This window comes from Quercus robur, chromosome 7 (genome assembly GCF_932294415.1).
Source record: "Quercus robur chromosome 7, dhQueRobu3.1, whole genome shotgun sequence".
Lineage (NCBI taxonomy): Eukaryota > Viridiplantae > Streptophyta > Magnoliopsida > Fagales > Fagaceae > Quercus > Quercus robur.
The window spans coordinates 25,324,041-25,384,988 of NC_065540.1; the positions used below are offsets into that span (position 1 = coordinate 25,324,041).

Consider the following 60,948-nt stretch of genomic DNA (forward strand, 5'->3'; position numbering starts at 1 on the left):
GCTGGGATTGTTTTCACAAATGTTGCCCACTTTGGATATATATTATCAGCAAGGTAATATCTCATAGTGTAGTCATGACCATTAATTGAGTAATATATTGTAGGAGCACGTCTTTCAACAAGTTCATTAAATACATGAAATCGCTCTAACACATTAATATCATTATTTGACACAGGTAACCCAAAAAATGCATGCCATATCCAAAGATCATATGATACTGCTACCTCCAAAATAATAGTAGGCTCACGAATATGACCACAATATTGACCTTTCCATGCAGATAGACAATTTTTCCACTTCCAATGCATACAATCAATTGAACCTAACATACCTGGAAAACCTCGACATTCGCCGTGAGCTAACAGTCTAGCAATGTCTTCATTGTTTGGCTTTCTCAAGTATTCTTCAGAGAAAACATCAATTACCGCAGTAACAAATTTTTTCAAACTTTCTATGCAGTAGTTTCTCCAATCCGCACATATTCATCTATCAAATCACCCGATACTCCATACGCAAGTATTCTAAGTGCAGCAGTTATCTTTTGTAATGAAGATAAACCAAGTTTGTTGGCACTATTTCTTTTTTGGACAAAGTAAGAGTCATGAACTTCAACTTGAAATTGAATACGAAGAAAAAGAGAACGCTTCATCCGAAATCTCCTACGAAATAAAGCGGGTGGATATATTGGTGTGGGAGCAAAATAATCAAGAAAAAGCCTCTCATGGCCTACCAAATGATTACGTTGGATAGAACGACGACGACGCTTAGGTTGTGATGCTTCCATAACAAGTTCTTCGATTATCTCATCTTCATCTGAGTCATCAAGAAGGAACTTGCGAAACAAATAGTGATTCATGGATGCAACCTTCAAGACAATTGGAAATCAATTATTACTATAGATGCAAGATTAAAATCAAGTGACATAAACCACAACAAAATGAATATAACTAATTCACGCACAAATCACAACACAAACACATACATCTAAAAAAAAAAACTTGGAAATACTATGAATGCTCATTGTTCATAGATTTATTCTAAGACCTGTCATCTCAAAACCAAGCATATGATACTAGGAATGTTCAATGAATAGAAATAATTGGATGAAAGTCACTCATAGTGGCTGTAACAGCAAGATATATAATAGCAAAATATATAATAGGCACTCATAGTGGCTGTAATACTCATAGTTGATCAAATAATAGTTTCATTGGATCAAAGAATTATATCAATGCCTATCACAAGATCAAATGGAACTTAACAAAAGATAAAAAAAGATTGCACTTCAAAGTCTTTGTTAGATTGCACTTCAAGTCACAACACAAATACATACATATAGTTTAAGATAATTCATCAAGTGACATAAGCCACTACAAAATACATAAGCCACTACAAAATACATAAAAGTCTAAACTACATCCAAAATACAATTAAACCCATTAATTATGTGATCTTCGTTTTGCCATGATTTCCTCTTGGAGTTGTTCTTAAAAAGCTTTTTGTGTTCCGGTTAAGCCACTTGTATCTATCATCATGATTCTCTCTTCCTCTAACCTTTCTTCCCGCTCACATTTTTTCTTCTCAATCATCATTCTTTCCTTCTCAATCTTAAGTTTTTCTTCCATACTTTCTTTTTCAATCGCAAGTTTTTCCCTCTCAAAAGACATTTTTCCTCTTCCAACCGAGTTACATCCTCAATCAATTTCGATTTTTTCTTCAAATATTCCTCTACATCTTTTCCGGTGGCTTTGTTCTTTCGGATGGCCTTTTCGGCCTTCCTACCAATAGGTCTCTCAAAATTGGAAGTGTCACCAAGTTCGGACCCACAATCCCCTTCACTAATAGATATTGCCTCTAAAGTTGGAGGCACGGATGATCTCGATCTAGCATTGTTAGGATCGGCAAACTTTGGTTGGTCTTTAACATGAGCCAACAATGGTCAAGAAGAAAGGGTTTCTTGTGCTTCTCTAAATACAAAGTCTTCGCATTGGTAATCTAAAAAAAATTAAAACAAATATAACATGATTAATATCTTCAAACTATTGGTGAATGGACATGTTAACACTATTGTAATATAATTTATACCTTATCTTCTTCGGTTATACCACTTTGATGAAGTGCGTTAATTTGAGCCATACACCCAGCAAACTTATTTGTCTTTTCACTAATCGTACCCCAACGACTTAGCAAGAAGATAACAGTACGTGTGGTACCGAATGTATTGTACTGCATGAAATATTCCCAAACTTTTTGACGAAAGGTATTTTGTGTTTGTTCATTACTGTTTATGGCATCAACACTATTATTGAGCCATGCTGCCACTAAGAGTTTATCTTCCTCTACAGTAAAGTTAGAGCCCCGCTTTCCTTTTGTAGAAGAGGCATTTTCAACTTGTGGTGGAGGTGGAGGTGGAGAATCAGAAACTAACACAGGAGTATTTTGAGACGTTCCCAAAAATTGTGAGTCAATTTCTATATCCCCGTTCATGATACCCGTGATAAATGTTAGGTCTCTACGTAACTCTGTGTCCCTACGTGACTCCATAAAATTAGAAAAAATATATATAAACTTCCCTGCACACAGAAAATTTCCAAACTAACATTTATATCAACACAACAAATTACAGAGACATTTATATTACATTTATAGACAAATTATAGAGATATGCATTAGTGCTTATATTTTCTCTCTTTGGTTCAAGGGTACAATAATGACTTCGCATTTTAACTTGTAGTCTCTTTTGTTCATCATGTGTTTGTAAGTCAAGCAGGATTGCTACTTTTGTGATTTTATGTTATTGGGATAAATTTAGTTTCAATTTCTCCCATCAAATTTTACTAGGATTGGAGCAACAAGCATGCAATAGTATGTAATGGTGGAAAATACTAGCTCAATGCTTCAAGTAATCTTTTACACTTTCTTTGTTCTAAAATGCTGGCATTTCAAATTAGGGGTCAGTTGTGCGCGTTAGGCTTTCAGAATCCTCAAAAAAAAAAAAAAAAAAAAAAGGCTTTCAGAATCCTCGTATTTGGTTGATATAGGGACATAAATTATTTGCTAACTATTTTATTCCTACATAGGATTGATGGGCTTACTTTACCATGGTGAAAAGATGTGTAAGCTGGACTTTCTGTGTACCGTAGGTCCTGTCTATTAGCATTTCTAATTCACCGAATTTAGAAAAGCCTATAACGTATGAAAGTTCAAATTGTCTGCTTTTCGCCAAAGAAATTATAAAACCCAAAATAAAATTAGCTATAATGATTTGAATTAATTACTTTCTCAAATGTCACCAAGAGCTTTGTGATTTATATTACAGAGACATTTATATTACATTTATAGACAAATTACAAATTACAGAGACAACACAACAAATTACAGTGACCCAATACATTCATGTGGTTTTGTGCAACACAACAATTTACAGAGACCACCCAAACGTAACTCTGTGGTTTTGTGCAACACAACAAATTACAGTGACCACCCAAACATGTAAACTTCCCTGCACAAATTACAGAGACCACAAAAACCACACAACAAATTCCTGTAAACAGAAAATTCTCAATACATTCCTCCATTCAGATGTTATACCCAGTAAAAACAGCAAAAAAATAACACCATTTGCCCAAATTAACATAGCAACAACACCATTTTTCACCACAAAATAACACTAAACCCAGAAAAATTAAGCCATGAAAAAATTCATTACAAAAGAAAAGAGAGAGCACTAACTTGAAGTGGATCGGCTGGGATAGGGACGGGGACGGCGACGGCGTGGAGAGCTTGATGAGTGAGAGAGATGAGAGCTTGCGACGGCGTGGGTTGGGCTGGGCTGGGACGGCGACGGTGATGAGTGCTTGATGAGTGAGGGAGATGAGTGCTTGATGAGTGAGGGAGATGAGTGATCTGATGAGTGCACGGTGGAGATATAGAATAAAAGAATGAAAAAAATAAGGTGAGTTTTATTATTTTAATCGGGTGTTGGATTAAATTTTTTTTTTTTCTTTTTAGATGAGTGCTACAGTGCACATCTATAGATAGGTGTGCACTGTAGCAAATCAGCTAAATTTTATGGATTTTGCTCCACTGTTGCAAGCCTTTTTTGCTATATTGGTGGAGCTAAAATAGCATTATAGCTTTTTAGCTCCACTGCTGCAAATGCTCTTAGAGGTTTTCAAGACCACTTGGTGATTTTTGACATATCATGGGTATTTTAATCAAACACATAGCTTTTTTGATACCTTCATGGTCTTAAATTTTCTCAATGAAAAAAAAGGTGACCCAAAGCAAACGTTATTTGTTAGGAAACATTTGATCCTCTAAATGATTCCAAAGAAGCTATATATTTAGACCATACAATGCTGTAACTGTGAACTATAAAGAAGAAAAAAAAAATTTAACCTAAAACAATTTAGGCCTCAGTGTGTTTTAACTTGAAATTGAAACATAAAACAAATTTAGGCATCAGAGCATGTTCTTAAAGAACTTGATATCCCAAATATGAAGGGAAAGAGAGTGTAAAATTGAGAAGCAAATAAATTATGCATTCTAATAAAAATAGCTAATGATATTTTTGTTAGGAAATAACAAAATGAAGCAACCAAGCAAAAGCAAAAATACACCAAACCAACAGCAAGCTATAATTACATTTCAAAATAATTTTAGATTTCAAAGTCTGCCAAAGTGCAATGTTATCAATATTTAACAATTACATTCAATATTTCTGCAACTATTTTTTCGCCAAAGGTTCCATCCTCATGTTGTAGCTCCATTTTTCCAACAACTAATACTTTATAACAACTAAATGTAATTTGCTCTTTCACAAGTTGTATATGCTTAACAACCAAGTCTGCAAATATCTTGTCGATGGATGGTGTCTACCTTGTCCTTGAACGTTTCAACTTTGCCTGATGAATGACTGCACTGTCCATATACATGTGTAGAAATTGTATTAGAAATCAATAAATGGTCAAGATTGAAACAATAAAAATATATGGCTAAGATTTGGGCGGATACCATACCCCATACCCACTATCTTAGATTCATCCATCAAGCTATCTTAGATTACATTCCATTCGCTTTCAATACTTTGTGGTAGCTTTTTTCATGAAAAGAAACTTATAGAATTCACTATTTGTCTAACTATTTGGTATTTTATGTTATAATCATATCACACTCAAGTGGAATAACATCTAGTGAATGCTAATACATGATAACATTTAGTGGTAAGGTATTAATATTAGTAGTGATGGCTCATGATGGTCTGGGTTCAAAATCAACACTTGTAGAATGTATTTTGAAAACTTTAGGCCTTTTTTTTTTCCAATTTAATTGATAAAACATCACTTTTAAACTTTACAAAGTCTAGGCCATCAGACCTTACAAATGAAACAAACAAACCATCAACCTCTAAGTCACAAAGGCCAACCTAAAAGCAAAATAAACCCCTGCACAATAACAGGGGAGTCTCGATACAAACTCAAAGCAGAAACTACTGACGAAAAAAACAATAGATCATTAACCCCACAAGCTAGCTAAGAATCAACATGCACCATAGAGGGATAAATTCCCCAATTATAGGCTTATAGCATATTCGAACATATAAAATAGAGAGAGTAGTGATGTGCAATCAACAATAATCATTTAAAATAGAAAGTAGTAAATGAAAGTAGCTAAACATTGTTCCACATGATCCAGTGCATAAGATGTACTTCTAATTTTTTTTTTTTTTTTTTGGATAATTCAGACATTATATTGAAGAGCAAACAAATTACAAACAAAACAACCAGCCCAACACAGCCACTTTAGTACACATAGAGTCCTTCAAAGACCACCTAACTAAGATTGCTAACTTAAAAATTTATAAGCCAAACAATACAACTCCATAATATTCCAAACTATAAACACAGATAGCATATTTGATAGGGCCTAATTCTATTTTGAATGTTCCAAGATTTAATCATCTTTAAGCATAACATCTATTCTTATATAACTAGTCAAGCAAAACAACATCCAAAAAACTAAAAAACAATTTGGGGAAACAAAACATATTTTACAGCTTGCATGAGTTAGGGTTTTGTCGTTTTGATACTTACCTTCAACTATGTTAAAGTGATTTTGATTTTTTTGAGAAGCCTTCACCACTCAGTAAATCTGTAGGATGCCAAAAGAAATTCACCCATCACACCACTGAGTAAAGCTATGGGATGCCAAAAGAGATTCACCCATCATACACAACACAAGAGAGAGAGCAAGAACTCGAGAGACTGAAGAACGAGAGCGAGAGAGAAAGAACCCAAGAGATGCAGAGACGTCTTTTTTTTTTTTTAGAACATGCTTGACCGGTAACAGGTTTTCATTAAAATTAAATAAACAACTAGGATTAAAACAAATGAAATCAACGGTTGAAAATTTTAAGTGGGTACCGTACCCCCCCTGGTACCATAGAATGACCCATATATAAAAAGGCAATAAATTATACAAAATATATGCTAATATACTTATGGAAATAAATCTATTGTGGGCTTTCATTTTTTTTTTTTTTTTTTTTTTTTGATAAGGCTAATCTATTGTGGGCTTTCATTATTTGATTTGAATGGGAGAGGGTTTTTTTTTTTTTTTTTTTTTTTTTTTTTTTGTGGGAAAGAGACTGTGATGAAGGTTTGGATCAGTTCTGGAAAGGCACTTCAATTTTAGGGATAATTATTAAGTACTTTCGAAATACTATAAATGTGTATTTTCTCCTCTCACATCACTGTGGATCCCACTAATTAAATTTATAATAGGACTAAAAATTTATATGAGAGGAAGAAGTAAACATTTATAGTACTTTCAGAGTATTCAATAATTTTTCCAATTTGTGAGTTCCAATTAGCTCAACTGGTAAAGTCTCAGTTGGTTGTATAAGAGATTTGGAGTTCAATCACCACTTACAGTAAAAACTGATTGGTGTCTTAGTCTGATAATAAAAAACTATCACAAAAAATAGACACCATAAATTAAAACTTTTTCTAAAAAAAAATAATTTTCCCAATTTTATACGCTTGGAAAGGAAGTAAAGTAAAGGGTTTGGACAATCATTTGATTCAACCCGCTCGCAACTCCCGCCTCGTGTCGTGTCGCCACAGTTTTTCATAGTTCTTACCATGTCGCCACGTACCTGAAAATTACCGAAACTGACAAACATGTATTGCATGGCGCGCGGAATTAGTGCCACGTGACACGTGTCAGATGAAATAGTATAATTATCTGTACAGGTGACACGTGTCTCTAATTCCTTGCTACGTGTCTCACGCAAAGCCCCTCTTCTAAATCTATTTAATTTGGGTCGCTATTAAACTTTGGTTTACCATTGGCACGCAGTGTTTACTATCAAAAAATATTGAATTAAAAAAAAAAAAAAAACAACTAAGAGAAGAGGAAAAAGTAAGAAATTGTGAAAATGCAATCAGGAAAGAACGCAGCATCGTCCGTGAAGGAAACGGCGGCCAACGTAGCGGCCTCCGCTAAGTCTGGCATGGAAAAGAGCAAGGCCACTGTGCAGGAAAAGGTTTAATTTCCATTTATTTTATTGGATTTTACTAATAGGGCACACATTAGTTTCTATTTTTGGGAAAAAATTTCTCGAGAATTGAAAAAGTAATGACAGCTTTTTTAATTCTCGAGAAAATGCTTCCAAAAATAAAAAGTTTAATGTGTGTCCTACCGGACCCTATTTTATTCTTGCTTTAATTTCGTTTTTCTGCTTCTTAATATTATATATGAGTATTGATGCTACAAAACAAAACAAAAAAATATCTTCCATATTTTTTTGAGGTATTTGTCTAGACTAAATGTGGAGTCGAATTCTATCATATCTTTCCAAGGCATATTGCATTCTATGTCTTATCAAAAATTTTGAAAGGTGTTTTTGATTTACGTTTGATATAGCTCGTCAAGGCCCGGGTATACACGTGGTAATATTTACATTAAGTGTTACCAATTTTGAAACGTGCTATTGATTTATCAACTTTGTTTTATATAGCTCATCAAGGCCCGGCTATACATGCGATAATATTTGTATTTTCTGTGTTATCAATTTAACACAATTTTATCATGGCACACCTTTGGTGCAATGTTCACTTCACAAATGTGCTTGTGGAGTGTGGGGGTTCAAGTTTTCGAGAGGAAGTTTCACACATGTATACACTTAGATTAGGTTAGAGTAGAATTCTATCTTCTATCAAAAAAATTTAACACAATTTTGGAAAGTGTTACTGATTTATCAACTTTAAGCATATTTGCTAGCTCTCTGTGGCTGTGTTATCAATTATGGAAAAGTGTTATCGATTTATCAACATTACGTTTTATATGCTAGGTCGCCATCCCAATTGATACTGCTTATTGTGTCGTTATTCCATTACAAATTAATATTGTTAGTGGCCTACTTGCCGCCAGGCATTAAAGTCCTGTGGTAATACATAAACATGGTCCACCATGAACTATATATTATACGTCTATATCTATCACAATTGGTGGCAAAGGAATCGTTCATTAATTTTGAGTATCACGGTGAGGGCCCCATGGGCTCAATTGGAAGGAATGAATGAAACAAAGATGGTCCCTCGATGGCTCTATTGTGTGTTACATTCATACAATCTATCACACATGCACACTGTAGTAACATACATAAACATTGTTCAGTATTAATTATTAACAATTTGGCTCTGGAAATTATGAAAATTCACTAATTAATAATTGGAGTTTGATACAGTGTGGAATTGTGATGCGTAGGTGGAAAGGATGACAGCCCGTGACCCATTGCAGAAAGAACTGGCGACAGAGAAGAAGGAAGAGAAGAAAACACAAGCTGAATTGGAGAAGCAGCAGGCAAGACAGCACAATGCTGCAGCCAAACAAATGGAGAGCACTCCAGCTGGAGGGCATACTGGGTATACTACTACCACTGGTGCTGGTGGGCCCACTAGTGCCACGTACGGTGGGACCACAACTGGGACCCACCGTGTGTCAGCAACGCCGGGACATGGGACTGGACAGGGACAGCATTTGGGTCAAGTGACAGTGACTCATGAGGGTGTGGTGGAGGAGTCTCACCCCCACCCCATTGGGACCAGGAGGACCACAACCCATAATACCAGTGTGGAAGAGAATAATCCCCCAGGATCATATGGGTCTGGTCCTGGTGGCAACTACAGTTAAAAATGCCAATGTCTGTTTTAATATGGTTGTGGCCATGGTGTGTGGTCTATAATCTATATATAAAGTAGTGTGTGTTGTACTTGAAGTTAGTTTGATTGTCTAGTATTTGTTTTCCCTTTCTTTGTTTTCTAGGCTTGTTTCTGTTTGGACGTGTGTATTTGCAATTGGCATTTCAATTTGAATAAGAATAAGAATACCATGAATATGTTACCATGGTGCTTGAAAGAGGTAATTAATCCCATTATTGCAAGTATAATCTTATATGCTTTAGCGATATCTGTCTTGAAGTTAAGTACAGAGATGACAAAATCTTTAGAATCCAATTTGAATAACAATAAGAATGCCATATTCAGCCACCCAAAAAAAAAAAGGGAATACCATGATTATGTTTTTCTTTATATGGAGTTTTTTTTTTTTTTTTTTTTTTTTTTTTTTTTTTTTTTTTTATAACTAATTTTAATTCCATAGTATAGCATAATCCTATAAGCCTTCTGCTATACTAGGCTCTTGCCTTACTAAGATTGATTGGTGAGCCTCCTCGGAGAATTTGAGGAAACAAAAGTTGTACTTTGTTGATACTAAAATTATTTAGCATATGCTAAGCATCGTGGAACTTGAAAGAGGTAATACCATTATTGCAAAAGTATAATCTTATATGCTTAAGCGATATCTCTGTCTGTCTTTAAAGTTGTACAGAAATGACAAAATCTTTAAAATCTTTAAGTACAAAGATGACAAAATCTTTATTCTAGCCAAGGATTTTTGTGGTTCCAAGGATCCAGCTACAGGAAAACCAATACCAAGAAATGTTATTTCTTATCACAATTGTGGCCTTGAGTGAGCCTCAGCCTATCCTCTCCCTCTCCCACAATCAGTGGCGACTCCAGGAATTTTTCTCAGGGTGTTCCTTGGGTACGTGGTTTTCTTATAAAATATTTGTCCATAATTCTAGCAAAAGAATAAACAATAAACTATAAGTTCATTTCTTTCTCAAAAAAAAAAAAAAAACTATAAGTTCATTTGAAATATTAATAAAATTATTAATTGTTGTTGTTTAGTTGTTTTATAAATTTGTTTATCTTTTATAAACTATAATTTGTTATATTGTTGTTTCATTAATTATAAAATTATTAATTGTTGTTTAGCATAACATAATTTAATTTGTTTGTCTTTTATAATGTATTGGTTAATTAAATTATTAATTATTATTTATTAGTTGCTTCCCCCAATTAATTATTGGTTAATTAAATGATTGTTTATTAGTTGCACTAGCACACACCTCATGTGTATTTATTTCTCCCAATTCAAATATCTCACCCCAGCCCTATGCCCCCATCCACCCCCCACCATGGTTTTAAAAACCGGTATGGTAAAAGAACTGAAAAAGGGACTAGATACCGGTTTTCTGGTCAGACCGAAGTCCGACCGGTGGTCAAACCAGTGACATCATAAATAATTTAATTAATAAATAAATAATTATAAAAAATAATAAAATTAAATAAATAAGAATATAGCTACTGATATTTACTAAAAAAAGATATAAAATTTTAGAAGTATTTTCATGTTAAATTTAACTCAAATTAAAAGAAAAATAAATAATCATTTTTTTGGAGGAAGAAAAAGAAGTTAACCTAAACAAACTACCAAAAAAAAAAAAAAAAGGTTATGGTTTTAAAGTTTTATAATCGTATATAATTTTTAGTATTTTTAACAAAACCATTATTTAATTTAAAAATATTTATCTATGTTAATATAATTTCACATCTAAATATTTCTTCTAAAAAAATTGTATTTATTATAAAAATATATTATGCTTGTCTTGAATATTGCAATAACCTTATCGGTGTACGAAGTAGGGCTGTACACGGTGCGGTGCGGCCGGTTTTTTGGGGCATTTTTGCACCGCACCTATAGGAGCGGTTTTCCCTCATCCCTAACCGCACCTCACCTGTGGAGGGGTGGGAACCGGTCTACACAAGGTGCGGTGCAAAATACCGGTTCGGTGCGGTTAGTTCGGTTAATTCCTCACTTTCTCAAGAACCAAACACAATGCAATTAACAACCCAAACCACATCATACTCATGAAAAAAAAACCCCAAATATTCCAAAAACAAAGTTCAAAAGAAAACAAATTCACAATCTTTCTCTCAAACATACCCATTTCAAATCACAGAAACCCAAATAAAAAAACTAAACCAAACCTATAAAAGATCAAACAAAACCATTGAAAATAAATTACATAAACAAACCTGGTAGAAAGCATTACATTTGCAAGGAAGAGCATCTGAAGTCAGAATCATCACTAGAAACTCTTGAAAATATTGTGACAAAGAGGAGAGAGGAGAGGGTGAAACTCCAAAAAACACGGCATCAAGCACTAGATTGTGGTGGCAGTAAGCGGTGGCAGCAAGTGGCGGCAGCAAGCGACAGAGGTTGAGGACTTTCGTTGCTGACTTACTGGGACTGGAAGAGGCAGGCGGATGAGTGAGAGATATAGAGAGGGTGAGCGAATAAACTTAGGGTTTTAAATTAAAGGCCAAAAAACTTTTTTTTTTTTTTTTAATCTGATGATGAAACTATGTCGTTTTGGAGCTTATATTAAAATTTAATATCAGGTCCTAAAACGACGTAGTTTTAGTGCCAGATTATATATATAAAAGAAAAAGAAAAAGAAAAAAACCTATCCTTATGTTAAGTCCAGCGCCGTTTTCTTCTTCTTCCTATTCCTTGCATTTGCTTTCATGGCTTCTCTGGGTTTTCTTCAATCTACTGAAACATAAAAATAAAAAACTGTAAACATTGATACATACATGTTAAATTATAGTGTGTATTTATATAGATACTGGTGCGGTGCGGTTTCTCGTCGGAGTGCAAAACAACCACCGCTTGCCGCACCGGACATCTTCGGTTTGTCCAGATCGTCACCGACCACCGCGCCGGACATCTACGGTGGCTTGTGAAGCGGTCGGATTGGTTCGACGTCGGCCGGTTTCGTCGGTGCCGGTCGGTACCTGAACAGGCCTAGTACGAAGTGCAAATAATTCAGATTCTTGGCCTTTGATTGACCCCTCAAACCCACATAAGCCATATCACAAATGTATTTCTCATCCAAAAAAAAAAGTAAAGTGGTCTGCCTCCCCACCTAAGCATCAACGTGGCCAAAGGATATCCATCCACATTTATACCAAACTTTTTAAAAGGATTGTCCTCTCCTCTCCTTATCTAAAAAGTCTAAACAAATGGCTCAAATCTCTCTCTCACTCTAAAGAAGAAGCAGCGGCAGAGCTGCAGTTTCCTCTCTTTCTCTGTTTCCTCCAAAGCCTAGTTCGGCTCCTCGTCTAAATTAAGAGATATTTCTTATTTCATAATCATTTTCTCACATATTCTCTGTTACATTTTTTTTTTTTTTTTTTTTTTCAGATTTTCTGTTACCATTTTTTTTTTTTAGATTTTAGTTCAAAGTTTGTCTGGCATAAAAAAAGTTTGAGGGTGTTCCTCATTTTTTTTTAAGGGTAGATAAATAAAAAAATTTAAATTATTACATATAATTTTTTTTTTCTTCAGAGGTCAGGGTGTTCCTGGAAACACCCTGAACCAAACATAGCGTCGCCACTGCCCACAATGCCATAACTTCTGAAGCTGTTTCCAAAATTTGGCCCAAAATTTCAATATATAACAGTGAATAATTCAGTAAGCACAGCGAAAGTACAATCACACAAAAAACAAAGATTTACGTGGAAACCTTTTCTCCTTAGAAAGGAAAAAATCACGGGACAAACTTCGAATAATTTCACTATATCAAATAGAGATTACAACACTTACTACTCTCTTTCTCACGGTATATTTCTCACAATTTTCTCTTACTTCTCTATTTTTCTCTTCTCTTTTGCTTGCTCACTCATGCAGTACTGCCAGACTGCACCTCGTCCTCGGTCTCACTTGCTGGGACTTCTCCTCTTTTTTCTACTTCTTCAAATGGCCGAATGGCCTTTCTAGTTATTTCTTCATCTTTTCCTTATTTTCTCTCTTTCACACTCTTCAAATCTCGTCACAATAAATGCAAGCCACTTACCTTGACTTTGCTTCAACCAAAATCTATTTCTTCAGCTCTCCCTTTAGGCCGAATGGCCTTAATGCATCAACCCCCTTTTCTTCTTTTACTCCTCAGCGTGTCCAACACGCCTAAGCCAACCAAGTCCAATAACTAATGCTGACTTTTGTACATGATGAAGAAAAGATAAGAAACATTAAAGACATGCTCATTAAATGAGCTCTTGAAAAAACATGTGGGCTGGATTCATGGTGCAGTGCACCCAACAAGAATTATCCAAAGTCGTGTATGCAACTGTAAAACCAATATTTAATAAACCATTTGTGTTGAATATGTTGATCATGTCCTGTCCGACCTCACAGAGAATGTTACATGCTACCCCTGTTCATGAAAAGAAAGCAAAAGGAAAAATATCCTGATTTGATCAACAGGGGAAAGCAAATTCAGTTGTTGGATTTTATTGGATGTGTATATTTTGGTTCCAAATGAATTGAGAGATGTTTCTAGTTCACTTAAAAAGATTTCGCATGTTCTCAAAAGTGTATTCTATATACAGAGCCAGTTCTGTTGAAAATTGTGAAACAATCCTGAGATTCGGGCAGTGTCATAAAATGAACCAGTTCATTGGGTTACCACCTTGAATAACATTGTTGCTAGCATACGAGTTCATTCGGTCACTACCATTGAATATATAGCACTGTTGCCCGGGACTCCACCCCCACATTCTTTGGGTACAACATTGTTTCCACAGACTCGTAGGTCAGATTTCATTTCTAGTGACCAATAAATCACTATAAGAGTGTGTTATCCAAAACCAAATGGAGGAAGGGTAATACAGCTTCACAAATCAGATTTCATTCACAATGACCAATATATCATGATAAGAAGACGTTCTCCAAATCCACAAGGAGGAAGGAAGGTTATTACTGTTTCGATTGGATACTTATTATGATACATATTTTAGGAGGGGATTTGAACCTTGATTTTCTTAATAAAATATAATTAAACTGATAAAATAAATTTTAAGTGGAATGGGGGCTAATAAACACATATTTTTAAATAAATTTTTTTTTTAGAGAGTTTCAACCTATGACATCCGCTTATAATAATAACTCTTTTATTATTAGATCAAGACACCAATCAGTTTTTTATATAAATAAGAATTGAACCCCAGATCTTTTATCTAACCATCATAAACTTTATCAGTTAAATTTTTATTAGTTAAATTAACTGCAACTTACTTTTTAAATAAAATTGAATACCTTCCTCATACATAAGAGTTTTACATTTTTTTTATTTTTATTTAATGGGCCATGACCTCCTCTAGCCCAACTGTTCCGTCACTAGATTCAATTAACAAAAATCTAAAATAAAATTTGGTACCGAATTGCATCATTGCTAGCCCAACTATGGCTCCGTCAATGGATTCTAGTACCAAAAACTTAAGACCAAATTTGGTACCTGATTGAGTCATTATTATGTGGCATCAACTTTTTAAACATGCATGATTAGGGATGGAAATGGTTTACTTCATGACCAAGAATATTTAATTGGTAAGGATCCAAAATGATTTTAGCATCTTTAAATGTAATTCCACTAAATAATGAATGATAGCATCTAACTAATGTTATGGATATTATAAATTTAAAGTAATTTTTTTTTTTTTAGAAAAAAAATTAAAGTAAATTAAACATATACCCTTAAAAATTGAATTACTATATGGTTTATTTTATGACACTTGACGGTTTGGTTTATAAGCTAGTCACCTCCTTTGTGGTTTAATTTATGAGGCATTTTTGCTAATTTTCATTGAATTTGACAATGTGGAAAGCTTCAACATTATAGATCGAGAAAAAATTGAAATTAAGACCATTCTACTCTCACATTTCTGATTCTCTCTCTAACTTTCTTTTTCAACCCTTATTTAGGTTTGTGTATATTTAGAAGGTAAGTTTGAATGTAGAAGTAAAACAATTTTTTTTTTTAATTCTTTTTCAATGGTTGTTATTGGCACTTGCTACAACATTAAATTTCGTTAAAGTTACGCAGAAATGCTATATAATTCAAACCACAAGAAAGAAAAGTGTAATAAAATAAAACACATAATAAATCTATATTTTAAAAGTTTACCATAGGTGTGGTGTCTGGATGTGTGTATTGCAAGTGGCAGTTCAATTTGAAGAAGAATATCATGACTATGTTTTTCTTTATATAAAGTTTTTTTTACTAATTTTAATTCCATAGTTAGGGGGGAATTTAAACTCACAAGTCACAACCCTATAAGCCTTTTGCTATACTAGGCCCTTGCCTTAAATAGATTAATTGATGAGCTTTCTCAGAGAATTTGAGGAAGTAAAAGTTGAACAGTGTTAACACACTACATTTTTAGACATGTGCTATATATCATGGTGCTTGAAAGAGGGAATATCGTATATGCTAAATATAATCTTATATGCTTAAGCAATATCTGTCTTGAATAAGTGAGGTACAGATACGAATATCAAGCCTACCATCAAGATATGTTCCTTCTTATCATAGAAGTTGTGGCCTTGTGAGCCCATTCGATGTTTAGGATGCGTTTGGAATAAGCTTATATTGGGGGAGTTTCTTATATTATTTAGTTTATTTTTACTATTATTCATGGATACCATTGTACTTTTTGGTACTATTCCTAAGTCTCAATAATTTCAGCTTACTTTTAGTTTTATCTACATTACTTTCAGTAAAAAAATTTCAGTTTCAGCTAAATAAGCTGATCCCAAACAAAAAGAAAGCAAAAAGAAAATCCATGATCTAACAGGGGAAAACAAATTTAGCTGTTGGATTATTGGATGTATATATTTTGGTTCCAAATGAAGTGACAGATGTTCATAGTTCACTTTAAAAGACGCAATCTGGTCTGGTCTCAAAGGTATGCTAAATTAAATATTTTTGTTAACTAAGATTTATATTTTTATAACAACCAATTCTACTCTACTCTACTCCCCTCCTTCCCCCTCAATCCAAACAAATCTTATAAGAAGATGTATTACTGATTCAAAAATTAGATTTCATTTGCAATGACCAATATATTACAATTTACGATAAAATGATGTTCTCCAAAACCATCATGAGGAAGGGTATTTATTACAGCTTCGATTGAATCCTTATTATGATACATATTTTATCAGTTAAATTAGATTTTTTTTTTTGTTTTGAGGACAACTTAATTATATTTTATAAGAAAAAATATAAGATATTTAATAATTTCGTGTTATGTATAAATGTGATTTTGATTTGAAAGCAGAGAAATGCTTTTATACATGATTATTAGGATATCATTATTAATGTCTTTTAAAAAATAAATAAATAAAGTGAAATTACAAGTTACAGAGGGATTCCAACCTTGATTTTCTTAATAAAATATAATTAAATTGCTAAAATAAATTTTAAGTGGAATGGGGGCTAGTAAACCTATATATTTTTAAAATAAAGCTGAATACCTCATACATATGAGTATTATATATTTAGAATTTAAAAAAAAAAAAAAAATGGGAGGCCCATTGCTTCCTCCAGCCCAACTGTTCCCTCACTGGATTCTAGTACCAAAAACCTAAGATCAAATTTGGCACCTAATTCTATCAGTAGATTCAAGTACCAAAAACCTAAGATCAAATTTGGTACCTGATTGCGACATTGCTATGTGATTTAAACTTTTTAAACTTGCATGATCAGGGATGGAGATGGTTTACTACATGATCAAAAATATTTAATTGGTAAGAATCCAAAATGATTTTAGCATCTTAAAATGTAATTACACTGAATAATGAATATTATAAATTTTAAAGTAAATTAAACATACCACTCTTGTGGTGTACCCTTTAAGCATGGAACTATCATATGGTTTATTTTATGACACTTCAAAGTTTGCTTTATCCATTTATAAACCAGTTATCTCTATGTTTTAATTATATGAAGCATTTTTGCTAATTTAATTTGATAACGTAGAAAGTAACAATATCACATATTGAGAAAAAATTAAAGTAAATGATCATTCTACACTCACACTTCTGGCTCTCTCTCTCTCTCTAACTTTCCTTTTCAACCCTTATTTGGGTTTGTTTATATTTAAAAAGCATAAGTTTGAATGTAGAACAAACCACAAAGTTCAGCAACCAAAAAAAAAAAAAAAAAAAAAAAACCACAAAGAATATAAGTACGGTAACTCCATATTTTAAAAGTATGTCTGCAATTTGCCCTTAATCTTAATTGGAGACTGCAAGATTAGGAGAACGCAAAAACATACAGTACACGCAATTTAAATGTCCGTTGCAAAAGGGAAACTAAATGAGCACTTGCTGGCAAGAAGTGATGAAACCCATTTCATAGGTGCAACGCCTTGGTTGACTGTTGTAATATTCCTGTAGACAGTACCATAAACTTGTGGTTGATACTTCTCGTGAGGACTGTTTCTTTCTATATATTGCAAGCTGATTTCTCAAACACCTCCCCAAAAAAAAAAAAAAAAAAAAAATTGTAGAACTCTTTTGTATTATATATTTCATTTTATTTTATGTAGTGGTATCATCTTTGATATTTTCTTCTGAATTCCCTTATTTTACTTTAATGTAATAATTGTGTGATTAAGATGTGGTCCTAATATTAATAAATTTCTTAATTAATCATGGCTCAAGCAACACTAATAAAAGTAATTATTCTGAGTTCCAAGAGCATGAACTTATTGTGCTCTCATAGCACTGGATAATTAAGCCACTAATCGAGCTTGTTCAAGTTTATGCGAGTTTGGGTGTCTTAACACCTTATCAATCCTAACTCTAACTGCAGAGTCCAAACTCAAGTTTGGTTATGATAGACTGCACGTAAAGGTCTTGGATCTAATAAACTAAATCAAGTGGCAATTCCTCTCGTCACCCTATCTCTCAACCCCTTATAAACTCACACCAGATTGTCTTAAAAGTAGACATAGCAAAACCGGTGGGTCAGGTCAATTGGGTTGTAGGTCGGGTTGGGTTGATCCGTATTTTTCACGTGAATTTTTATATATAAAGAAAACAACATGTATTTACCATTTGAAAAGTCATGCAATAAATTACTTGATGTAAAATGAATTACTTTAAATTCACTACTTATATCAAGAATGAACTACACTTATTAATACTTATTCAATAATTTTAAAATTATACAAATCCTAACATTGCTATCTAAAACAAAATAACACAAAGATAAGTAAAACAAATACACAAGTTTTATTTCTACACAATATTAACATCCCAAAATATAAAACAAAATTACAAATGACTTATTGGATAATTCATTTAACAAAGAATAAAAACATATAAAAAATTTACAATCTTGAAAATTAATTTTATAATCTATTGTCAATTATGGTTGGTACTGTATTTCAATTTGAGATATACATTAAAGTTTGATTGTTTACTTATTTATACATTGTCTTTTTTTATGAATATCATATCATTGTTAAACAATACGCACTCTAGAAAATATCATAATTTATTTTGAAAAGCCGTTTATTTTGAACATAAATTATTAAAAAATAGGTCTAAGCTTTCATAATTTATGTTAATTTGATACTTTGGCTTTACTATTTTCACACTTGTGAATGTTTCTCACACATGTCTACAATTTTAAATCTATGTTTTTAATTGTACTTGTAGGGTCACGTTTCGCGACGAACCGCAGTAGTATTGGATTCGCTCGTGAATAGGCCCAAACAATATCATTTGTAGAGAGTGGGTTCGCAAGGCTAGGCCCTAGTTACCTAGCAGTGGGTTTTTGTGGTGTTCATATGTGATTAAAGTGCCTTCACCCTTGGAGTCTTTCTTCTGGAGGCGGACTGGAAGCCCCCCTCTTCCATATTACTTACTTTTCTTTTATACTAGCCTGCGTTCGCTTTCCTTCGTCCACGTGTAGGGTCGACATTTCCAAGTCTGATACTTGTCCCATCAATCCAAACCCAAAGTCATTGGGGATGGTTGATAAAGCTGACAAATACGACTCTGTTAGGTCAGAGCCTTGCATGGGAAGGGCAGATTTTCCTAGATATTTTGGATTTTCTTTCAGGCTTGTTCCTATTCTGTTTTTGCCCTTCTTCTTGGTGGAATTTAGGGTCTGCCGAGGACTGAACTGTCCTCGGCAACATCTCTGGGCCATTTTGGGCTTTTATGTTATTGAGTTTGGATTGTAGCCCTCTTCGGCTTGGGCCTTAGGGCTCCCCATGAATAAATGGGCTCGGCCCATAAATCGTTGGGCCCCACAATAGCCCCTCAAACCCCTGCTGTCCGACTTCCTGGTTGGAGAGGGGGGTTTTGATAATACCGAGCCTTTATTATAGCTCATTTAATTCAGCCCTTGACTGACGCTGGCGACTCTTCATCTGCCCAGGGAATGTATCGGTCTACAAGATATTCCCCTTGATTTGCGTACGATGCGTTTATGTCGTTTGGTTATCTGCAGCGCGTATTTAATATCTTCCCTTTACGAGACCTCCCAGGTTCAACGGTTTTTGATGGCGTGGGGGAATGAAACGGACGTATTTACGTTTGCAAATTCCCTTGGAGATCTGAACTCATTAAGCACTCTTTTCTTCGTCCCCTATATAAAGAGAAGAAACAGGAGTGGTTTCTCTCACAAATGAGTCCCTTTACTCCCACCAAAATTTGAAACCCTTAGATTCCTTCCGGAGTTTACTCTTATTCTCCGGTTATACCTTAACCTGAAACACACTCACCGTAGTAACAAGCAATGAAAAAACTATTCCCCTCCCAGAAACACCATGTTCTAACGAAACTCGAAATGGCTCGATCAGGGCAAGGATGACGGAGACTTAAGATTTTTCTCGCCTTTCTTTCAGTCAAAATCCGAAGCAGAAGCTCGTCACGTCACATTTTTGGCGTGACTGAGCCGAGGACACACATCATCAGTACTAACCGCTCTCTCATGAGCATATCTAATATGGCGCCAGTGTGTTAGGAGTCAGGACTGGGGTAGGGACTAAGTGCCCCTGCTTCTTCCTCTCTTCGTTCACTGGCGCCTCCTTTTGCCTCTCTTTCTTCCTTCTCACCTTTTCCCTCTTCTTCTCCTCCTTCTTTTACTCATGTCCTCCATCTTCCTCATGTCCTCCATCTTCTTCATTCATTTCCTCCATCTTCCTCATTCATCTCCTCCATCTTCTTCTTCTTCCTTGTCCTTCATTTTCTTCTTCCTTCTCCTTCAACTTTTTCTAAAGGAAGTCCTTTTCTCAATATGAGCAATACTGAGGCAGAGATTGGAGAGACTTTGAAGACGAGTCTAAAAGGCACCTGACTGTTTACTTATCTGTATTGCGAATATTATTGTTGCTTCGGCAGTTTACCTTTTGTATAGGCTTGTTTAAGCCCCTATTTGTACGTTGTAATAATTTTTCATATTAATAAAAATTGTTGTTAGTTTACTTCGCATGTTCTGTTTCTATGTTTTCACAAGTTTACAAGCGCTGCTCGGCCCAATAATACAGCATTTGAACCAATGACAACTAAGACCAAAATACTTGCTAATAAAAAGATGTCACCATAACTTTAATAGAATTATTTGACACAGCAATGCCTATCTGTGAATAACGATACTTACCCAAAACGATGCCGATATTAGAATTGGATGCTCTATGCAGTGTAGGAGATAATCATCCGAAGACATACCCCTCGCAAGAATGAACAGTCCCTATAGGCTACCAAATAGTGGGGCGTCTCGCCATCCTCCTAACACTTTTATCGGCCTTAACATTTTACAGTATTTGATCCGAGGGCTTTCCCCGTCCGAGTAGTGGGCATCCCAATAGGTTTGAGTCCGAGAACTTCGCAACACCTTGGTTCTGTCCAAATCTTAATTTTATCATCTAGGTAGTTGGTTTCCCATAGGCTTGAGTTCGAAGGCTGTAGTTCAGTTTCTCCTTTTCCTCAGGTATTTCGCGAGGTGCCGAGCAGGAGGTTGTCCTCGGCAACGGCTATTCCTCGGCGTGGGCCATTGTCCCTGGGCCCCCATGCAGAACGGACCTGGGCTGCGAATTCACTAGGCCCACAACTTAAAGAGTATTTATGTAGTTTTTGGTCACACAGTACTTTTTGGCGTCCCAATGTTCGAGGTGCACCTTTCCGAGACTCCTTTAATCCCATGGTTGCAGGTGGCGTTGGAGATTGAGCCAGAGCCATCTTGTCTGTAGCGTTCCTTGGGACGCTGCGTGAATTAAATGCCACCACCTTATCTCTTTAAATAAATAGGAGAGAAAGTTGCTTCACCTACGCACCAATTCTTCAGTTTCTTCCCAAATCATAACTCCCATATCCAGTGCTATCCCCCCTTAGCATAACATGTTTGAGGCGAGGGTTGGGGAGAAGAAACTCTGTCCACCACAGAGGCGTCGTGTCCTCCTGAGACTCAGTATAGTGAGGTACGGGCAAAGGAAGCATAAATTCAAGAGAATACTCCGCTTCGACAGAGGGGAAATGGAGTTTCTCCCTCTTCTAGTCAAAATCCGAAGCAGGTTCTGTTCATGCCAGAATTTTGGTGTGTCAGAAGAAAGATTCTCCACCATCAGCGTCTCTGCCTTGTCGCAGGCAACTTTTTGGTGAAGGCTTCCCCACTTCCGGCTCCCTGCACCTTTCCTTCAGCGGTGTGAGGCTCAAGTTGGGTTTCTTTTGTTGCCTGAGTTATGGGCATGTAAAAGCATTGATGAAGAACAAGGTCTTGGAGCAGTAGCCAACCTCTCCTCTGATCCACTTCCTCGGCTTTATCTCATTCTCTTGTATCTTTCTTTCTTTTGGTTATGTAGTGAGCTCTGACATAAGCTAATTCCAGCTTTTCATTGTACACTGTACTGTTTCTTTGTTTTAGTAAAAATGGAAATTTATTTACTTATTTTGAATACTATTCTTTTGGCAACACCACTTTGTGAATGGGTGTGCTCCATGTGTTTGTTTCTCCTCGGCGATATTTAAAGCAAGAACCTTTGAAACACAATCCAACTAATTCTAATTTGCCGACACTACCAGGCATAATAATAATAACAATTCATAGTAAGTTGAACTTAGGAAACTAACCGAGATAACGGTTGAACGTTCTGTAATAAGTGCGAGAATACTGTTTGAGAACGACAAATTCTAAATAATTCATCCGAGAGGGTGACCGAGCATCGAATGACTTCGCTTATGCTTATGGAAATATGTTGCTCCATTCCGTACTAGTCCCTTTGGTGTTGAGGATCCGAGGACAAACTAGAGAATTCATGTAGTTTAGGAATTAACCCAATTGTTAATGGAGAGTTTTCCTCGGGGAGATCCTAAGGTCCACGTAACGTAGTTTTCCCTTTTAAGTAGTTGGTTTCCCCAGAGGCTTGGGTCCGAGGACCATACAAGGCCTTGGTTCTATCCAAAACTTGTATTCTCTTTTTAAGTAGTTGGTTTCCCCAGAGGCTTGGGTCCGAGGACCATACAAGGCCTTGGTTCTGTCCAAAACTTGTATTCTGTTTCTTAATTTACCTACTTCCTAAAGGTTAGCTCCTCGAATAAGGTGGGGGAAGCTAACTTGATGTTTAAAGCCCCTAGACTTGCTATGTCATTGGCACTGCGAGGCGTAGCCCCTAGTGGGAACTTGTGTCGGAACAACAACAACGTGTCGCCGGTCGTAAAGGCATCCTCGTAGACCCTTGTTCGACAGAAGCTCAACTCCACCGCTGCTCGAACTTACGCACAAGCCTTCCCCACAGACGGCGCCAATTGTAGGGTCACGTTTCGCGACGAACCGCAGTAGTATTGGATTCGCACGTGAATAGGCCCAAAGAATATCATTTGTAGAGAGTGGGTTCGCAAGGCTAGACCCTAGTTACCCAGCGGTGGGTTTTTGTGGTGTTCATATGTGATTAAAGTGCCTTCACCCTTGGAGTCTTTCTTCTGGAGGCGGACTGGAAGCCCCCCTCTTCCATATTACTTACTTTTCTTTTATACTAGCCTGCGTTCGCTTTCCTTCGTCCACGTGTAGGGTCGACATTTCCAAGTCTGATACTTGTCCCATCAATCCAAACCCAAAGTCGTTGGGGATGGTTGATAAAGCTGACAAATACGACTCTGTTAGGTCAGAGCCTTGCATGGGAAGGGCAGATTTTCCTAGATATTTTGGATTTTCTTTCAGGTTTGTTCCTATTCCGTTTTTGCCCTTCTTCTTGGTGGAATTTAGGGTCTGCCGAGGACTGAACTGTCCTCAGCAACATCTCTGGGCCATTTTGGGCTTTTATGTTATTGAGTTTGAATTGTAGCCCTCTTCAGCTTGGGCCTTAGGGCTCCCCATGAATAAATGGGCTCGGCCCATAAATCGTTGGGCCCCACAGTACTGTAATCAGATTATCTTGGCATGTACTTTGCTATTTGATATCTAAAAATCTTTACTCATTACAAAATGTTCAACTATTCATCTTTCAATTAATTTAAATGCAGTTATGTAAATATCTCAATTGTTTCCTTAAGCTCAGAACAAACAATTAAATCAATATTGACTTAATTTTTTTTTTTTACCAAAAAAAAGTTTTAAAAAATGGCTCGGGTTTAGGTCAGGTTGACTCGCAAAAAGCACGGGTCGAGTCACAGTTGACCCGTTTTTACTTTGGATCAAAACAATTGGGTTCAGGTGGGGTCAAGTCAGGTCAGAAAATTCTAACTCGTTTTGTCATGTCTACTTAAAAGTCACTCACATTATATGTTGACAATTGTAAGTCACACTTTTAAGTGCTCACGCCCAATCAAACACTAATTTTCATTAGAAAGAATAAGGATTCAAAAAATCAAAATATTACTAAATCCTTTGAATATTACAATAAAAAGAAAATTCTATAATTCTCAAGACATTGTGAGAGAGAGAGAGAGAGAGAGAGAGAGAGAGAGAGAGAGAGAGAGATGTACAAGTTGGAATTCCAGCATTCCATGCACTTTGAATAAATTTTAATAATCTAAGCTCGGTAATTGGCTAAAAGAAAAAAATAGATGAAAGAGCTCAAATTTATTTTGAGTACAAATAAATGTATCTATGGGCCATAGAACTTTTCCATTATTATATAAAAATTAAGGGTTTGCATGAGTTGAATTGAATAACTTTTTTCAACCCAACTTGATAAGGTCGAGTTGAAAAATTCACAACCAATCACATGTGTAGAAACCAACCCACGAGTTGTGTTGGGTTAGGTTGGTCAATGGGTTGTACATACATGTTTTATGTCATATAAAAAATAGGCTTTCATCAATTATCTACATTTTTTTAATAATAAATTATTGCAATTCATATAATATGCTTAAATTATATTCTAAATTTCCAAATTCATCAAAACTAATTATTAAAATGCCAAAATTAATCAAACTAAAAAATAATATTAGAGGTAATTAAAAAAAATAAAAATAAAAATCTTATATATGATATCGGGTTGAGTTGGGTCAAATGGGTGTCCCAAAAAAATAAACTATCAAACTTAACCTAAGGCTCAAAATAAAATTCTAACCCAACCCACAAAAACCAACCCCAAAACATCATGTTGGATTGGATTGGATTGGATTGAAAAGATTTTCATCAAGTTGGCAGGTTTGATGAATACTCATTCCCTTCATCATTTACATTGTCCTATTCTTTATCATTTAGCCAAAACATGAATTAGTATCAAGAATTGGATGAGGGGTAGGTCTTATTCAAATAGGAAAGTTTTCACATCTGCCTTTGAATCATAGAAAAGAAAACTTAGTAAATGCTCTAATTAGATAATACTTTGACGCACTAAGATAATCAAAGATTTTGTGCCAATCAGGCAAAGTGCAATCTTTATACGAGTGTTCAATCTGCTTTTAATAGCCCAATGTTTGACCCTTTTTTATCTTTTGAAAAGTGAAAAGGTTCGACAAATTCATCATATATAAGTAGGAAGATATAACCACAAATACCAATACCACGTTAAATATTAGCAAAATGGCAAACACAAAAGTTATCAGAATGTAAATTACGGTTAATAAAGCTATGATCGTTTTTAAATAAACCAGATTCCCAAAAACTCAGATATTATCTCTTCGATCTACTACGTTGCGCTACATAGCCAATCCAGACATACCTCCCACTAATACAAGATTGCGTAACACTAAAGAGGGGAAAACCAGAATGAGCCTTCACACTCCTGACTTACGCAATTCAGCAGCACCATGAGCAAAGTGACATCTTTCTCCAAAGGTGCAAGATCCTTTGGTAAAATTTTCGCACAGCTTAGTCTTATAGTTGCTTCCTGGCGGAGCCGCAGCCCCAGGCATCATTCCATGGGATTTTGGGGGACCAGACAATGAAACAGTCTCGATTAGCTGTCTTACCATGGCACTTGCTTCCTTAATCTGTTCAAAAGTCCCCTCAAGTTCAATGTTCCTGAGATTCGGATCAGACTCATGATCTCGAATTGAAAGCTTGGCTCCTGTCTGGCGACAAATCTGCTTGGAGTTCACCCCACCCTTACCAATGATGGCTCCAGCAAGAGATGCATCAACACTGATTTTGGCAGTGGCTGAAGCACCAAAGCTAGAGGCTGGGACTGCTGGGTGTGGCTCCACTCGAGCACCCATACGGCCTGGCATGGGTGGTCCCATGGCACGTGGATCTTCGTGGGATGGAGCGATAGGCTTACCTAGTTCCCACTCATTATGAGCAAAATGGCATTTGTCACCAAATTTGCAGCCTTCGGCAGTATTATATTTGTTGCACAAGCGAGTTTTAACTGCAGGTGTAGAGCCATTTGGGATGGCTGGGGGAGGACCTGACATGTTTCTAGTAGCTGCAGGAACGGCAGGGGCTAGATTCATCATCTGTGCTACAGCATTATAGCCACCAGGAACATAGTGCAGGAAGTGACAGCTCTCACCAAAGGGACATCCAGCAGTGCTGCAATCAAAAGCACGTGTCAGATCACTCTAAACAATTGATAACAAAATACTGCATCTGAAGCATTATAAAGGCCAAGGACATCACTATAACAAGCAAGATTGCCACATCTGAATGAATTCTTGGATACTGAATTAAATGGAGGCCAACAATTAACACTCAGCTAGAAGCTCAAAAAACAAAAACTTAGATTACAATTTCATACTTTATTAGACATCAGACTAAATTGTTGGAATTAATTGCTCCACATAAAGTTGAATGGAATGGATCTAAGAGGATTCAACTGCCATCACCATAAAGTAGAAACTAAAAGGTTACTTAAGCATTTTCCTTCCATGTACAATTGCCCTATTGATTAACTTCTTTACTGTAATATAGCTAAAACCACAAGCTTTTGCCTTCCTAGGCATCTAGGACAGGTAGAAAGAGAGAGAAGGCAGTCGGGCAAGAATGAAGTGATTTCAATATGTGTGTGTGTGTGAACAATAACCGGCCTAAAAGGCCAAATCAGAACTTTCTTGGAAGCCAAAAGGGGTTGAAATTCAGTAAACCACAGACAACAATCTATTCCCTATTTTGAAACAAAGTAATACTAAGTTTCACCATTCTAATCCTTTTAATTCTACCCTCTTCCTACATCATAATCCTGTGTCTTATTCTAAGGAATCAATTCCTTATCATTGTGTTTTGTATGTGTTTCTGAGAATCGCCAACAAAAAGAAACCAACAAAATAAAAGATATTGGTTCTAATAATTATTCAAATCTAGTGACAATAAACCTAAGCAACAAAGCCAAAAAAAAAGGGGGGGGGGGGGGGCTCATATAAGGCAAGAATCAACCTACAAAACATTATCAGCAATTAATATAAGATAAAAGCTTCTATGAAACATCAGACAATGACACAATAATGAAATTCACAAAGATAGTTTTGCAGTATAAAGTTGATCTCCCAGCTCTTTAAAAACTTTTTTTTGGCAATTTTTTAATACGAATTTATTTGACTTAATTTCCTCAGTTTTTATTAATTAAAATGGCTATTAAACATGTATTTATACAAGGAGAAAATAAGGCAGTCTACCTCTCAAAAAACAAGTTAAAACATATAAATAAAAGGACATAAAACTCATACTGAAAAGAATGACAAGTATACAAGGCTACTGACAAGGACTCATTAGGAGACATTAGCAAACACCCCCTTTTTTTTTTCCGTTTCTCTTCTTGTGGAAGTAAAAAAAAAAAAAAAAAAAATCTTCATAAAAATTATTTGTCTAGCTATTTAAGAATGGAATGAAATTTATCAGATTTCAACATAATAACATATACATCTTACCGAGAGAATGGTGGGTTCAATTGCTGTAACAATCCACTAAAAGATGGAGAAATTACCATTAAATTATATCTTACTGGATTGGTGGGGAAGTGCTTAAGACTTCAATTTAGCTATAAGGTACAGTATAAATCATTAAAAGTGGGGGAAAAGATAAATCTCAATGTAACATCCTTAGTGCACCAACTCTTTTTCAGGAAAATGGTTATCTTTTGTACTTCATTAATAAAACCTCTATTCTGTTACATAGCATTTTCATTAGACCAAAGCACAGCATGTACCTGTATAAAAGCTATGAATCCCCAGTTCATTAGTGCAGTTTCAAATTATTATCTCGCACAATTGTAAATTTTATAATAATTTACAAACATTAGAAAAAGATAAGACAGCTCAAATTTTTATTTAGATGAGAAAAAGATTTGAACCTGAAAAACTTGGTGCATGGCTTCGATTTGCTTCCTACACCAGATAAGGAGTCCATTTCTGTTGCAAAAAATTAGTTACATTTTCTCGGTTAATTCATCTGGATTCTTAATGTAATTACTCTGACTATCAGAAACTCATTAAAATCTTAATTTCATAAAATTTCACTCACAAAAGGGGGAAAAAGTTTCTTTTCTACAAAAATAAAAGTCCAAATAGTCTATATGAACACATTGTTTAGGTTACCTACATGTTATCAATAGGTGTATATTTTAATGAGTTGGTTCTTCTGTTTCCAAAGTGAAAAAGGGCAATTTTAACTATCCAATACCTTAATAAAGATAGAGTGCTAGTGCATTAAAGTTTAGTGCAACCTAAATATTATTATCAACTTTCCACCTCATTCCCAAACCACCCCATAATTAAGAAATACCAGTGAAAATAAAGAAGCTTTTTTAAAATATTAAGTGAGGAGGGATTTGAACCCCAGAAAACTCTGTTGGAACTTGGAAACACCAGAAAGTGCGAGTTGGCTACAAGATTCTTGGCAATCACATGTTTTGTATATTGCAACAAAGGATTGAAGGAATTGCCCAAACATAAAACCAAAGAAGGATTGCCTAACTTTTTCCAGTTTAATCTTTTGCAAAAGAATATGCATTTTTTTTTCTTTTCAAGGAGTAGGACCCAGATGAAAATTTATCCGGCAATCGATTAAGTAGTTCATAGGAACATCTTCTCACATACATTGTTAACAGCTTCTTCAGTTTTCCAACCCTTATATTCAAAACCTTTTTAATGAGTTTTAATCAGAGTCCGTCGCAAACACTATTAACATATACTAGAAGACCCTTCGGGACCATTCAGGCCCTAGAGCTTGTACACAATTAAAATTATAAACTTTTAGCATTAATTGCCCCCATATGCAAAAACAAATTGATTACGTACTGCTTTAAATTAAAAACCCCCCACAAACAATTTATTAACTATCGCTGCACATACACGTGGCTAAGCTAAGTAACTCAATTTTTACAAAAAGAAACATTTTTTTTATAAAAAATAAAAAATAAAAACCTAAAAAAAAAATTAGAACTTAAACAGAACAAGAAGAAAGCAAGAACAGCCCAGCGCAGTAAAAACAAAGAAAAAACTAAACCCTAAAGTAAGTTCATAACAGTACTAAAACATCACAGTTTTCTGCTACTTTCTCAGAAACCAAGCAGAGCAACACAGCATTGGAACATGTCATAATTGGAGAGAGAGAGAGAAAAAAAGTACGAACCTTGCTTGGACTTCTTGAAGCCGCCATTAGCGTTGAAAGCAGCTTCAGGCCTTCCTCTTTTGCGAGTATCCATTGGTGATGTTATCTCACAGATCCAGATCCAAGCACGGCCACAGATATAATTTTTTTTCCAGAGATACAAAATAGAAACCCTAAAAAGAATAAGGCTAATAAAGAATGAGAAAGAAGTAACAAAAAAACCCCTAGAAGAAGAAGAAAAAAAAAATGGAAATAGTAAAACCCTAGAGGAAGAAGAAAAACCCTAAAAAGATAGGGAAACCCTAGAGTAGAGTAGACGAGGGTTTTTGTGGAGGAGAAGAAGCTCAAAGGGGGGTTCGCCCGTGAGGTTCCTAAAAAGAGAGAGAGAGTGAATAAGGGTCGTGATGACGGATTTTTATATTAATACTATTTATTTTATTTATTAATTGGGAAAATTATTATTATTATATTATTATTATATTATTACTCCTCGTGGGTGTTGGAGTAATTATAGGCGGTAAATAATTGGGGCTTTATTTATAAAAAGTTAGGGTTACCGAACTTAGAGACTGTGATTAATTGTATTAATTTTTTTAAAAAAATTAAAAATTAGCTTTGGGTTGGATTAAAATTTAAAACAAAAAAAAATTATAATTATAATAATAATTATTATTATAATAATAATTATTATTATAAATTAAGGCTTGTGTTTAGAATAAGGCTTCGAGTCATGTGCACTTGGTTTGGGTTGGGGTCTCCATCACACGAGCAGAGCTAAAATCTTGGAGGGCTGATCAAAAATAAAATAAAAAATCTTGGAGGGTTTTCATTTTATTTTTAATTTTTGAAGGGGAGGGTTTTCATTTTTTATTTTGGAAAAGTTTGAATTAACTTTTTAGATTTATCTAGGTATGTGCATTCAATTCATCAATCATAGTTTCATAAAAAAATTAAAAAAAAAAAAAAACATCAATCATAGGAATCGATTTAATACAACCTAATCTAACTTCTCGTATTGATTTTTTGTAGGTTGCTTGTTGGGGGTAGGTTTTATAATGTTTTTTATTTTTTATTTTTTATTTTTTTTTTAAGAATGTTTTGAAATTTAGGTTGAGTTTGGTTTAACTTTATATGAAATTAAAACCCAAATAACCCAACCCAACCCTCATGATTGAAAATATTTCATATGTATGTATTTTAAATTTATTACATTGCTTTATTTCAATATTTTGAATTTTAAATCTTCTAGGATATTAATGAGTAATTGGATTAGAATTAGATGAATGTATTTATCAAAATAACCTAATCTTTTTTATTGAAATTGAAATAATAGGCTCAATTGTGTAAATTATAATTATTTGTTGAATGATGGACATGAATTGTTGAATACAAATCTTTTTTTTTTTTTTCATTAGGCCTAACAAAATGGACCCTCTTAAAACCCCATTTTGACCCTTATTGTCATTGGAATTCTTAAATTAGTTTATTGGATTGCACACCAATTTTATAATTTTATTTTGCATTCCCTAACTTCTTCTTTTCATTGTATATAAGAACAATAAATTTGATGAGTTCTAGTTAGCTCAACTGGTAAAGTTTCTGATGATTGAATAAGAAATCTCGGGTTTAATCCCCACCTACGCCAAAAACCAATCAATGTCTTGGTATGATGATAAAGAGTTATTATCAAAAGCGGACACTATAGATTGAAACTATCTCAAAAAAAAAAATGAACAATTAACTTGAATGGTGTTTGGTGCAATAAAGATGAAGATCAAAGAGTGTTAGTAAAAGAAGAGCATATTAAAGAATGATTTAAAAGCTATATTGGTAAACTTTTAATGGAAATGATATAAAATGTTGGAGCAATTTGGGTAACCCAGATTTGGGTAACTCAATGGATGATGAAAACCATATATTTGCTCGATGATTTTGGTAAAAGATACATGAAAATGGAAAAAAAGTTGTTGGACCGAACTTAATCCCCATTGAAGTTTAGAAGTGCTTAGGTGATGTCGGTGTATGTTGGTTAGTTGACAAACCTTTTCAATAAGACCTTTTCAATGAGATCTTAAGTGTTAACAAAATGCCTAATGAGTGGAGGAGAAATACTTTAATACCTATTTACAAGAACAAGGGGATTTTCAAAACTATACAAATTATTTGTGGAATTAAACTTATGAGTCACATACTCACACCATCAAACCATGGAAAAGAGTGATCGGACATAGGTTAAGACATGAAACAACAATATCAGATAATCAATTTGGTTTTATGCTAGGATGAAAGTGGAAGCTATTTTCTTACTTAGACATCTAATGAAAAAATATAGAGAGGCTTGTAAGGATTTTCATATGGTTTTCATTGATATTGAGAAAGCATGTAATTGGGTCCCTAAAGAGGCTATGTTGTCAGTATTGGAGAAGGATTAGGTTCCTTTAAAGTATAATAAGTTGTTAAAAATATGTTTGACAACGTAGTAATTAGTATGAGAACAAGTGGAGGAATCACAAAGTGAGTTTCCTATCACTGTAGGTTTGCATAAAAAATCGGCAATGAGCCTACATTTTTGCACTAGTGATGGATAAGTTCACTAAATTGATTTAAGAGGAAGTACATTCACTTGGTGTATACTTTTTTGCATATGATATAACTTTAGCAGAGAGAAGTAAAAGTGTAGTTAATGTCAAGTTAGAAATTTGGCAAGACGCCCTAGAATCTAAAGGTTTTCAATTAAGTATAATTAAATAGAGTACATTGAATGTAAGTTTAGTCAAAGTAGAAATAGAGGTGAATGGGCAGTAACTCGATGGCCAAGAGATACTAAAGAGCGAGATTTTCGATATCTTAGATCAATAATTTATAAAGATTGAGAGATTAAAAAGGATGTAAATCATAGGATAAGATACCAATTGGTTTTTGGTGTAGGCGATGATTGAACCCTAAATCTTTTATTCAATCCTTAGAAACTTTATGAGTTAAACTAACTAGAACTCACAAAATAAATGTAGCTTAATTAAATATAAAATGGAGAGATAAACAAGGCAAAAAAAAAAATTTTGAAATAAGGAAATCCACTTACTTGGGTAGTTTTGTTGACCTAAACTTGATTCAACCCAAAGCTTTTAAGAAGTATTTTTTTTTTTTTTCAAAATAACATCATTTCTCAAACATATTCGTTAGTTAACATCGTTTTCAAACTATTTAGGAAAACTAGCATCTCTAGTTTGTTAGACTCGATTTTGGAATGCTAAATCGAGTACACTGAACTCGATTTCAACATCGTGCTACAGCTGATGTGGAAATTTGTCCACGTAGGCATGAAAATCGAGCCTTACAGAGTCGATTCTTTTAAATTGAAATTGAGCCTATAAGAGCACTCTCATCAGGTGTGTCAAATGCCAAATTTTTGGCAATTGACACACCAAACACCAAAAACACAACTTCATCAGGTGTGTTATATGTGCTAAAAATATGGAACATGCTACAATACGCTTCCATTTTTAACACGGTACGGACTGAAATGCTATATATGTTTATTATTATTTTATTTATCTCTCCCTCTGAAACCCATTAAAATATAATTCCTCTATCACATTCATAGCCACTCCTTTTCTGCCTCACATCTACACTCTCCCACACACTCTTTTCTTCTCCCTTTTATCTCTTTGCAGTTTCACACCGCCCTCTTTGCAACTTCACACAGCTTCACACCGCCATCTTTGCAGCTTCACACCGCCGTCTTGCTCTCTCCCATACTCCCTTCAGGTTCACCGGTTTTTTCCCTTTTTCCCCTTTTTTTTGGCTCTCTTCTCTCTGTTCTTTGATCTGATACACCGAATCGGCGACATCGAATCGAAAGTTCATCTCAATGTCGCCGATTCGCAGTTCAATCTAAGCCACCACCGATTTACTCTACCATCCTACAAATTCCACCGGTTTTTTTTTTCCCTATTTCTTCCCCTTTTTTTTGGCGATCTACCCTCTATTCTGTTATCTCACACACCGAATCGGGTCAGTTCATCTCAGACTCGCTGATTCGCAGTTCAAGCTCTGTATCGTCGATCAGAAGTTCATCTCGGTATTGCCGATTCGCCGATCGGAAGTTCATCTCGGTATCCCTATCGGAAGTCATCTCACTATCGCTGATCGAAAGTTCCTCTCGGTATCGCCTATCGGAAGTTCATCTCGGTATAGCTGATCGGAAATTCATCTCAGTATCACTATCGCCGATTCGCCGTACAGGTAAGTTCTCCATCTTCTCTGTGATTCTCGGTATTTCGATGTCTACATCTATTCTTGGTATTTCGTTATTTAAGTGTGGCTACCAAATATCTGTAGCAGCGTACGTCTAAGTCATATTTCCTTAACATTTAACAGCAAAATTAGTTGAATACTTGAATATGATAGATATGTGTGTCCAAATTAGCATTAATATATGGTGTTATTATTTCATACCTGGGTTTATCTGCTTGAAACCGAATAGCAACCCAACCCCCAGAAGGTACACCCATAGTGTTTCTCTCATTAGGGTCAACAAGATTAAACTTTGATGGGTCCTTATTGGGTGTTTCTTTGTTGTGTGCTGTGTTATTTAATTTTTTTTTTTTCAATTCTTTTGCCTTACCGAATGATTACTTGGATGCAAATTTATGAGACACTACGGATTCTAAATTCTAGTTCTAGCATTTAGGCTATGAGACACTACGAATAATCTATTAGACACTACAAAATTCTAATAGTCCATGCTCTAAATTCTAATTCCAGCATTTAGGCTAAATTCTAAATTCTAATTCCAGCATTTAGAGCATGGACTCAAGACAGTATTCATCGTTCACTGATGTCTTACGAGGGAATATTAATAGTGAGGATGAACTTTTCGGTTTATTTGAAAATAGTCCTGTGTTAGTCCAAGATTCTCCAATGGATGATGAAGTTGCCACTTCTAAGAAAAAAAACATCACGTGGTGCCGGCTTCAGTCCTGAGGAAGACAAGCTGCTTGTAGCAACATGGCTCAATACCAGTGTCGATCCTGTGCATGGTAATGAGCAACATAAAACAATGTTTTATGGCAAAGTTGCAAAATACTTCAAGGACCATAGGACTGACTCTACGTGTAGTATTTCATCCCTAACAAGCCGATGGGGAGTGATTAATAGGGAAACAGTTAGATTTTGTGGCTCCTTAGCTAAGATTGAAGCAAAGAATGAAAGTGGAACCACTGCTGAAATGAAAGTATAAATTTTGCAATGGTCTTTAATTTTTTTAGATTTACAACACAAATGAAATGATTGAAGAAACTAATTATGTTATATTTATTTAATTTTTTTTAGATTGAGATAGCAAGGGAATTGTTTAAAGAATTATACAGTTACTTTTTCCTATATGAACATTGTTGGCAAATGTTGAAGGATTTTCCCAAGTGGGCATCTACTATGCCTAGGGAAGATTCAAGGAAAGAAATGCCTCAAACTCCAGATTCAATAGATCAAGGAAGGGGGGTTGGTGACACTACGAATTTCGAGAGGCCAATAGGTAGAAAAGCTGAAAAGGCTAATCGAAAGAGAAAAGATGATGGGAAAGATGTTGCAACGCAATATTTGAAAAAGAAAATGAAAATGCTTGACGAATCTTATGCACAAGAAAAAGAGAGAGTTCGTCTCAAAGCGGAAAATGTTCGCTTGAAAGAGTTGAAAGAGAATGAAAGAATTATGATGCTAGACACAAGTGGCATGAATGAAGACCAAAGAACTTTTTATGATGGACTCAAAAAGGAAATCCTTGCAAAACAAAGATCAAGTAGTTCGTTGGGTTGAGATGATGTTGGGAAGCTCTTATTTCAACCTTATTTTGGTAGTAACTTATTGTAAGCCTTTTTTTTTGTTGGTAGGAACTTATTGTAGGCCTTTCTTTTTTGGGTAGGAACTTATTGTAGGCCTTGATATGTATTTTGTGGCATTTTTTGGATGTAACTGATTTTATATGTAAATTGTGATCTTAGCAAAAGGTCTAGACTATTTTATTATGTAATCCTAACATTTTAGCTTATATAAAATGTCGTGTATTTTTTATATTATGTCTTCTCTTATTAATTGCCCTTTATTAAGTACCAAGATATCTACCTACTATATAATTGTATAATTGTTGGCATGAGAATGTATGCTTTTAGCTCATTTACCTTTATCCCCCACCTTCCTTGATACACATGTTCATGTGGCTTGGACTACTTGTTAGTACGTGAATTCCCCAAAACCATAAAATATTGGTGTAGGTTTGTTCCTTATGGTTACTTCACTAATTATAGTTAATTTATCTATTTCTACTGTTAAATGAAAAAGAAGAATGCACTTGCAGTTCTTAATTTTTCACAGAAACTTGTGCAATCATGATTGGTAATTAGCTATGAATAAGTAATAGACTTCAACTCAGTAAATGAAAAGATTCAATGTGCATGGACAACATAATAAGACGAATAATGTTCTACTGTGAAAGTAATTTCTGATTGTATGAGCACTTACAAGAAATTGTTAACTATGCTTAATTAAAATTTCTCAAGAAACTGAAACTGTTAGATCAAAGTAGAATGATGTATTTCTAAAATAAGAGAAGCTCTACCTTAAGCTTTATGGTTTCCTTGAGAACTGTAAGTATATGAGATTCAATTATTTTGATTCGTTGTCCACTATGATATGCTATGGGATTCATAGTTTTTGGAGTAAGTGTTTGAAGATTGGTGGATGCAAACTCTAAAATGTCGTGTATTTTATTATGCTGCTGTGCTATTCTTGTTTTATATTTGGATTTTTTTTTAATCAGTTTCAACTCAAATGAGGTTTTGAGCTTAAGGATCAGATTGAAAGCTTTTTATGGCCTATTGAACAGGTTTGGGTTCTTGGTTTATTAGCTCTATTCCTTTGTTTTTCAAATTTTCAAGATGATTGGATCAATTTTTGCTTAGTAATTGATTTGTGCATTTTGTTTTTTACAAATTTCAACTTAAATGCGGCTGGGAATTCAGTGATCAGATTGAAGGATTCAATTTTGGAAGCTCTTTATCACCCACTGAACAGGTTTCGGTTCTATGTTCAATCTCTCTATTCCTTCATTTTTCAAATTTTCAAATGTGCTAGCTTAGGGGCTCATTGAACTTAGGGGCTAGCTTCTAGATACACTTAATTTGGAATTATTAAGAAGGGTTAGTTAAGCATATTAGGTCTATTATATTTATTAATATGTAATTGTTAAAATTATTGATTGAAGTTGGTAGGCAAGTTTATCCTTAACTCTATGTTTCACAGCTGTGCATAATTGAATTTTTTTTTTTTTCTGGCTGTCTATTTTCATTTGGCATGTGTTTTATGTGAGTTGAATTTCATAATTATTGTTTCTTAATTATTCCTCAATTTATGTTATGTTTTAGTTATAGAGTTACTCTATTTTTTTTAGGGGTTGATGAAGATTAATTTGTTACTACCTCAAAATTCTTCTAATGGTCAACATGTGAACTTCAATTAAATTAAAAATAATTTGGTTTTGAAGGTTTAGTTATATGTATCCTAAGGTTAAAACAGTTTTTAATATGGGATTTTCTTTAACAAGTTATTATCAATTTTGTATTCAAAGGCACAAAACTATCATGAATTTTGTGCTTGAACTTACTCCATCGACTACATTAAACTCACAAGATGACTCTAGAGATAGAATTGATCTCCATACCAAAGGAAGAGTATGCCCAATTCCTAGCTCATCAAAAACAAGTTGCTTCTTCCTTTGCTTCCACCCTACCCCAATCAAGTAGTGCATCCCATAGAAAATAAAACTTAAGATATTTAAGATCTCCTAGAAAATCCTAGAATCAACTAAACAACCAAAATATCCTTAATTCATAGGAATTGCAAAAGTTACAATTTTGCTATGAAATAGAAAATTGACCATAAATTACTGAATAGAAGCCCAAATAAAAAACTGTTTTAAGCCAAACACACCTAACTAGACCTTTAAAATCATGTGAATTTTACTTCAATTGAAGTTCAAGCATGGCCCCATAAATAAATCTTGAATAGGTAAATTTGTAAAGTACTAACATTTTAATCTTCCATGGTTGGATCAGATATGTTGGTTTGGAACTGTTGTGTTGCTTTTCTAATTGCTAGGTTGTTGTCAAGAGTGTGGGTGGTTTCCTTGTGGGAATACTGGATGTCTGTGGACTGTGTCAACCATTGTTTTGGTTGTTATTTATCTTTTAGTGTTTCTCATGGGAACCACATCCTCATGCCTGGTAGGTTAGCTTGTAGGTTAGCTTGTAAAAATAGTGGGAGCAGTAGGTTAGCTTGTTCATTCTTCCTCATGCCTCCACCAAATCCAACTTCATGTGCTAAAGAAAATAAGTTTATATGTATCTATTGTTTCAACCTTATTTTGCTATTGACGCTGCTGTGCTATTGGTGCTGATTTGGTTATATTTTCTATTGTTTCAACCTTATTTTGCTATTGTTGCTGCTGTGCTATTGGTGCTGATTTGGTTTTATTTTCTTTTAGTTTCTATGCTTGTCTTGACTCGTAGGCTCTTCTAATTGTTGTTGAAATGTATCTATTGGTTTACAATTCTTAAGTGCTAGAAGAAGATAGGAGAGGATCTCATCTTAGGTCATGTTTGTATTTAAAGAAAATTTTATATTCTTTACATAATGATCAAACCTTCTTTTAAAGTTATCGATTTCATTTGATATTATGTTTCTTGCATCTATATTGATAATTGTTTTCCAATGTTTTCTTCTAGTTTATCTCCATGGGTCGTTCTTTTTTTTGTAAATTGCTTGATGATGACTCAGATGATGATGAGATAATTATAAAACTTCTTATGGGTGAGACATCACAACGTAAGCGTCGTCGGTATATCGACCGTAACCATTTGGCAGGCCATAAACGGCTTTATGATGACTACTTTGCTGAAGAACCTGTATATCCTCCCAAAGTATTTCGAAGGAGATTTCGAATGAGACGTTCTCTTTTTCTCCGAATCCTATCTAAAGTAGAAGCTCACGAACCTTATTTTATCCAAAAAAGAAATAATGCCAAAAAGCTTGGTCTATCTCCCCTTCAAAAGATGATCGCTGCACTTAGGATGCTTGCTTATGGAGTAACAGCTGATTTTTTGGATGAATATGTGAGAATAGCCGAAAGCACTGCAATGATGAGTCTGAAAAAATTTGTTGCAGCAGTGGTTGCTATTTTCTCAGAGCAATACTTGAGGTCACCAAACAATGAAGACATCGCTAGATTGTTAGCTCATAGCCAAAACCGTGGATTTCCAGGCATGTTGGGAAGTATTGATTGCATGCATTGGAAATGGAAAAATTGTCCAACTGCATGGAAAGAGATGTATTGTGGTCATGTTCGTCAGCCAACTATTATTTTGGAAGCAGTGGCTTCATATGACCTTTGGATATGACACTCTTTTTTGAGATTACCTGGGTCCAATAATGATATTAACGTGTTGGACCGGTCTCATTTATTTTCTGAGCTTGCACAAGGACGTGCTCCTGCAGTTAATTACTCAGTTAATGGTCATGATTACACAATAGGATACTATCTTGCTGATGATATATATCCAAAATGGTCAACATTTGTGAAGACAATCTCATTTCCACTAGGAGATAAAAGAAAATTATTTGCAAAAACTCAGGAGGCATATAGGAAGGACGTAGAGCGTGCATTTGGAGTGCTTCAAGCGCGATTTGCAATTGTACGTGGACCTGCACGGTTTTTCTATGAAGAAACACTTCATGACATTATGAAAGCATGCATAATTCTTCATAACATGATTATTGAAGATGAGCGTGATGAAGCTGAAGCAGTGGACTTCAATTATGAACAAATTGATGAGATTTCATGTACACCAATGTCACGTGAGCGGACAAATGAATTTTCGGAGTTCATTCAAGTTCATCAACGCATTATGGATAAAGAAGTTCATTCTCAACTCCAAAAGAATCTTGTTGATCATTTATGGCAATTAGAAGGAGAGTTGTGAAAACTTTTGGTTTTGTTTATCTCTCCTCTTCTTTTTATGGAGTTGTCATTAAAACTTTTGATTTGGTTTATTTGTTTTATTTTGTTTATGAAGTTGCCATTAAAACTCATTGGCTATGTTGTTTCGTTATGTTAAGTTTAAGTACTAGCCAATTGTTGTGTTGTGTTAAATTTAAGTACTATTTGTGATCAAGGAAGTGGCAAGCTCAACTCTATTTAATTCAAGTATTTGTGTAAATTTGACAGGTTGATGTTATTTAAGTATCATTTGTGTTGTGTTAATTCAAGTATGTTTGTTTAAGTACCATTTGTGATCAAGGAAGTATGTAAATTTGACAGGTTGATGTTGTTTAAGTACCATCTGTTTAAGCCAACTATGTGTGTAAAATTTGAGTTGATGTTATTGGATATAAGTTGATGACAGGTTCAACAATTTTTTTTCCTGAAGATGACAGGTTCTGTGAGGGTTCTTTTTTATTTTTTTTTATTTGAACGTGACAGGTTCAACTTCAACATTTTTTTTCCTGAAATGAAGATGACAGGTTTTGTGTGAATGTTATTTTTTATTTTTTTGATTTGAACGTGACAGGTTCTGGGTTTTTTTTTTTTTTTTTTCTTTTGGGAAGCTGGCAGGTTCTAAAGTTTTTATTTTTATTTTTTTAAAATGATAAATGGAAAATATGGATTTAAAAAAAAATGACAGTTGAATAGGTTGAATATTTGAACATGTTACCGTTGGTTAGAACCAAAATTTTTGAAAAAGAATGCAATGTTACCGTTTGAACAAGAATTTGGCCGGTAGGAACAAATAATAAGAAAGAATAAAATAATAATAACAAAGAGTTAAGAAATAATATTTAAATGAAGTTGTAAAAATATAGAACATCTGATAAATGATATGTTGTAAAATGATGTGCTAAAATAATAAAGTAGGTTTTTGACGCGTTAAAATAACATTTTTCTTGAGAGAGCTTATGAGATTGCTCTAAGGCTCGATTTTGGTACCCAGCAATTCTTACCACCTAATACTCAACGGCAAAGCACTAGAGAAGCAATAACGAAGCAACCGAGGCGGCGAAAGCTTCAGGCGATGGCGACGAAGGCTTCAGGCAAGGGAAATCGGATTGGACTTAATATGGGTGTGTTTCTCAGCGCCACTCTGGTGATGTGGTTGCCGCTCCAGTGGAGGAAAAGAACACATTGGAGTCTAGAGAAGATCTTGCTAGAGGAGAAGTAACCCAGGCAGTGACTCTGACTAAACCCAGGCATGAAAGCTTCAGGCGATGGCGGCGAAGGCTTCAGGCGAGGGAAATTAGATTGGACTTAATGCGAGTGTGATTTCTTGTCGTCACTTTGATGATGTCGCTGCCGCTCCAGTGGAGGAGAAAAACATGTTGGAGTTCTAGAGAAGATCCAAACCGATTAGGTATTTGTTTTGGGTTTTGTTCATGGGTTTTTGGGGCTTGGAAGAACAAGAAAGTTTGTCTCCCATTCTTGAAGCAAAAGGAAGCAACACTAAATAGAGTCCTTAGGACTCGATTTCTATAAATAGAACTCAAGTCCATTTGACTCGAGTTCGATGCCTACGTGGACCAAGTATCCACCTTAGCTGCTGCATGATGGGAAAATCAAGTAAGTTATATTCGAATTATAACTTCAAAATCGAGTCCTTTGGTCTTGAGTTGTTAGATATCCAAATAGTTTCAAATTGTGCTAACTAACAAAATAGTTTGGCTTTCAGTGATATTTTCAAAAAAAAAATCATTTTAAGAAACTTTAAAACCAAATCAAACCCCCAATGGCCTCTGCAATCTGCATCACCATTCACCACAATACCACCGGTACACCCCCAACGGGCAGACCAGCCACCCTCCGGCGATTTCAACGGCGATAGGATCTAGAGATTCTCAAGGTTCGGCACCCATACAATAATTAAGGTAACCTCCAAATTTTCTCAATCTAAATGCTTCATTCATGTTTATACACAGTTTCAAGTTTGTGACTTAAAAAAAAGAAAAAAAAAAAATTGATGGGTATGTTATACTAAAATATTTTATTTGCTATGTTGTGGCAGTTTTGTTGAGTTATTTGGTTTTAGAATGATATACACGGCGATTGACAATTTCTACTTAACCGATGAGCAACTAAAGAACTCACCTTCTAGGAAAGATGGCATTGATGAAGCAACTGAAACTACCTTACGAATCTATGGCTGTGATCTCATCCAAAAAAGTGGCATCTTGCTTAAACTGTATCCTCTTTTTTTTGATTTCTTTATATGTTGGGTTTATGAAATTGTTTACTTTTCTCAATTTTGTTGGTTCATATGTTACCTTAATCTTTGTACTTACAGACCTCAGGTTGTGGCGACCGGGCAGGTTCTATTCCATCGTTTCTATTGCAAGAAATCGTTTGCCCGCTTCAATGTTAAGGTTAAGTTTTGTCTCTTATCATTCTCTCTTTACATAGAGAATAAATGTAGGAAAGAAAAGGGGTTCTTTGAAATGTATCCATGATGTTCTAGCTGTTAGAATTATGGTTAAATTCACCATTTCGTAATAGTTGAAGTTTTTGGGACAATTAGTGATTTATCAGGTTATCAATGAAGGTGGTCATGAGTTTGAACGCTACCTTCACTCCACCTCTCATTAAAAATGTTAAAAATCCCACATGTTGGGCCTTGCTTCTTAAGGGAGAGTTTGAGATTATACATGAGGGGAGTGTTAGAATTATTGTTAGATGATTAAATTACATTGTTTTCTATTAGTTTAAGGCTTGGGGATAATTGATAATTTAGCACTAGTTTTGTATCAGTAATTCACCTCTGCCAAGACCAACAGTTGCCTTGAGCTTCATTGAATTAAGGTCCATGTTTTCCAGAATGTATTTTTATTCTTACATTTTCTTGGCAACAAATGAATAATAGTTGTGTTTCTAACTTGGATATTTTAATTTTCTGGGATATGATAATTTTTTGCAGAAAGTTGCTGCGAGTTGCGTGTGGCTTGCATCAAAGCTCGAGGAAAGCCCAATGAAAGCAAGACAAGTCCTTATTGTTTTCCATAGAATGGAATGTAGGATGGAGAACTCACCTATAGAGCATTTGGAGATCGGTTCGCAGGTTAAGCACCCACCTTCTTTTCCATGGAATTACCTTTTTTTTTTAATCATTTTCTTCTTTGGCACAAGAGTTGAATTTTTCATTACTTGTTCTTCTTTTTCTTTTTGGCAACCACCAAGTATAATAGCTTTGTCTGAATAGGTGGTTAATTTTAGCACTTCAGGTGTCTTTGCACTTATATAGTCCTCGTATTTTTCTCCCCCCAAAAAAAAAAGCAGTAAATTCTCATGGTTTCTTTGTTTTTCCTATTTCTTTTCTAACAGAAGTATCATGACCTCAAGACTGACTTGAGCAGAACAGAAAGACATATATTGAAAGAGATGGGATTTGTTTGTCATGTTGAACATCCTCATAAATTCATATTTAACTACCTTGCCATTCTTGAAACACCTCCAGAACTGAGGCAGGAAGTTTGGAATCTAGCAAATGATAGGTACTTTTTGCAAATTAACTACTCATGGACAAAAGTTATGCACTCTTTTTTCTTATTATTTGGTTATACATTTAACAAGGAAACTTTGCATCTAAAATTTTTATTCTTCAGTTAAGTCTTACTTATAAAAAAAAAGTTTCATTTAGTTTACATATCTATATAGATAGTATTCATAACTATCAAAAAAAAAAAAAAGACTATTCACAGATGTCTTTAGTATCATATAGAATCTACATTGTATAGTATTAGATTTTTGTAGGAAGTGTTCATTATTCAACTAGTATGTTTGAGCGTACACTAAATACTCTTTGGACAATGTATAGTGCTTTTATTTTTGGTGGGCTACATGAATCCTTCTCCAATCAGCCCTATTTAGGGCCATATTCTGTTATATTTTTTATGATTATGCTTTTCTTGCTTTTTAGACCCATACTATATTTAGGCCTCTCTTTAATGCCCTAAGCTCCTTGAATCTATAAATTGCCTTTTTTTTGTTGCCGTGTCCATGCATATAATTTGATGCAGAAGACATCTTGACAGTTATTTGTTTAGTTGGTAGTCACACTGTAGTATGTAAGACACAATTGCATTCTTCTATGCTTCAGAATAATGGGTCGATTTATGTCTGCTGATTGTTGCAGTTGTTCCATGTCTTTCACTGTGGCTTACACTTCCATTAGTAATCTGTCTTGTTGTTTAATTTTATTTTAACATTCAAATTTGAGCAGTTTGCGCACGACTTTGTGTGTTCGATTCAAGAGTGAGGTTGTGGCCTGCGGGGTTGTCTATGCTGCTGCTCGTCGGTTCCAAGTACCCCTTCCCGAGAATCCACCATGGTGGAAGGTATTTGATGCAGACAAGTCTGGGATTGATGAAGTATGTAGAGTTCTGGCTGAGCTGTACAGCCTCCCCAAGGCAAAATATATCCCTGTCTTTAAGGATGGAGACTCTTCTACGTTTTCTAGCCAGTCGAGGGATTCACAATCTCAGCCAGTTCTGAAGGTACTTCTATTTTATTCATGTACAATTTTAAGTTTCATTGGAAACATAAAGCCTCTGCTAATGCCCTTTCTGCAGTGTTCGCAATTGCCAATTCGTCAGCAAGTATTGCATTATGTTTGTTAACTGCTGCTGTCCTTTTTCCAGAGATTCTTGCCATAGAGGTGGGTTGTTAGACCACCCAAATTTTGGAGATGGAACAGCAGCACTTGAATGCTCTGTTTAGAGAAAGGATGGCAATTGTGGGGACTGCAGAAAATTTGGTCAACCTCATAATGCCACATACTTAAAATATGATCTCCCCTAGCAGAGTTGAATCACATTAGCTTGGTGGAATTTTTATTTTACTGCAGTTCTATAAGAATTTCTGCAGACTAGGGAGAGTTGAATCACTTTAGCATGGTGGGATTTTTATTTCATTGCTGATCTATAGGAAATTCCTCAGACTAGCCCTACAGCTAATATCAAGTCAGCTTCAGCCACTGTTAACACTGAATCTGGTGGATCCGAGGATGTATTGGTGAAAGCACCCCTTGACAAGCTGACGGATTCTAAGAAAAATGATGATGAATTAAAGAACATGTCTGTTGAGGGAGAGGCAAGAGAAGAGCCCCTGCCAAAATCAAATTCTGACCACAGAACAGACGCAAGTAGGGAAAGAAACAGGGAGAGAGAGGAGAGGGAAAGGGACAGAGAGAAGGAGGGCAGAATAAAGGCCCGGGATCGTGATAGGAGCAGGGATTTTGACCGTGTACGTGATCAAGAGGAAACAGAGAGGGACAGAGATAGAGTTAGGGATTGGAGTCACCGTTCCAAGGATAGAGGAAAATATTTAGGTATGTTTACAACCAATTTTGTTCACGAACCTGATGCTATTGTTAATATTTGTTTTTAGGGGTGTAGCCAGGATTTTTTTGTTTGAGGGGGGCCGAATTGTGGTACTAATATATTAGTCAAGATAAACTCCTACACACATGTATGTGTATAGATATATAAACTTTAATACTAGAGTAAGTCATAATTCATAAATAATTGTATACAACATCATCAACTTTGATGTATGCATATTTACTACATAATTTTTAGGATAACTTATCATCTTTTAAACTCTAATGAGAAAAGTTGTCTACTCTGAATGTTTGATATTAGACTTGTAGAAAAATATCAACAAAGAGAACTCAATATCTCCTATAAAATTTATGCTCAATGACAATCTTTCATAGAATAAATTTAATCTTTTACCGTCTCCATAGTGAAATTTGTAAAATTTTCATTTTCAATAAGAATCACAAAAATTGTCTACCAAAGCGAATAAAAGAATTCAATGTAATCACTTAAGTCTTCAAAGACATGGATGATAGAAAAATTTAATAGATACAAGTGCAAATTTTACATTATAAAAATGAAACAAAGAAAACAAAAACTACATTGCCTCTATAATTAATAGACCAACTGACAAAGTCCTTCATTTTCTAAGAGCACCATTGGACTAAAATATTTTCAAGTGCCAACTCCTATTTTATTAAATCTCTAAATTTTTTATAATTATATTTACTATAAAAGAAATTTTAAAAATTTTCGAGGGGCCAACCATAGATGTAGCTATGTCCCTGTTTGTTTTATGGGTGTGCCGTGGTGTGATCTTCTTTTCTAATTGTTCTTTGATTACCTAGTGATATGATCTTTCTCTTGTTATTGTGAATGCCCAGGACATTCAGAGAAATCAAGACATCCCTCATCACGAGGTATGCATTTTGTTTTCCTTTGGTATTGCATGATCAATATGGTTTCTTGTTTAACCGTAGTTCTGTTATCTGAACCTCTTTATTTTCAGATCGGGACTACCACAGTTCCTCTTATTCTTCAAGGGGGAAGGATCGCCATAGACATCAATCTTATACTTAAATCGTCTCTCTACAGACAAGAACTTTTTTGACTTGAAATGTACAACCTAAATTTTGATGACTGATCTGTGGGCTATTCCCAATGGTTGATCTTGATCTTGTACTCAGCCCTCAGTAATGTGGACAGAATTCTCTTATAGTGCTTTGCTCATCTCCTGGCTACCTGAAATAGCTTGCTGCGTTATTGTATTATGTTGTAGGAGCTTGCCTATTCATAGGACATGTGGCAACTGGTAGCAGGTACTGCTTAGTAGGTGCTAGCCTTGGGGGGTCTGTCTTTGAATGCTTTACATCTGTGAATCCATGTTCGATTGATATCTTTGTCAAGTTTACATCCCCAGAAATACATGCTGGATGATGGACCTTGCATTGCTGCTATGTGAACAACTTAAAGTGGCTATGAACATCAGACTACATGATAATGTGAAAACTTCCTCATCCCATTTTTCCACACCAATACTACTTGTTTTAGAGGTTTTTTGGGCGGAGTTCTATTAGTTGTATATGCTGAATGGTGTTTATATAATAGTAATCAGTAAGAGTTATGTTATAGCAGTCAAACATAGTTTCATTTCATTGCTATCTTATTATAGCAAGTTATGAATACCCCCTATTTCTAAATTATTTGGATATGGTTTAATTAAAATCATAATTCTCTTATAGAGTTCTGAATCCATCCCATGACTAGATGTTATACGTATCTGAGCTATACTTCCAAATCTTTCTGGCAAATATGCGCACCAATTTCCCACAACTATCATGACCCACTGCGCAGCAGGAAATCAATGCTATTGAGTATTGACTAAGTACTACAATGGGGAGCTTGAGATATGTAGTAGGAAGACATGATGAAAGAATAGATATGTGATGGAAATTGCATAAGTTTCTTATTCTACAAATGAAAGCCTCGCCAACGGGGGCTTGGCTCAGTTAGTAAGGTTTGGATACTTCGTATAACTCACCTAGGTTCAAGTCCCATTGCCAACAAGAATCCGTTGGTGGACATCCACATGGGTTGGCCCAAGGGCTTTAACCTTAGCGCCCAGCCCAGGAGCTAGCATAACCTAACGAACTATTTTTGTTGACCAAAAAAAATAAAAAGCCTCCATGCCTAATCAACAAAAAAGAATGTAATTCATTATTTTAATTAACTTAGGCATGGAACCTGAAAGCCTAAATAAGATTTTGGATTCCTAGAGGTGATACTAGGACAACAAATGAGTCAAGTCAAACCAAATATTAAAAGTTTATAGTTATTCATTTAATTTTATTTTAAACGCAATAACATAGCCACTTATTGAAAGAAAGGATTCAATTAAAGCAATTCAAGTAAAGGAGAGAGAGAGAGAGAGAGAGAGAGAGAGAGAGAGAGAGAGTGGGGGGGGAAGAAAAAAGAAAAAGAAGCTCATATATAAAAAGAGGTTTTTGGTAAGGAACTTTCTCCATAAAATTGCTCATATGTTCCACACGTGTGAAAAAAGGTAATTGAGATAAAATGTTAACAATTTCATCTTAATCCAAAATTTAGGGACTTAAATATAGTAATTGAAAATTTTTGTGGACTAAATGAAATAATCAAAACACGTATAAATTATACTTTACACTAAAATAAAAAGTTGAACTCTATCATGAACTATCTTTAACATTTGTTCTATCTTATAGGACACTCTCCATTTTAAGATTGAGATTTTATTTGTTTTATCTAATAGTATAAAGAAAGCCGCTCAATTATCTCTTTATATTTGTTTTTAATATAGGAAAAGTTAACGGATATTTTGAAGGCATTGAGTTATAAATTTTGTTTTTTTATGAGAAGCTCTATTTTTTTTTTTTTTTTTTTTTTTTGACAGTTTTTCCCTGAAAGTTGCATAAAAAATTTTCAAAAATGATCTGTTAGCTAGACACCGTAATATAAACCATAAAACATATATATGAATTTAAAAACGTGGAGCATGCCGTAGGTTTATAACGAGCAAGCAGGGGTATAAATGTCATTTGAGGAGCGCCAAAACCAACAACTCATGAACCACTCTGATCTATTACTCGACATTTCCAAAGTTCCCACCAGTCACCAACAAACATCAAACAACACAGCATTGGTTTCATCGAAACTTTAACACACAAACACATAAATAAATATAATACACACACAAAAACCTCTCATTCCCTCCCAAGTTCTAATCACCCAGCTGAAACTTTTGCATCCCAAACATCACACCTAAGGTGAGTTCTGATCTTTTCTATGTGAATGAATGTACAGGTTTCTCAGTGAATGTTGAGTCTAAAACTTACGTCTGACTGACTTGCTATTTTCTCATTATTACATAAATGTGATTGGGTTTAGGCTCCTCAATCGTGGGTTTATTTCATATTTGAGTCTTTCCCAGAATTAAAATTGATCACTTTTTTCTTTCAAAGAAAAGAATCTCTGTTGACATCTATGTTCATTTTGTGGGTAATCTTGGATATAATGCTCTCAATATTTGTTGCTTTTCAAATAGTTTTATATACCATGGTTGCACTTGCAGGTTGAGTGTTAGCAAATGTTTTGATATGCTATTATTTTTTTGGTGACCAAAATGCGACCAAGATTTCAAATTTATTTTCACCCGAGTGAACATGACTTTTCTTGTGCCTTTAGTGAACATGATTTCAATGTATTCTGAAAATCTCCACCAATTTCTTGGTCATACTTGATACTTAATACTTGGTAATGCTGATGAATTTTACATAGATCATATTTAGCCCATGGTTCAGTTTTCTTCATTCTGCTACTTTTATTTTGGCGTGTAGTTCATTGGTAAATTAAGATATTACGTGTATTCCGGTTTGTTTTGAGCTGAGTGATATCTGTTTTCAACTTAATTTATTGACTTGTTTATATGTAGGAACTTCTGAAAAAAGTAGGGATGATATACTTTTTTCTCATATTCTGTGTGGTAGATTATGTGTTTTGACATTGTAGATACTCAAATATTATCATGATACGGTAAATCATGCCATGAACATTCTTACTACATTGATGATTACCTATAAATGTTTTCAATACTGCAGACTTTTGTTTTGACTTTTTGAGGTCTTAAAAGTGATTGAAAATGGCGGCTACTTCAACCCCTGGCATGCTCATGACAACAATCAATTCTTGCTTATCTTCTTCCCGCAATAGAGTTATGACAAGCACTGCAAATTTCAGTGCTGAGCATAAAGAGGCATCTTGGACAAGGCTTACCAGCTCTTCCCACATCTCATCAAGGCAGCCATTCTTCCAGAGCTTCACATCAGGAAATGTAAAATTTCAAAAGGTTGTTACAAGAGCAGTGTCTGGTGCTGCAGAGTACAAGCCTTTGCCTGGCTTGCCTGTTGATTTGAGAGGTCAGACAACTATTTTTTTCCCCTTTCATTATAAGATGCCTTTATTATCATTTGGTCTTTTCTTTCATAAATATTGTAGTTGCTTAGCACCCTCTTCACTGGTTTCTATATATGATGCGCAAACTATATATAAGAAATATGAAATGAATAGCTTCACATACTATCTTCCTCCACCTTTTTCCTTGTTGCATTGTATTGATACTGCAAGCAAAGGCCAGGTTTACAACTGCAGATGAGGTTTTGACTGGGAAGATTATATGTTTTGCTTTGTAAGATGGTATTTCACCAAGCATTTTAAAGCAAAATGTAGATGGGGTTTCTCTTTATTTCTGTGTCCCATGATTATTGACTTGAAAAGACAATTACCTCAATGAAAGCTCAACAAAAGCCTGTTTAGTTTCATATCCTGGGTTCTGATATGTATCTCAACTGAACACACATAAGCATAACAAATATATTGAGATATTGCATGTAAAATGAGCATTGTTGTAAACTTGCATAGTCTGCTAAGTTGCCATGCTGTTAAGTGGCAGAAAAAGGGTGGAGTTTCAACACCTGCTTGGCTGCTTCAATTTTTTTGCTTGTAGTTGTAGTTGATTACCTTTTTTTGGCTTTGCAAAGAATCTTGCCATATATATATATATATATATATATATAAGTCACATGTATAAATGTCGGAGAAACCTGAACCATGGTATTGAATCAAAGCACAAAAATCAGTTCTCTGGTAACAATGAGGCAAAGCCCAAATTTGAGGTTGGGAGTGAACAATGGTGGGAAGTGTTACATGAAGGTTTTTGTCATTGTCTTGCTATGAAGAGAAATGTTTTAGGATGACCACCAGTGTTGAGGTCAAGCCAAAGATGTACTTGTCCAAATCGTATGAACATAACATATATGCTGCTGCATTTAACACGGGGACATTGTGTTAGCAGGTAAGAGAGCATTTATTGCTGGCATAGCTGATGATAATGGATATGGATGGGCAATAGCAAAATCTCTTGCTGCTGCTGGTGCTGAAATTCTTGTTGGTACATGGGTTCCGGTATGTAAATTGATCTAACTTGATCTTATGATTCTTGAGTCTCAAGTAATGACAAAAGTGTACAATTTTTAATGTGAACTTTTGTTTTATGTAGGCACTGAATATTTTTGAATCTAGTTTACGGCGTGGGAAATTCGATGAGTCACGCAAGTAAGATATGATGTTCTGTTTCCTGCATTATGGGTAATCAATTAAAAATTGCGGTACTGTCTCCAAGCCTCTGTTAATTTCTAATTGAAATTTGATTTTTCAGATTACCAGATGGTTCTCTAATGGAAATTACTAAAGTGTATCCATTGGATGCTGTTTATGACAATCCTGAAGATGTTCCTGAGGATGTAATGAAAAGCTCCATATATTTCTGGAATAATTGATATAAAGTCCAATTGTATTCTTGGTAATATTCTTAGTTGTGGTTTTGGGCAGGTAAAAGCAAACAAACGCTATGCTGGATCCTCAAATTGGACGGTTCAGGTATCATTTATTGTGAATACATCACTATTTAATTTAAGTGGTCATTATTGAATAAAAGACTTTTTAACTCCACTCAGTAAACATCACTAATTTATTATGTCAGATTGACCTGGGCATAACATGTGATGAACTGTTCTCCAACGTATTCCATCGGCCTATGAGTTCCCACGTCTGTTCATGATTTTCTAAACACAACATAGAATAAAGATATCTCAGTATTTTGTCTTCACTTGGTGTGCACATTAGTATCAGTAAAACCAAATTGCAATAATGCCTCTGACTCGATTAAATTACAAGTGCTTAGTTTTCTTCCTTGAGAGAGAACAACAGAATTAATCAAGTATTGAACTTAAATCACACCATGGTTCACATTGATAAAAATGAATGTTAATAAGTTGACTAAAAGTTCAACTAATAAGTAGATGGATTTAATATGATTATAAGTTTGTACTACATCTTATCTGTCATGTCACATGTCAAATTTCTTTTCAAATGTATAGCAAAAGGATTTAATCTAACTCAACCTACTAATGACTAAGCTGCATTTGTTTCACAAACTGTTCGAATCCATATTTTGGTGAACATTGAAATTCATGGTCAATTGCAAACTTTGAATGTAAAAAACTTATAATGCGTGCTCCTCTTGTAAGGAGCTACAGGTCTCTTTACTGGCAAAGACATAACTGAGATAACTGACCCAACTGACCACTGGTAACCAATTTGGTTCTAATGTTTTGCAGGAAGTTGTTGAATCTGTGAAACAGGACTTTGGAAGCATCGACATCCTTGTGCACTCACTTGCCAATGGGCCAGAGGTGTTGTGTTCGTCAGTTTATCCTTTTAGGCTGTTCTTTCAAGATCTTAAGGCACTTAATTAGTGTTTTTTTTTTTTTTTTTCATTTGCAGGTCAGCAAACCTCTTTTGGAGACATCAAGGAATGGATATCTTGCAGCTATCTCTGCATCTAGTTACTCCTTTGTTTCTTTACTCAAGCACTTTGTTCCAATAATGAATCCAGGCACATTTCTCACTTAATTTCTTCTATTGCTTTTCTTTGATTTTTATCTTTATGTTCTTCCCTTCTCACCCTCCTCTCCCCATCCCAACTTTTTTCCTTATCCCTAATTTTCCCCTTAAGTCTGAATCCTTACAATATGCACCCTTATGTAAGGAACCTGGTTTAGGGTTAGGGTAATCTTGATGTTTTGAGTGGTCTTGGATTACGAGTGCTAGGTTTTTAGATGTTTCTGGATCTTTAGGGTTCGATCATGTCCTAGGTTAAGTGATTTTGATGTTTCAAACAAGTTCTTAAAGTGATATGTGTTTAGGCTTTGTTTGGGAGAACTCTAGGGTTTTGGGTATGTTATATTTTGCATGAATTGTGACTACTTCATGGGAATCACAGCCTCTCAGGGAAACATACTAGATAAAGTTTTGTCTTCTAACTCTCTCACACTCAAAAACTACACCACCACTCTATCTATAGGGACTATCACACCACCTTGCTTCTTTTCTTACCAGTGTGAGATTAATACTCTCAATAGGAATTACTTCATCTCATTATTAATTTTCTAACCAATTTAGGATTCCAAAACCAGTAAGAAAACCTCTGAAATTTTCCCCTAATTGGCTGGACTTAACATTACAGGTGGTGCTTCAATTTCTCTAACATACATTGCTTCTGAAAGGATCATTCCAGGGTATGTTTCCTTCAGCACAGTGAACATTGTCGTGTGGTTCACCTAAGAACAATTTCTTCATTTTGACTGTTCTACACGCAGATATGGTGGAGGCATGAGTTCAGCAAAGGCTGCTCTGGAGAGTGACACACAAGTAAGTCATATGTTTATTTATTTATTTATTTTATTTTTATTTCATGTATTTCTGTTTTTCAAATGTTCATGATATTTAGCATAACATCTATAAACTTTTGGGCTTGACACAGGTGCTAGCTTTTGAAGCTGGAAGAAAACACAAAATCAGGGTCAACACAATATCTGCCGGTATTTTATTTACTTTATATTGAGAATCATATCCTCACCTAAAATAGGAGAATAATTCTCTTGTAATCTCATTGACTGGTTTATGTCCTGGTGCCACATTCTGCCATGTACATGCTATGGGTGTTCCATCTGAAATGAGACCTATAGGGATGGCTGTATCCTTCTTCTCTATAGTCCAATTAAAAGATGATATCATTTAATGATCTGTATGTAGATCTCTCCAAGAAGACATCATCTATCATTCCTGGTCTCTTCCCTAATTATATGGATGATGTGTTTTACTGATAAGATATAGAAATTAATTTAGCCCCAATCTTCACTGCTGTTTTTCTAGCAATCAATCACAGCACACTAAAATCCCAATACTCAAACATGTTTCCATTAATTTGCCTAAAATCCCAGACTGAGTGGATAACTAAATGTCCTTGTGTCGGGCAATTAATGAAAATAACCATCAGTATGATTTTACGATAATTGGTTCATCGATGGTGCCAAACTGAATGTTAGTTGTGTCATGAAAACATTACTGAAAGAGTCCACCCAGTGATATTTTTTTGGGCTTGAATCTTAGCATCACTTGCAGTAGTCCTGTTGGTAATTTTAGCATAAGTTTAAATGCATTCAATTTTTTATTTTTATTTATTTTTTATTTCTACTTTGTATTTAAAAAGTACAAATCCATCCCTTTAAAATAGAGCTTTCATCTCACCATGCAGTTTAAATTGATTTTACAGTTTCCATAATATTATGTGTTCTCAGTTTTGTACCCTGGCCCTATTGTTGTCTTAGATTCATTTTTTGGTGTTAAGGTTACCTTTGAATTCAATAGAAGGCAAAATCAAATGATATAATTCCTAACTTAATTTTGTCTTTAGATAGTATCTATTTCCTCACATGTTTTCCAAACTATATAAATTTCAGGGCCATTACGAAGCCGTGCTGCAAAAGCAATTGGTTTTATTGATATGATGATAGATTACTCATCAGCCAATGCACCCCTACAGAAAGAATTATCTGCAGGTGAGTCATAAGTTTTTCCACAGATATTTCTAGATTTGGTTACGATCAAAATAATACTGCCTACTTTCTGTGGAACAAGACAGCAATTCAATAAAATTGCAAATTTTTTAAAAATATTATCCTCGTTTATGGTCAATTGATCATGATCACTCTAGCTTCTTGTGATATTTCTCCACTAAACAACAGAGGCTTGAAAATGCTTTTACAACACAAGCAGATGCAGCCTCTTTTGGATAATTTATGTTTTGTATTTTCTTTTTGGCATTTTTCATACTGTTACTGAGCTTGAATTATAATTGGAACAGAGGAGGTTGGGAATGCTGCTGCCTTCCTGGCATCACCATTGGCTTCAGCTATCACTGGTGCCGTTGTGTATGTTGACAATGGTCTGAATGCAATGGGAGTGGGAGTTGACAGCCCAATATTTGAGAACCTAGACATTCCAAAAGGTAACTAGAGCTAGAGGGTTTTTTATATTTTTAGCAAAGCCAAGGTTAGAGGTTAAGATAAACATGGATTGTGTAAGTGAATTCTATTGAAAATTTTGATCAAGCAAAAGAAATAATTGTTTTCTCACATTTCATATGTTCTTGTATCATTAGCAAATGGATTATTTCGCATTTCCATATTAATAAGAAGATAGCATGATTTTTCCCCACTTTGGAATTCATTTTGGTCATCAGTGTGTACAAGTTTAGGACACAGCAGCCATTCTCAACTGAACTTGATGGCTTTGATGCTCTGGGCCTTATGTCTGCTTTCTGTGTCACTCAGTAACAGGTGTTTGGTTCTCAAGAATTATATATTTAGACCGATGACTAGTCTTTCACTCGACTCCATAATTGTTGAGCAGTTTTAAACCACAGTTCTCTTGGACGTGATAATCGATGTGAAAAAAAATGCATTAATGGTGGTAACAACCATTACGTCTTCATGCATTAACATAAATGTAGTCGTCTAATAGTTATATCATGAATAATTTCGCACCAGAATGCTGTAACAACTATAATGGGTTTAGATTGACCTACAATTAAGAGAAAAGAATAAAAATGAGATGGCAACTATAAACAACATTATAAATTCACAGCAGTGACACCAACTAAAACCTTCATAAAATTGTCGAAAGTTTTGTAATTCAGTGGCATAGTCTAGTCTTTTTTTATAAGAAGAGGGGAGTTTGAAACCCCCATCTCCTATTTGTTTTAACAATTTATCCAGCAAAAAAAAAAAAAAAAAAAATCAAATAATTTTGAAAGTCTGCAGCAATGCAACCGATGACAAATGATAATTGATCACAATGGTGGCTTAATGTGGACCATCTAGAAGGAAAGGAACTATAGGACATTGAAGTAGGTGGTGGTAAAGAGGGCTTTTCTGAATTCATTATATGAGTGGTTGGCGGTTTTGAGTAGCCATTCTTTTACTAGTATTTTAAACATTATTGATTGCTGTAATTTTCTTTAATTTTGCTGCACTACTAGTACACTTCCTGTGTACTGGGTGCTATTACCATATTTTTCTTTTTCATATCAATAAAGCTATCTTATAAAAATAAAAATAAAATAACAATTGTTGGATTCAATTCATTTAATGCTTCCCACATTTAGTAGAGACACTGATTCCTTATTGCCGCCTGTTTTGTCTCCCAAAATGTAACTTTGATTTTGCAAGGAATAGGGTTAAAACCAAATCATGGCTCCCAAAGTGTAACTTTGATTTTGCAAGGAATAAGGCTTATACCACATCATGTATTTCGTACATGAAAAAAAGAAAAAAGAAAAAGGAGATTGTGAATTTCTATAAATGAAATAAAAAAAAAGGAGATTACTAGCCTCGTCGCACACGCACATGTTTAGAGATTTTTCCCCGTTTAATTCAAAATCTTACATTCATCCCAATATGGAATACGTAGTCAAAGGGTTTTTTTTTTTCTTCCCTTTAACTCAAAACTTTACATTCATCCTAATTCGAGTTTCACACCTTTATTTAGTGAGATTTATGCATACTCGAATCATAGAAATAGTTAAAAGTTGGGTGAGATCTAGGACAAAAAAAATAAACACACTCACACATTGGATAATGATTTTAAAGCTATTTTAGTGTTTATTTTCTGTGTTAGGTATCAGCCCACTACCAACTATTTTGGTGATCGGTGTACAAATAGAATTCATTCTACATTTGTTCAAAGCTAGTGTTTTGTACTGCTACTTTAGATCCAGTACTTTATTATTTTGTTTAAGTTGAAGTTTTAATTCATACCCAAAAGAAATGAAGAAATAAATTCAGCCAAAGATATCTATAAAAAAACAAGAGTTCAGCCAAAGATAGCTTTGAGATAGAAGAATTAAAGTACAATATCGAAGTAGATAATAGTGTTACAGCAAGCAGTGATGATAAGGAGGGAAATCTATTAAAAAAAAAAAATTTGTGATAGAAGAGGGAAACAGAGCTTTTACAATTTAGTTTCAAGCAAAAAAAATGGACAAAGTCTTCAAACCCTAACGCAAAAATCTTTTCAGATTATATGAATCTGATTAACTAAGCCCATGATTTTGATGTGACAAAAAGGCTCATCCCAAGAACTTCCCGAAGTGGGCATTGAACCTTTTGGGCCATAGTAGTTCCAATACCCCTCCATGTCTATAACAGGGCAAGAACTTTGATGAAAGAAAGAATGAATTAAATTGGAAAACTAAAGAGAAGGAGACTCTAACGACTACTCTATTGTCTTGTCTATAATTTCCAGTTGAATTCATTTTATTAGTGAAAATAAGTCATCTGAGAGATTCATTAACATGCATTTTAGCTGCATAAGATTAAGTTTTAAAACGAAGAGATGGGAAGACAAAAAAGATGTAAAATCAAAAACTTATCTCGCATTTCACCTGAAATTAAAAAAAAAAAAATATATATATATATATATATATATATATATATATGAAATGTGACAACCCCAAAATTACTCGAGATGAAAAAAAGAAAAAACAGAGAGAATTCATTCCTTCAAATTTAGAGACCAAAAGTTCCAAAACCACCCAATGTAGCGGGCTCAAGCATCAATTGGAACCAGAAAAACCATTCAGTTAAGTTAATTTTATTAACAGAAAATACCAATTGGAATGATGGAATCAATTCACCGCAATAATGCACATAAAATAAAAAATAAAAAACCTGAAAAATTAGGCTAACTTCCCACCAAATACAGTGAACAAATCAGTTTTGACTAAGGTATCTTTCGAGAACTCAGATTTTACTACAAAAATAAGTGAAATTTAAGGCCCTAATGGACCAATAGGTGGCAAAAGCAGTAGAAGTTAGTTTCTTCTATCAATGTTTAGTCAATTTTTGATACCTTTCTTCAAGGTCATTGACGAACAAAAGCAATGATCAAATGTGGAAAGTTGTACATCCTCTATGTTCTAACCACAACATAAAAACATAAAGTTCTAATTTTACTTGTTTGATAAAGTTATTTAGATTTTTTATGACTTCATAAGGTGACTGTGGGTATTATAGGACATGTAAAAAGTGGAGATGAAAGTGAGGAATCCTCTTAAAGAATAGTATAGAATATGTAGGATATAGAGAGCTAAACGACTAATATGCAAATCCTAACTTCCAGGCTTTCAGCTAGAAAAAATTATAATGCTACTGTAAAGTGTAAACTGTACATCCAACCAATTTCATGTTTGCTCGAGCATCTTTTGAATTGCTGCAATTTTTTCTTCAATAATTTCACACTGAACTGAGTCTTCATCAGCTGACAGAGACTCTTCACTCTCAGCAACAGACTCTTCTTGTAAAACAAGGCCACGATTTCTACACAACTTCCTAATATGTGTTGTAGACACTGCTGCTTGAGATTCTCCAGGTAGTGGATCTACTTCAGAATTGCTTGATGTTTTTAATTGCTTCCTTTGTGGCATCAGCTCTTCCCCAACCCCTACGGAACATGTCATCAACTGCAAATTCCACAAGAAAAACGGTTTGAATAAAACAATTATAGCAAGCAATAACACTAGCAATTGAGATCTACAAATATTGTCACATGTACAAACGCAGTAAAAAAGAAGAAGAATATAATATCAAAGGAAAATATATAAACTATGCTTCCTTGTCAAAGTACCTTCCAGTCCTCAAAGTCTAATCTGAACACAAAGTGGCTGTAAGCAGCAGCCCCAAAGGCAACAGCCGTTGCAGAAGGAGCATTCTTTGGTGCTGATATAAAGAAAAAAAATGGGGTAAAGAGAATGAATACAAAACAGAAGAAATTAAACTGCAAAAAGGCATTAGAACAGGATCTTACAAACAATATGACAGTTTTTCTCATCCACTTTTATTTCAGCACGACCATCTTTAACCAGAAATGATAGGGCAAATAAATTCTCCACCGTCTGTGCAAAAGAGTTTCTGTTCAATACTAGATTTTCAAGCCTGACACTTCTATTCTTCTTCAAGATATTAAACATAGTTAACATATTTCGGTCAGTATCTATTCTCTCTTCTGCACCAGCATCTTCAAACTGCACATTTTACAGAGAAGTTAACTGCCAGAGTTCAAAGGGGAAAAAAGAAAAAAATTCACACCATAGACACATTACAATCACTGATTAGTAGCCTTAAGATTTGGCATAAAAATCTAGTACAGATAACATATATATGTTATATGGAACATATATGTAATTAAACTGCACATTTTATAGGGAAGTTAACTGCCAGAGTTCGGAGGGAAAAGAGAAACAAATTCACACCATAGACACAAGACGCATTACAGTCAATAATTAGTAGTCTCAAGATTTGGCATAAAAATCTTGTAAAGATTACGTATATGTTCCATATATATTCTTGAAAGTAGACAGGGAAACGTTTCAAACACTTCGAAATGAACAATTACAACAGAAAAAGATTTTCCATTATTCTGTTTGATAAGCAGAATGGATTTTTTTTTCCCATTCTCAATAAAATAAAGTGCTTAATTTCATTCTGGCTCCCTATGTTACAGCTTTTTTATTTTATTGCTGGTCAATTGTGGTATCACAACATTAGGATGAAGCATGCATACCTGTTCAGGTTGAGCACTTTCTGTGTGTCTCACACGTTTTCTTTGAACAGGCATCTTCCGCTGCTTAAGTTCAGTGTTCATAGGCCCAATCCTGAAGAAAGAAAAATTGATGAATTAATTAGGGAATCATTTGAATGATTTTAGAACTTATAATACATGAAAAAGAAATAATTCTATGTCAATTACATGGTGCTGCATCCTGAACATCTCCTGAAAACATGTGACACTGCAAGACCAATATCATTCCAAAATGTAGCATTCCCAGCATTCTCTGTACTAGTGCTTGGTCCACTTTGCTGCCCAAACTGTTTGAGAAGACATGTGACAAAATCCGAAGGTGTAATACCTTCACTGTTATGTGCCCTAACACAGGTTAGCAATGTACTTGCAATGTCTGAAAGAGCCTCTGCATCAGCAACTTGTTCTCTTGGTTGTTGTACTGAAATACATGTCCACACCAAAACAAAAAGAATATCAACTCTCAAGTTAACATTCTTAATTGTAAGTAAATAACATATGAGCAATAAAAATGAACAAAATAGAATGGTTCAGCTCCAAAAAAAAAAAATAAATAAATAAATAGGGAAGTTTTGAAGATAATAATTGCAATAATAGATCATCATTGTTACAAATTTTAAAGAAGATAATGTAGGATTATTTGAATGCATTCATATCATTCCCTCCACCAATTATAAAAAATGAAAGAATATGCATGCCCTGTGTTGTGTTGTGTGCAATGTTAAGAAAAGGAACAAATATTACAACTTTTAATGAAAAAAAAAAATTAAATGGGAAAATTTAAGTGATAATTATTGTAATAATAGCCCATCATTGCTGAGAACAAAATCTAAAGAAATCAATGTAGAAGCATTTAAATGCACTCAAAGCATTTCCTCCAACAATTATTGAAAAAAAAAAAAAAACATTATTGTAATGTGTTGTGTGCAATGCTAAAAAAAGGAAAAAAATTTACGACTTTTAATAAACAAAAACAAAAACTGCACCAGACAATTAAGGAAACACAATAGCATTTAGAAAAGAAAAAAAAAATACCGGAATCATGCAAGGTCTGGACTTGGTGAAAGATTGAGTCAAACTTGTCAGAATCTGCTCTTGTTATATCATCCCTTTCTTCTGCACAAACCATTAAAATACTAGAATCAATGAAACCCATTTGCTAAAAAAGCCAAACAATGAAACCCAATTGCTAAAGAAGCCAAAAACCATTAAAAAAACAATTTTTATCAACAAAAAAAATATACCACTAATGAGGGCCTTGACAGCAAGGTATTGAGAGCGAAGAAATCGACGCTCAGCCACGTCTTCTCGAGATTCAGAATAACAGGGCCCTAACTCTTCACAAACTCTTTCACCATGATTACTTCCACTAGTACTACCCAATTCTCGCTTCCTAGCCATTGTTTTCTGGTATTTCAAATTCCAGGCAAAATTGTTTATATGGTATTATTCTATTTTTCTTATTCATTCAATACCGGTAACAGTAAAACCCTGGAATTCAGAATTGAATTCTACTAATAATGAAAAACAAAAACCCTAGATTTGAGAATTTAAAGGGTCCCTTTCTGGCTTTCCCTCCTCGTATCTTAAATAAATTTTTGGAACCGAGTTATGGTTATGGGGCGGAGTCTCTTAAGAAATGGACGGCTAGGATTTGATTTTGAGGAGCTTTACTTGGAGATGAAGAATGTGATTTAAAAGTGGAGGGGTAAATGTGTAAAAAATCGAAACGAAAGAATCGACCGCGTCAGAGGAATTTGGTGAACGGGTACCAATGTAACTAACTTTTGGTCTTCTTGCCTCTTAAAAAAAAAAAAAAAACTTTTGATCTTCTCTCTGATCCCCAAAAATCTTGCAGATAGATAATAAATAAATAAATAAAACGACACCCTTTTTTTTTTTTCCCCCATAATAATACTACCACACGTGTTGACAACTTTGCTTCTTTTATTTTTAGAACAAAAAACAAAATTTTATAATCATCCACTTCCTTCTTCTTTTTTTCTTTTTTAAAGAAGAATATATATATATATATATATATATATAAAATACATTAATTACATTATTATTGATTTCTTTTCTCCCAAAAAAAATTTACATTATAGATATTTTACAAATTCATAATCAAATTTTAATAGAAGCTTCTTCTCAAAAAAAATAAAATAAAATAAAATAAAAATAAAAATAAATAAATAAATAATAGAAGCTATACTAATTGACAAAGAAGTTGATAGTTCAATGCCTTTTATTTTCTTCTTAGT

The 60,948-nt window shown here is 34.6% G+C and overlaps 7 protein-coding genes and 2 long non-coding RNA genes across 12 annotated transcripts; 5 read left to right on the forward strand and 4 right to left on the reverse strand.

The window, feature by feature from the left end:
• Nucleotides 1-4,643: 4,643 nt before the first annotated feature.
• Nucleotides 4,644-6,312, reverse strand: LOC126690874 (uncharacterized). Its single transcript, XR_007644758.1, has 2 exons — nucleotides 6,096-6,312; nucleotides 4,644-4,923 (listed from the first exon to the last, which is right to left on the reverse strand). It is a non-coding gene; the product is annotated as an uncharacterized LOC126690874 (long non-coding RNA).
• A 1,077-nt stretch (nucleotides 6,313-7,389) lies between these two features.
• Nucleotides 7,390-9,425, forward strand: LOC126692908 (11 kDa late embryogenesis abundant protein). The gene is made up of 2 exons (XM_050388712.1): nucleotides 7,390-7,549; nucleotides 8,773-9,425. The coding sequence occupies exons 1-2, from the start codon at nucleotides 7,442-7,444 to the stop codon at nucleotides 9,196-9,198; spliced, it is 534 nt and encodes a 177-aa protein (XP_050244669.1). The 5' UTR covers nucleotides 7,390-7,441; the 3' UTR covers nucleotides 9,199-9,425.
• Nucleotides 9,426-11,400: 1,975 nt separating this feature from the next.
• Nucleotides 11,401-12,255, reverse strand: LOC126690875 (uncharacterized). Its single transcript, XR_007644759.1, has 2 exons — nucleotides 11,879-12,255; nucleotides 11,401-11,661 (listed from the first exon to the last, which is right to left on the reverse strand). It is a non-coding gene; the product is annotated as an uncharacterized LOC126690875 (long non-coding RNA).
• Nucleotides 12,256-25,202: 12,947 nt separating this feature from the next.
• On the reverse strand, nucleotides 25,203-29,598 carry LOC126692909 (zinc finger CCCH domain-containing protein 14-like). The gene is made up of 3 exons (XM_050388713.1): nucleotides 29,225-29,598; nucleotides 27,945-28,002; nucleotides 25,203-26,191 (listed from the first exon to the last, which is right to left on the reverse strand). Exons 1-3 carry the CDS (start codon nucleotides 29,295-29,297, stop codon nucleotides 25,435-25,437), a joined length of 888 nt encoding a protein of 295 aa, XP_050244670.1. The 5' UTR covers nucleotides 29,298-29,598; the 3' UTR covers nucleotides 25,203-25,434.
• Nucleotides 29,599-34,133: 4,535 nt separating this feature from the next.
• Nucleotides 34,134-35,020, forward strand: LOC126691213 (glutathione S-transferase T3-like). Its single transcript, XM_050386273.1, has 2 exons — nucleotides 34,134-34,439; nucleotides 34,538-35,020. The coding sequence occupies exons 1-2, from the start codon at nucleotides 34,134-34,136 to the stop codon at nucleotides 35,018-35,020; spliced, it is 789 nt and encodes a 262-aa protein (XP_050242230.1).
• Nucleotides 35,021-37,992: 2,972 nt separating this feature from the next.
• On the forward strand, nucleotides 37,993-39,237 carry LOC126691214 (uncharacterized). The gene is made up of 2 exons (XM_050386274.1): nucleotides 37,993-38,585; nucleotides 38,670-39,237. Exons 1-2 carry the CDS (start codon nucleotides 37,993-37,995, stop codon nucleotides 39,235-39,237), a joined length of 1,161 nt encoding a protein of 386 aa, XP_050242231.1.
• Nucleotides 39,238-41,001: 1,764 nt separating this feature from the next.
• LOC126692910 (cyclin-L1-1-like) lies at nucleotides 41,002-46,357 on the forward strand. Of its 4 annotated transcripts, none has more exons than XM_050388714.1 (9): nucleotides 41,002-41,173; nucleotides 41,311-41,487; nucleotides 41,590-41,668; nucleotides 42,217-42,357; nucleotides 42,621-42,790; nucleotides 43,519-43,792; nucleotides 44,223-44,625; nucleotides 45,499-45,534; nucleotides 45,624-46,357. In XM_050388714.1, the coding sequence occupies exons 2-9, from the start codon at nucleotides 41,336-41,338 to the stop codon at nucleotides 45,692-45,694; spliced, it is 1,326 nt and encodes a 441-aa protein (XP_050244671.1). In that variant the 5' UTR covers nucleotides 41,002-41,173; nucleotides 41,311-41,335; the 3' UTR covers nucleotides 45,695-46,357. The 4 variants fall into 4 exon arrangements, with proteins under 4 accessions (XP_050244671.1, XP_050244672.1, XP_050244674.1 ...); XM_050388715.1 differs by having other exon boundaries at nucleotides 44,235-44,625; XM_050388717.1 differs by lacking the exons at nucleotides 45,499-45,534; nucleotides 45,624-46,357 and having other exon boundaries at nucleotides 43,937-44,420.
• A 1,385-nt stretch (nucleotides 46,358-47,742) lies between these two features.
• LOC126692911 (enoyl-[acyl-carrier-protein] reductase [NADH] 1, chloroplastic-like) lies at nucleotides 47,743-54,265 on the forward strand. Its single transcript, XM_050388718.1, has 13 exons — nucleotides 47,743-47,916; nucleotides 48,748-49,065; nucleotides 50,001-50,110; nucleotides 50,205-50,260; nucleotides 50,364-50,448; nucleotides 50,537-50,584; nucleotides 51,325-51,399; nucleotides 51,491-51,602; nucleotides 52,233-52,284; nucleotides 52,366-52,417; nucleotides 52,530-52,587; nucleotides 53,509-53,607; nucleotides 53,913-54,265. Exons 2-13 carry the CDS (start codon nucleotides 48,789-48,791, stop codon nucleotides 54,062-54,064), a joined length of 1,176 nt encoding a protein of 391 aa, XP_050244675.1. The 5' UTR covers nucleotides 47,743-47,916; nucleotides 48,748-48,788; the 3' UTR covers nucleotides 54,065-54,265.
• Nucleotides 54,266-57,136: 2,871 nt separating this feature from the next.
• On the reverse strand, nucleotides 57,137-60,405 carry LOC126692913 (non-structural maintenance of chromosomes element 4 homolog A-like). The gene is made up of 7 exons (XM_050388719.1): nucleotides 59,932-60,405; nucleotides 59,723-59,803; nucleotides 58,856-59,108; nucleotides 58,670-58,760; nucleotides 57,914-58,130; nucleotides 57,734-57,825; nucleotides 57,137-57,569 (listed from the first exon to the last, which is right to left on the reverse strand). The coding sequence occupies exons 1-7, from the start codon at nucleotides 60,086-60,088 to the stop codon at nucleotides 57,291-57,293; spliced, it is 1,170 nt and encodes a 389-aa protein (XP_050244676.1). The 5' UTR covers nucleotides 60,089-60,405; the 3' UTR covers nucleotides 57,137-57,290.
• Nucleotides 60,406-60,948: the final 543 nt, after the last annotated feature.

Coding starts and splice junctions, on each gene's coding strand:
- LOC126692908 (XM_050388712.1), top strand. CDS start 7,442: ATGCAATCAGGAAAGAACGCAGCATCGTCCGTGAAGGAAACGGCGGCC. Junction 7,550..8,772: donor AGGCCACTGTGCAGGAAAAG/GTTTAATTTCCA, acceptor TGTGATGCGTAG/GTGGAAAGGATGACAGCCCG.
- LOC126692909 (XM_050388713.1), bottom strand. CDS start 29,297: ATGGATACTCGCAAAAGAGGAAGGCCTGAAGCTGCTTTCAACGCTAAT. Junction 28,003..29,224: donor CTTCAAGAAGTCCAAGCAAG/GTTCGTACTTTT, acceptor TTTTTGCAACAG/AAATGGACTCCTTATCTGGT. Junction 26,192..27,944: donor CCATGCACCAAGTTTTTCAG/GTTCAAATCTTT, acceptor TTTTGATTGCAG/CACTGCTGGATGTCCCTTTG.
- LOC126691213 (XM_050386273.1), top strand. CDS start 34,134: ATGAAGTTGCCACTTCTAAGAAAAAAAACATCACGTGGTGCCGGCTTC. Junction 34,440..34,537: donor GAACCACTGCTGAAATGAAA/GTATAAATTTTG, acceptor AATTTTTTTTAG/ATTGAGATAGCAAGGGAATT.
- LOC126691214 (XM_050386274.1), top strand. CDS start 37,993: ATGGGTCGTTCTTTTTTTTGTAAATTGCTTGATGATGACTCAGATGAT. Junction 38,586..38,669: donor CCAACTGCATGGAAAGAGAT/GTATTGTGGTCA, acceptor CTCTTTTTTGAG/ATTACCTGGGTCCAATAATG.
- LOC126692910 (XM_050388714.1), top strand. CDS start 41,336: ATGATATACACGGCGATTGACAATTTCTACTTAACCGATGAGCAACTA. Junction 41,488..41,589: donor AGTGGCATCTTGCTTAAACT/GTATCCTCTTTT, acceptor TTGTACTTACAG/ACCTCAGGTTGTGGCGACCG. Junction 45,535..45,623: donor AAGACATCCCTCATCACGAG/GTATGCATTTTG, acceptor CTTTATTTTCAG/ATCGGGACTACCACAGTTCC.
- LOC126692911 (XM_050388718.1), top strand. CDS start 48,789: ATGGCGGCTACTTCAACCCCTGGCATGCTCATGACAACAATCAATTCT. Junction 50,111..50,204: donor TTGTTGGTACATGGGTTCCG/GTATGTAAATTG, acceptor TGTTTTATGTAG/GCACTGAATATTTTTGAATC. Junction 52,285..52,365: donor TCTGAAAGGATCATTCCAGG/GTATGTTTCCTT, acceptor TTCTACACGCAG/ATATGGTGGAGGCATGAGTT.
- LOC126692913 (XM_050388719.1), bottom strand. CDS start 60,088: ATGGCTAGGAAGCGAGAATTGGGTAGTACTAGTGGAAGTAATCATGGT. Junction 57,826..57,913: donor GAAAAACTGTCATATTGTTT/GTAAGATCCTGT, acceptor TCTTTATATCAG/CACCAAAGAATGCTCCTTCT. Junction 57,570..57,733: donor TAGACTTTGAGGACTGGAAG/GTACTTTGACAA, acceptor TGGAATTTGCAG/TTGATGACATGTTCCGTAGG.